Source organism: Maniola jurtina, chromosome 16 (genome assembly GCF_905333055.1).
Source record: "Maniola jurtina chromosome 16, ilManJurt1.1, whole genome shotgun sequence".
Taxonomy (NCBI): domain Eukaryota; kingdom Metazoa; phylum Arthropoda; class Insecta; order Lepidoptera; family Nymphalidae; genus Maniola; species Maniola jurtina.
This window is the reverse complement of record NC_060044.1, coordinates 11,149,808-11,221,896: the sequence shown is the minus strand read 5'-3', so window position 1 is coordinate 11,221,896 and position 72,089 is coordinate 11,149,808. Positions and strand designations below refer to the sequence as shown.

Sequence of the window (72,089 nt, the reverse complement as noted above, 5' to 3'; positions counted from 1 at the left end):
AATAGATCTAAGTATATAAAGCGACTTCACTGTAAACAGTGCTTATTACATGGACAGTACCGCCGACGGCCCGTGAAATTATGCTTTAGGCGTCCTGCTAAGCTCACTGCAACACCATTTCAATTCATAAGCGATAGCGAAAAACAATGATGCAAAATGATTACTTGACTGTTTTAACTATCATGGATTTGGTACAAAACTATTATTTTTTTTGAAATTTTGAAAAAAAATAAAATATTTTAACTAAGAAGAAAGAATCGAGAAAAAAGATGAAAATATATTTCTTTTCAACAGAATTGAGAATATGTAAAACAAGAATATGCCTAACATTTTCTCCCCCCTCGTTTTCGCCCAACATGATGGTCTGAAGGAGATGGTACTGGTCAAGTCTGAGAACATGTCCCAGATAACTCACCCTTGATCGTTAAAACTAGGTGTCTATTTTTACGATGCTTCGTAGGTCTCCGTTCCTTAGTTTTTGGAGCCAACTTATTCACAGCATTCTTTTGTAGCACCACATTTTGGAAGGCCTTTAGTTTCCTTATAATATGATAGTACGGTACACTTCGTGTGCGAGACCGACTCTTACTTTGCCGGTTTTTTTTCTTTCAAAAAATTCTAAATTCGAAATATTTTTATTCAATTAGACTTTTACAAGTACTTTTGAATCGTCAAAAGCATCTAGCACTGGTTCGGGATGCCTTTCCTACCGAGAAGAACCAGCAAGAAAATCGGTGGTTGCTCTTTTCAAAGATTTGATATACAATATTATGCCATGTATAAAAGTAATTCAAGTCTCGCGCATTGCTGGAGCGAGCTGCAGGTCAAATTCACGCTCTTTTACCATTTACATAATCTTCGATTGTATAATATGCTTTTCTCAGGAGCATAGTATTAATAGATTTTTTAAACTTGTGTAAAGGCAAGTCCAAAATTTATTGAGGAATTTTTCTCAGGCCAAGCCTGAGATTTTTTTTTATCTAAGCCGAGGAGGAGGAGGCTCCTTTAACTTGTACCCCACTTATGCTATTATGGCGACCATGGGGGAGATGTACCCGTAATACCTGGTGTTTAGTTTACGCCAGGGGTGTAGGACACCGGGCGAGGGGAAAAGTATTTCGTTTGGAGCTTTATGGCCACCGCCCCTCAATTAGTGGTGATATTCTGACAATTTCTTTATTAAGTCAGAATGTTGATACAGTTTTGTGTAATCAGCACAAGTTCCTATGGTTACGCTCTGCAATCCACTTTTATTTTAGTCATATTAAGGTCCAGGTGCATAAAAGGTGGTTAAAGTTAAATTACGGCTAACCAAACTTTAACCATTGATACAAAACAAGGTGGGTTGCACAAGTCAGTATACATACAATGAATATATAAAAAATTTGATTTGTTCACATAGGTACTGACTTGTGCAACTTGTGCCTCCGCGTGAAAACCTAAAGTTACTTAAGTTTTAATTCCGTAGGAGTACTGGGATATTCCGGAAGAAAAAGTAGCCTACGTCCGACTTCGGGATACAAACTACCTCCGTATCAAATTTTGGATAAGCAAATGTGCCGTGAATAGGTTATAAATAAACAGACAGACACACTTTCGCGTTTAAAGGTAATGTTAGCAATACAAGTGTAAATTAAAAATTTATAACACCCCCGACGATCCAAAGTATTTGAGTTTTCCAAAACATCATTTTCAAATAAATAATTATGTATTTAGGCAACGTCCATCTTGACAGCTTGACATTTGTCTATTGACATAATATTATGAACCTAACGGTTATCTAACCTTCTTTTCTACAACAAAACTAGAAAAGAGCTGATAACTCTTAAACGGCTGAACCAATTTTTTTAGATTATAGCTAAGAACACTCTCGATCAAGCCACCTTTCAAACAAAAAAAACTAAATTAAAATCGGTTCATTCGTTTATGCGCTACGATGCCACAGACAGATACACAGATACACAGATACACAGATACACAGATACACAGACACACAGATACACAGATACACACGTCAAACTTATAACACCCCTCTTTTTGGGTCGGGGGTTAATAAAATACTATCCTTACTCTGTGATTCTGTGATGTGGATTAGTATGGTTATAGATACCTGCAATATCTTAAGCAGGTGGCGTAAAGATAATAATAATCTTTTGAGTCCTCTTCAGAGAGGTATTCATAAAAATCTTTCGCAAAAAAGCTCCCTCAACGAAATATTGTAAGGGATTTTATCCTTCAAGCAAGTTCCAATAATTACAACATATTTCCAGGTAAAGCTCTCATCCCGTAGAATAGGAGCTTTACCTACCTGGAGGTAGTCAAGTAGGAGCTGTGAACCTTATTACAAAAAATAATCACACTAATATTATAAAGGAGAAAGTTTGTATGTGTGTGTGTGTGTGTATGTTTGTTACTCCTTCACGCAAAAACTACTGGACGGATTGGACTGAAATTTAGAACGGAGATAGATTATACCCTGGATTAGCACATAGGCTACTTTTTATCCCGGAAAATCAAAGAGTTCCCACGGGAATTTTAAAAAACCTACATCCACGCGAACGAAGTCGCGGCCATCAGCTAGTATAATGATAATGGTCAAAGAACTAATATCACAGAAATGGATATTATTAAAGTGCGCTAGAAAAGTTGTGGCATACAAAATGACAGTTAGTTTTATGCTGATTCGAAGCACACCACCGGTGAGTATCGGAAATCAAAATGGCCTTCATTTGGACAATATCAAAGTCAAAGTCAAGTCAAAATCATTTATTAAAAGTAGGTACAATTGTACTCCTTTTGATGGTCGAAATTGTTAAATTTGTACGATAAAGTGGTGATAGTTAATTATAGGTAATTACGTAACTTAAAACTAAAGCTACTAGGGTTCCAAACGCGCTCAAGTCTGAGAAGAGCCCACAACAAACTCAGCCGGCTATATTGACATATTATTCAACAATCTAAAGTCAATTTAAACACAACAAAAGTCAAATCCGACCATAATATTAGTTCAGCCGCCACTTTTACCCTTATTACTTATGTATGCAATATCTTAGGTATAATTTAATTTAAATTCGATATCTTAACTAATGCACCCCTTGATCAAACAGTCTTTGTAAACAAGCACCCTTCAGAATGCACCCCAGGGTGCAGGGCGCTGGGTGTATACTCGAACGGAGTGCGCACCCTCAACAATGAGCAATCAATGGGTAAATTAAACAACCGCCTTTTGCCTATCCACACGGATGTTGTAAAAATGGAAAGTAGTACGGACGTACTTGAGATTGTCGACTTGTTTTGAAGCAACTTGATTTTTGCGAACGTCACATTTAAAGCTAAATGCTAGTGATGAGACATATTCTGTCAACATGTTGTCCACATGAAGAGCACTTGACACAAAGTATCAGTTTTAGTTCCCGGTACACTCGGCGCGGCGCAAAAACTTTTCTCTTTCTTTATGGCACACCACTTCCAGCGTATTCGTACATATCCATTTCAGTGACATACATGGACTGCTAAAGTAAGGGATAGTACCAATTAATAACTGATATCCATATTATAAATGCGAAAGTGTGTATGTCTGTCCGTCTGTCTGCTAGCTTTTCGACATCAACAGTTTAAACCGATTTTGATGTAATTTGGTACAGAGTTAGCTTACATCCCGGGGAAGGGCATAGGCTACTTTTTATCTCGGAAAATCAAAGAGTTCCCACGGGATTCTTAAGGGCTCATCAATTTAACCGATTTATATAGGTACAGAAGTGGCTTGCTTGCATTCTGGAAACTGACATAGCTACATAGGCAACTTTTTATCTCGGAAAATCTAAAACCTAAATCCATGTGGACGAAGTCGCGGGCATCTTCCAGTACAAGATAAATAAAAAAAAAGTAAGACACATCTAGTAAACTAAAACGACACACTCGTATCATGTCACCCCATGTTTGTTCAGTGTTGGAGATCCTACAGTGAGTGATCGGCTTATTTCGGCGTGGATAATTAAGTGACGCACAAAGGAAATGCGTTTACAACCACACCTGAAGCTTACCATAGCTATTTTGTTTACTTATATACAGCGTGTTTCATAAATCGTCATCATTATCATCGTCATCCCATCGCCGGCTCACTACGGAGAACGAGTCTCCTCTCAGAGAAGGGTTTTAGCCATATTCTACCACGTTAGCCGAGTGCAGATTGGCAGGCTCACCTTTGAGAACTCTGTGGAGAACTCGCAGCATTCAGGTTTCCTCGCAATGTTTTCCTTCACCGTTAAGGACGTGTTAATTAATTACTTAAAACACACATAACTCTGAAAAGTTAGAGGTGCGTGCCAGGCAACGAACTCCCGACCTCCGATTAGGAGGCGGACTTCCTAACTACTAGGATATCACAGCTATATAATAAGTCACATAGCATGACAATTAATTGGTTATGTAGTACATACCAAATAGCCAGTGCCATAGATTCTTTCGTTGTGTCTGGTACTTGACAAACATTCAAAAGACCATTTGAGTTCACAGAAGCTTTTTATTTAGTTAATTTCCGAGGTCAGTTGTTTTCAGGGTTGTTACATTGGAGTACTAGAAAAATGCTATCACGCTACGAGACTCATTATATTATTTCTTTGGTAAACTCAAACACAAAATCATTAATTATTCAAAATAGGTATTATTTGTACACCTTTTGATGGTCAGAATTGTTAGATTTGTATGATGATATAGAGTTATAGTGGTGATAATTGATTAAAGCTACGAGGGTTCCAAACGCGCCCTGGTGCATCTACAACAGATCCTAACTCAGCTTGCTAAGTTACGGACATTATGTAGCACCTTGTATAAAGCTTGTAATCATATTCTACTGAATGAATTACGACTACGTCAGCATATCTCAATGGAGACTAAGCAAGTATCCTGCAATATAATATTATTATAGTTCACAAGTGTGTACACAAACACAATAGGTAGGTACTTAGAAGGATACACAGAGCTAGTCTAACAGATACCTACCTACCTAATCCACTAGAAGTACACAAGTTTATGTCACAAAGCAGAACCAATATAGCACTGAGTGCTAGCTAGTAATTAATACATTGGGGTCCCAACTCCCAAGGCGCAGGAATGGCGACCTGCACCGGAAAGTGCAGCGTTGATAAACCCCACACCGAGATAGATTACATCAAACGAGTCGCAGAGAGCCGCTGAATCCAGGCGGCGTAAGACCGCGGCGTGTGGCAGTCCCTATTAGATAACACCCACAAAGATCTGTGCCTGTGTGCAACAGTGCCACGTCTATAACGACGAAATTTTATTTTATTTAGATACAAGTTAGCCTTTGACTGCAATCTCACCTGGTGGTAAGTGATGATGCAGTCTAAGATGGCAGCGGGCTAACCTGGAAAGCGTACAGCAGTTTTTTATTTAACCCATACCCCTTTGGTATCTACATGGCATCGTACCGGAACGCTAAATCGCTTGGCGGCACGGCTTAGGGTGGTTACTAGCCATGGCCGAAGCCTCCCACCAGACGAGACCATTGATTTAGAACCGCTAGTCATGCAATTAGATGTAAAGAGTTGGAACATCATGGTAATGTCATACTAGTAATATAATACACATGATATTGTAAGAGCAAAGACACACATCACAAAGTAAATGTTGCAATGTAAACACAAAGGGGACTATATAAGGACTATTACATAGGATATTCCGATGTCAAGATATTCGATTGTAAATTCGTTGGACTTTACAATGTACTTTTATAGCGCGCACTCGTAAACTGTATCCTCAAAGGAAGTAACATAGTCTGGGCAAAGTTAGATTGCGTACGCTGCTAACTTGCCCACCTATCTGCCTTGAAGTTTTTATTACGCTTTTGTCTTCTAAGCACCACATTCTAAAAGTAAAAATGTCGATATTACTGCTAAACCATAGACATTACTGGAAGACCAGAGTTTGTCTGTGTTCCCGGTTCCCATTAAAGACAGCAAATACTGAGTGGATTGCATTTTTTTCGGACAAAAAAAAAGTGTGGGATAGAGTTGTATATTAGTGTATTTACTTTTAACGTGCGCATATTTCGTAGCTTGTTTAGATTTTGTTGCATCTTGTTTCAAATATTTTTATGTTTATTCAAATTATTTATCTGTACCTGCCTATCTTTCTTAGAATGTGGTTGGAAATAAACGCTTTTTTGTCTTCAAAAACTAATGTGTCAGTATTTAAGGGGTTTTTCTTGAGCCAATTTTTTTCTACTAGCTTGCTCTCATTGACATATCCCAGGGAGGAATTGATAGATACTGACAACCAACCCATCTGTCATGCTGTTCATGTCTGATAGATCCATGCTTGATCTATGGTTTAGCTAGACTACCCGTAGAGCACCATAGATAACAGAAGGGGGTGGTAGGGGTACGTTTGCACCTGAACAACCCGCGCTTATCAGATGGGTCTACCTACTGCCTGTAGGGCATGAAAGCGACAGCGGTACGCGCAAGCTTAGGTAGGTATCTACCTAGTGCAATGACAAATTTTTTGGCCATGGGAAATACTTAAATTCTCTTATTTCGTAGTCCAATTAGTCATGTTCAAATACTTCGTAGTCCCATTTACCAACAATAGCTACGACAACATAAGACTTGCAAAGGCAAGAGACCTTCAAAAGATCTGCATCTTAAGATTACCATCTTTTCTACGCTTTACAGTACCAATGCTCCTTTATGCTACTGACCAATGGCTTAGATAAAAATACAATGATCATATTTAAATTCCATATCAGTTTTATTGTGGATTAAGTCTATTGTAGATCTTGTAGACCTTTATACATACCTCTACTAATGTTTCTTAATGATGATCTGTAAACAATCTTTAAACCAATGATAATTATATTATTATGTAAAAGAAGTAGATAATATAATGCATACGTATTTAAAGTGCTATACGTATTTAAGATTGCTATCACTTCTATTTGAAAGACGTGAAATCAAAGATAAATAGGCTTTTCATAGGTTACCTAGCGTCAAATGTAGGAACATTTGACGCCTGCCAGTGAAGTCGAAGCCTCGACCTTTTTTGCGAGGTACCTAACTGTCGTGAACTGCGATATCTATCAATCGCGGCCGTCAACCGCGTCTTACGGACGCGACTCATAGTGTGTTTCACGCTTTTATACTAACGGCCGTATTCACAATCATTACTATGAGGTTTCACAGTGCGCTCGAACGCGTAGTGTAGGTTCCACAAATCAAATCATTGTAAATTGACGTGATACAGTAATCTGATTGGTGGAACCTACACTGTGCGTTCGAGCGCGCTATGAAACCTCATAGTAACGTTCGTGAATACGGGTGTTACAAGATGAGTTCAAATGTTTCGTGGTCACGTCTAGCAACAATAAGCCGCGACAACATAAGTCTAGCAAAAGCTTCTGGTCCAGTTGCAAACCAATTTGCAATAAATGTTGTACCGTATTAGTTGCAAAGCCTCAAGAAAGTCTCGACCAACAAGCATGCTTTTTATTGTGATAGTGCTATTTCACGTAAAGCCGGGTACTCACGTGGTAGACCATAAAATGTATCTGTTATGCCTTGGTCACACGTACCAGCTAGGCCAGTAGAGTTGGGTAACAGGGGTGGGCACTTCATCTAAATAGAACAGGGTCCGACTGACTGTCTCGCCTTTTAAGGTGCCCACGCACTTGAACCCGACGACGACGCGCGTACTTCACTGCCGCGCGGCGCGGCTGGAGAGAATATCGTGCGGGGCGCTGACGCGACGCGCAGTTCTGCTGCAGTGCAGTTCGAGTGCGTGGGCACCTTTAACTCGGCCGAGGACTAGGCCGAGCACTCGACAGTTTACACGTACCTACCAGGCACTCGGCCGGGCGTACTGTCTCGCCCATCTCGGTACGTGTGATCAAGGCATTTGCGAAAGAGTAGACATAGAAAATAGTAGGTAGTTTATTTTACTCGTCCAATTCGCGAAATTCGGGCTTCCATGATGTTCGATCCCAACGCGGGTTAATTTTCATCCCAGGGTTGATCTCTGTGCTAAATGTCAAAATCAGTTAAACTGATGGGTCATGAAAAATTAACAGACAGACAGACACTTCTCTTTATATCCATTTTCAGGATGCAAGATGCAAGCTACATCAGTTCCACTCAAAATCAGTTAAATGAATGGGCCGTGAAAATGTAACAGACACACTTTCGCATTTATAGGTAGGTAATATTCTAATTCACACGAGCGCGCGAGCGTTATAAAAGCGTTGCGTTAAAACCCGGTGTTGGCGGGTATACGCGTAAAACAAGTGTAAATTAAAAAAAATTTATCACCCCCGACAAGTGAAGGTTACAGTAATAACTAGAAAAGAGCTGATAACTTTCAAACGGCTGAACTGATTTTCTTGGATTATAGCCAAGAACACTCTCGATCAAGCCACCTTTCAAACAAAAAAAACTAAATTAAAATCGGTTCATTAGTTTAGGAGCTACGATACCACAGACAGATACACAGATACACACGTCAAACTTATAACACCCCTCTTTTTTGGTCGGGGGTTAAAAAGCGTTGTCGTGTGAACAGATAGGTACTTGAAAATGCGTTTGTTCTATTTGAACGCTTTTTTAACGGACGTTAAAAAAGCTCTCGTATGAATGGGGCCTTAGGCAACCAGTAAGATATTACGTGTGGCAAGCATAAAGGTTGTTCTATTTATATCTTCATAACCCAACATTTATCATTGCGGCTATCAGTAAATAACTTTGAGTTATTATCCTGTAACTCTGACTAAATGTTCACGCTTCTTCTTTTATGTTCCACACTCACGCACACGTTTGGTTATAGCATGTACAGAATCGGTAATCATCATCGTTATTATCAACCGATAGACGTCCACAGCTGGACCTTGGTCTGTTTTTTTTTGTATAAAAAATAACGAGTAAACGAGTAGGCGGGTCACCTGATGTTAAGTGATTACCGCCGCCCATGAACCTATACTCCTTTGGTTTCTATACGGCATCGTACCGGAACGCTAAATCGCTTGACGGTACGGCTTTTCCGGTAGGGTAGTAACTAGCCACGGCTGAAGCCTCCCACCAGACCAGACCAGACCAGTAATTTAGAAATTATAAAATTCCAAACCCCTGCCGGGTATCGAACCCGGGACCTCCCACTAATAAGACCACAGAACTTATACCAATGCGCCAGGGAGGCCGTCAAAACTCTATCTAGTAAGTAGGTCAAAGGATTAAAGTTTTAATGAAAAACTGTCCTCTTAATTTTAATATTCCTACGTTTCTATTTATTAAGAGACATTAAAGTTGCATTTTCTTTTGAAAATATTTTTACCTTTGCTTCCTTTTGACGTAATCTTCTTTGTGCCTCCAGCGACTTCAAATCGGCTTTCTTCGAGTCTCTACGGTGCTTCGCGTTTTCATTTAGTTGTTACTGGGTCAATCTGTTCGTTAATATTATAGAAACACTTGTTGAAATGTTCCTATTTTCTACAGGATACTTTTCAGAGTTTAAACAACCGGCCAAGTGCGAGTCGGTATCGCGCACTGAGGGTTCCGTACTCGGGTATTTTTTTTGACGATAAATCAAAAACTATTATGCACAAAATAAATAAAAATCTGTTTTAGAATGTACAAGTAAAGCCCTTTCATATGACACCCAACTTGGTAAAGTTATCTTACTTTGAAAATTGACACACATTTAATTTTTTTTTCTGTGATGTAACCACAAATTCACGGTTTTCAGATTTATTCCTTTACTGCTCACTACTGAGCGCACTGCAGTATCTTCTCAGAATAAATAAATATTAATTAAGTTTTATTAATAATTAATTTTAACACTCTGCTAGAGTTAACTCAGCAAAAATATTGGCATCATTTCTTTGATGCATCCCTAGACTATTCAAATATGTAAACTTTTATGACTTCAATTTTCTAAGTAAGTAAGTAGTATATAAGTACATACTCGTATTTATAATACCTTGGCTGTATAGATCCATTTAATATTGTTTTCACTAAGGCAGATGCCGAATGCCGATCATAGATAAAAATAAAAGGTTCAAAGTCGGTATATTGTTTATCGTTTTGTTTAGGAACATTCAAAAATCGCCGGCTTTTCGACCCCGTACTTAACAAAAACAAATTTTCAAAAGATTATAATCTACGAGTAAAAACCGGCCAAGTGCGAGTCAGACTCGCGCACCGAGGGTTCCGTACTCGGGTAGTTTTCCCGACATTTTGCACGATATATCAAAAACTATCATGCATAAAAATAAATAAAAATCTGTTTTAGAATGTACAGCCCTTTCTTATTATGATACCTCTCTTGATATAGTTATCTTACTTTGAAAATTGAATCACATTTTAATTTGTTTTAACGATGTAACCACAAATTCACGGTTTTCAGATTTATTCCTGTATTTGTGCTATAATACGTACCTACCTGCCAAACATGATTCTAGGTCAACGGGAAGTACTCTATAGGTTTCTTGATAGACACGACGGATAGAGAGACAACAAAGTGATCCTATAAGGGTTCCCTTTTTCCTTTTGAGGTACGGAACCCTAAAAATCGTTCCGAAGATATTGTAACAACAAATTAATAACGCTTCAGAGACTCTAAAAAGCGCTCTAACAAAAATAACACAATTAATCCGGGGGAATTCCATTATTATTATAAGTTTGAAGAAGGGCGGTCGTATGGGATTCACAAAGGAATCTCTTCTTCCAAGCGAATGATTCGCGTTCAACGGTTTTTAGGTAAGTCTTGAGCGAAAGCGATTTATGCAGAAAAATAATAGAAAAGATTCGATTCAGCCGATGTGAGGTGAATTGTGGCATCCAAACATCGAAACTTTCGCAATAATAATATTCCTAGTAAGATCGAAAATACGTGATTTTTGTGCCCGTTGACAATAGCTTTTTTAATAACGTCCGACCCAAAAAGAGGGGTGCTATAAGTTCGTGTGTATCTGTGTATCTGTCTGTGGCATCGTAGCTCCTAAACTAATGAACCGATTTTAATTTAGTTTTTTTTTTTTTTTGTTTGAAAGGTGGCTTGATCGAGAGTGTTCTTAGCTATAATCCAAGAAAATCGGTTCAGCCGTTTTAAAGTTATCAGCTCTTTTCTAGTTACTGTAACCTTCAGTTGTCGGGGGTGTTATAAACTTTTAATTTACACTTGTCACTTATTCAATATGCCGTTGGACATGGACGGCGTGACTTTGCGTTCAGTAGAAAGAACAGAGAGAAATCCCTTTACTAATCTTGAATCTTGCATCGCCATTTTTAAAACTGTCCCCTACGTGACATTGGCGAAGTGCATTGTGTTGGTGTGGCACTATGATAAACCTATACACAAAATAAGAAGAAGAAAATTTGATCGCTTACCGCTTTTCACTTAAGGCTCGCGAAATAAGGGCATGTAATAATACATCCCCGTTTTGCACGTGAGTAAGTTTTTGGTATCGATTAAAATGAGTTACTAGTATGGAATAATCATAATTTTCATTCATTTCAAAGGGTTTTGGACCCGCAGCGCTCTAACGAAATAAATATTAGTAGGTACATATTATAATATTAGGTATTTATATTTACCCTCATTTTAAGTACTTAAAACCTGTATTCAACAGCCCTTTATAATAATTATAATGTGTAGGGACATTAACAAATGAATGCCTAAAACATCTACATATTTATTATAATGTCAGTCATAGTTCATTTTATTTATTAGTGAATACAGTGGTTCTAGAATAATATGTTAGTGCTTAGCATTACAACATGTTAATTCTTCCGCGGTGTACACAGTGTAAAAGGATAAACATTGATTGATCTATATCAATGACCAAAAACTGAAACGGCCTACGTGTTGAAAAATTAGATTTTTACTTAGGCTCTAAGACAGCAAACGAAGCCGGGTTTGTAAGCTAGTCTTAAATAAAGACATAGTACCTAAGTACTTACTATTTTCCTATCCTATGATAGAGATTAGAGAAAGCATTTTTAACATCGAAGAAACCACGCAATCCTATTTCAATGGACAATATTTCAGTGATGCCATCCATAGCTTAATATTAGAGTGCCTATTTCCATAGTGTGTGACAGTTTGAGATGGCAACCGAGGTGGGGATGCCCCGCGTCATACCTCGATTGCCATCTCAACCTTCTTCTTCTTCTCTCTGGGCTGGTTTCCGCACTTAAACGTTTCCGTCTGTTGTGCGTGTGTTGCCCCTCCCCGCCGAAGTCTTCACTCCAGCCATCCAAGCTCGCTCCAGAAGCCAAGTAGACCGCCCAGGTTGCCGAGGGCTTCACGGAGTGAGGTTGGGGAACCCAAATGGCGTTCTCGTTGTTCTGCCACGACCATGCACTCCAGGAGCACGTGCGTCGGCGTTTCATCGACCTCCATGCAGGCCCTGCACAGAGGACTGTCGGTAACACCTATAACGAAAAGGTGTTCGTTTAGTGGGCTGTGCCCTGTTATGAGTACCACCACCTTCCTAAGTTTACCTTTGTCCAGGCGGAGTAGTTTGTTAGTTTGTCGTTGATCTATGTTAGGGAAAGCCTCTTTGGCTTGCCTGCAGTCAGTTGCGCTTGCCCATAATTGGGAATGCTCTTTAAGTGTTAGTTCATGCAACCAAGTTTTATACTCACTGAAGGGTATGGGTACAAGGGTATGCCATCTCAACCTGTCGCGTACTATACCTATTCTGAGGTTTTAACGCTCTTACCTACTGCGCTGCTTGTTCAATTCTTTTGTAAAATATTTTATACCTCTTCGCGAGCAACCAATACGAACACACAATAATACAATCTTGACATTATTAAATCGCCTCTTTAGAACTTATAACTACATAGAAGGTACACAAGAGTGGTACAAAAGCCATACAATAAGGACGCGACCACACCAAGTGCTGTGGATATCGTACAATGGTATCGAGGGATGTAATCTGATACATGATCGATCTTGACAACTGAAATGGATTAAATGACGCAGATGTTGGAAAGATTACATTTGGAATTGCACTCCGAGCTGGTTCTGCGAAGCATTTAGGCATCCACTAGACGATAGGGTTTGGGTCAGTCAATTCCTTCAATCAGGAACTAGGAGTGGTTGATAGAGCAGTGAAATATACTGATACTAACTGATGATACTCTTAACTTCATCCACAATCTTTGATTTTCCGTGATAATAAATAGGTAACTTATATCCGTCTCCAGGATACAAACCATCCCTGTACCAAATACATGATGCTCGTGACTTCGTCCGCGTGGATTTAGGTTTTCAAAGATCCCATGGGAGCTCTGCTTTTCGGGATAAAAAGTAGCCTATGTCAATTTCTGGGATGCAAGCTACCTCTGTAGCTGTACCAAAATTCATATACTTAATAGATAAATCGGTTAAACGGATGGGTCTTGAGAATCCCATGGGAACTCTTTGATTTTTCGGGACAAAAAGCCTATGGCCGTCCCCGGGATGTAAGCTAACTCTGTACCAAATTTCATCAAAATCGGTTTAACTCTTGGGCCGTGAAAAGCTAGCAGACAGACAGACAAACAGACAGAGACAATTTCGCATTTAAAATATAAAAAATAGTAAGTACCTACCTATAATAAGTATGGAAGTATGGATTTACTAAAGCTGTTGGTGCTTAAAATCTATGTATCTATTAACGTCTATTTTTTTTATTCATATACCCGTAAATGTAGTTATTTTATTGGTCCTTTGTCAACCAGCAGGAGGCACTGCGAACTGGTGAAGTTACTGTTTAACTATAACACGGAGGTATACCTACTTCCTTACTTCCGTTGCAATGGATCTATGCCCAGCAGTGGATAGCTGTCGGTTGAAACAACGACGATGACCTAAATAACTGCTTGAAAAATTATCTCTAAAGCAATAAAAGCTTCTCGAATAAAACCCGTGGTGTGAAAAGCTAACGAATTCATTACATGAATGGGCGAAATCACCGACTTCGTATTTTACTATTGACCACAACTTCGCTGCATTTTTGCTTCAACGGTAGATACCTAATTCGTTGGATATAAAATGTAGCTTATTTTAAGAGAAATAATAACTCTAGCGCTTTTCGTAGCGCTTTCCAAACCTAGTTTGGTTCTCATGTGGGTATTAACTATCAAACCCAATGAAAAGTTTTGTAGATTCGTTTGAAATATCTGTAACTGGTTGTTTTCCAGATTTCGGAAAAAAGTCATGGTAAAGATTTGTAAGTTAGGTACATGCAAATTTTTTAATCTAGTTTGGGAAACTTTGGTGGTGGCTAGTTACCACGCGAAGTCATAAACCCAAACAATTTTATGATTCGTTACAATGTTACAATGCCGCGTTGAACCCGATTACGCGTAGATGATTTAGAGTTAGTGCGCATATACAATTACGTGAAGTTAAATAAAATGCAGTTGGTTTTGTGATTTTAAGTTTATTTAAGTATATTCATATTACTTATTTTGAAAATGGAGCCTATTCATGTGTTGTTTACTAAATATGTATAATTCCAAAAATTCAGGGCTCTGTATAACCGATCCACGTGAAACTAAACTAAACTACTATTTTATAAAAACCCCTAAAGAAAATCACATTAGAAACGCACAAAAAATACTATAATATCCATAATTCATAATTTTATTAAAGTTTACTCAAGGACACGCGTACGACAATGAGAGTATTGAAGACTTTCAGAGATCCTTTGTCAAAGTGATAAAACGGTTTGCTCTGTCCTTTCTATTTTTCAACCATATGAGTTTACAGTGCTACAGACTACAGCTGCTGTTCTATAAGTTGTTTTGTTACTACTAACGTTGTATTTAAGAGGTAACGGGTTTGATTCCTGGTAACGGTAGATAGGTACTCCACCATAATATAAGGTTATCTGTTTATGTAAGCTATGGTATAGGTAATCAATAAAAGCTATTTAAGCTATACCTAAGCTATACTTACCTCAAATTCAAATTATTTATTTGCTGATTGGTTTGTACATGGTCAAATTAGTCGCTAGTGAATCGCATATTTCTACAATTTCTGAAATGCCGGCAACACATCGGCGGCACCTCTGGTGCTGCAAATATTCATGGGCGGCGGTAATCACTTAACATCAGGTGACCCGCCTGCTCGTTTGCTCGTTATTTTATTATTAAGAAAAAATAAGATACTGATATATATTACTTAGGTAAGTATATTACTGACATTCCTACCTCTATCAGGTTTCTTGTGGCAATCTAGGTATATTTTACATAGCATCTCTACTTCACTAAGAAAACTTAAAAGAAAATTTGTTTGACAAACTTAAAAACTACAGATGAAAGTCAGTACGAAAATGAAAAAACTTAGCAGTGCATATTAAAATATTTACGGAACCAAGCATCACAATTTTAACTTCCAAATAAACAACTTATTTCTCATAATCTCTTTATATCCAAGGGAAACGAACACCGTGACCCCTAATTCTCCCTTTGCAAATATTTTTTCATACAATTTTGAACCTTATTTCTTTCGGAATACATATTGTGTAATTATAGAGGATACAATATGGTGGCATTACCATAATTTCATAGCGAAGGGTGCAGGGATTTCTAATATAACACGTATTTTGATTTTTTTATATCCTCCTGAACAATGAGGATTCATATTTCGTACACAGACTAAAGACAGACAACAGAATCACACAGAGTTTCGAGAGCAAACTAGATAAAGCACAAGTAACCAAAAAGGTATTCCGCGAAGGGTCGATTGAAGCCGTGTTGAGTGCTGACAGAAAATAAATCAAATTGTCTATAAAATTGTATACTTACAGATTATTGGCTTTCGTCAGCGTTGATGTAGATTTTTAAAATCCCGTGGCAACTCTTTGATTTTATTAAAGACTAGCTGATACCCGCGACTTCGTTCGTGTGGATGTAGGTTTTTAAAATTCCCGTGGGAACTCTTTGATTTTCCGGGATAAAAAGTAGCCTATGTGCTAATCCAGGGTATAATCTATCTCCATTCTAAATTTCAGCCCAATCCGTCTAGTAGTTTTTGCGTGAAGAAGTAACAAACCTACACACACACACACACACACACACACACACACACACACACACACAAACTTTCTCCTTTATAATATTATGTGATGTGATAGAAAAAAGCTTATATGCATCTCACGCCAGCCATGCATGATCAAGTTTACCGCCGCAGCGGACCTGAAGCGGCCTCATGCAAACTTGACGATATATGCCAGGCTTCTGGCTTCAAGTGTGCATGACAAGTCAGCAAAAATTAAATTTCGATCATGCCGATTTGATCAAGTTTGCAGCGACATGCAAACTTGAACGTGTGTATGAGCGATCAGGAATACAAGCTATCTCTCTAAAAATCAATCACACTAATATATAATAAAGGCGAAAGTTTTTATGTGTGTGTGTGTGTGTGTGTATGTGTGTGTGTGTATGTGTGTGTGTATGTTTGTTACTCCTTCACGCAAAAACTACTGGACGGATTTGGCTGAAATTTAGAATAGAGATAGATAATATCCTGGATTAGCACATAGGCTACTTTTTATCCCGGAAAATTAAAGTGTTCCCACGGGATTTTTAAAAAACCTACATCCACGCTAACGAAGTTGCGGGCATCAGCTAGTAAATCAATAAATCTACCAGCTTCATCGAAATCGGTTAAGCGGATATACCGCGAAAAGGTAAAAGACAGAGAGACAGACGACAAACTCACTATCGCATTTATAAAATGGGTAGGGTGACTCTATTTTCCTGGTTAGTCTATATTTTCCATTTAGTCTGTGATTTAACATTGGACCGGAATACATGCTGGTTCCTATATTTCTGGATTATTGTAAAGAGAGTTATTAAATCAGTTCACTAGTTATGTTATTGTATTGTATGTCAGCCACACTCAACCATTTTTTGTTGAGCATATTTCGGATAATTTACTTTCGTTGGCCTGGGTGCAAGAAAAACATAAATAAATTGTGTCAGACACACGACTCTTTAAAATATCAACTGTTTTTTTACTGCTGATTAACAGGGCTCTCTCCGTCACTTACTCCATACAATCGTAGTTTCAATTTCATTTAAATATTAAGCAACCAAAGCCCATGAAATTTTGCAGACATATTCTAGAAACTAATATCTGTGCCTGTGGTGTTTTAGATTTTTCTAAAAATATGTAGTTTTAAAATTACAGGAGTTCTAAAGATTTGTATGTGAATTTTTAAGACCGCGTAACTTTGAAACCGAATATTTTAACGGAAATCTGGAAAACCACAGGCATAGATATTAGTTCCCGCAACGTTTCTACATAATTCCATTGAGTATGATTGGTTAGTATTCCAATGAGAGACGAACTACGTTTGTATGGAGCGAGTGACGGAGAGACCCCTCTTAGTATGGAATTGGAACACCTAGAAAAAAATATCGTTGCCCGGATAGGGGTTGTTTTTATTTTACGAGCACTAGGTACCTGTTTCAACCAAGAAATAAAGAAATGCTTAGGTAATTGTTTTTCATTTTCCATAAATCGTTTAGGATCTGTTTGAATTCTTTTTCTCAGCGCATCTTCATGGGACTCGCTATATTTATATATTTACGGTCCAGTTTTTTAACAGGTGTTTAAAATTACGTTACGGTTACCGTTAAAAAATCGTTAATCGAAGCAAAATGAGTTGCAGAGGTGAGGGTTTATTAACGTAACTTTGACCGCCTGATATGCAAGTGTAGACTAATTTGTGAGAATAGTCGATACTATAATTTATTTCTTAAACTGGACCTTTTCAAATAAAGATTTTTATATAAACCTGTGAGGATGATATTGCCATTGTCGCAAATAAAATACCCATAAGCCTACGTTGTCGTATTAGTTTACAAATTGCGAAAAACCAAATTAAATTTGAATTTCGCGGGCAGGCCGGCCTCATGCCCCTTAACGTAATTCATTTAGGTATTTACTTCATTTATACTGAGGTATGACTTAGGTTCTATTCATTTTAAATTGCAGCTATAAAAAATAAATTTTATCTACTTACGGACCTGAAAAGATAATAATTTTAATAGCATACTCAAGGATATAGGTACTTATATACCTACAAAAGTTAAAAAAAAACCATAACTCATAATAATAATTCTTTTAAAGCGTTGAGTTATAATTTTACTATCTCATACAATGGGGGTAATAAAAAGATTTTACCTGAGAGCTCCCAGTCTCAACAATGGCTCTAAGTTTTGCTATACAGAGCTTTGTCTTATGCGATTTGGAGAGTTTTTATTACTTCGCAAAGGAACCAAAGGCTTGGTAAAACAAAGAGAGCAGCGACACGTCGGCAGCAGCAAGGTAAAATGTGAATATAATATGAAGTACAATATCTAAATATACCCCACTAATTTTTAATTGAAATAATACAATAATATCAGTAAATCTGTATTTTTCTTTCGAATTATTGGAATGTCCTCTCCAAAACCAACACAAAAAACACAAGTTCAATGTGTAAGGTTATCCGAGAGTTTTAATCTAAACAAACTAATGCCAAAATTAATAATTTAATTAGAGCGTGATTGCTATCACAACATCTAATTATCCAGTTCACAATCCAAATACTGAAAATATGCGATATCGCCCCGAATCTCGGAAGGAGACTGAACTACAACCTTCGAAACACCCGTATTTATGCAAGTTCAATCTTGTTGGCCTCCTAGCAACAGATTGTATGACATCGAATGAGCCAAATATCGATTTTATCAAACTACCTGCATTAGATAAATTAATAATTTTATATTATTTTTGACAACTCAAATCAATTTTTAAAAATAGCCTTACATATGTATGTATAGTTATGTACGGATATGCAGAGCAATTGATGCTCTCGTATTTGTTACATTGGTGATTGTACTAGACATCGCTTTGGAGTCGCCGCCGTCACGCGTCGCTGCCGCCGAGCATTCTGTTTAACCAGGGCTTTAGATTTATTACTTTCTAAAGAAACACTAAGTGTGTATCCTTGTTTTATTGCCGTGTTCCTACTTGAGATTATGTCGCAGTTTCAAAGTGCATATTTTTGACTTAAGTGTTTATTGTGGCCTTTGTGCTGTGGACGGGGTGTTCACAGTTCAGACCCTCTTAAGTATTCAAGAGTCCGTTATAACTTATAAGTTTTTGGTTTTAAGAGGGGTCTCTCCGTCACTCGCTTCATACAAACGTAGTTCAAATTTCATTTGAATATTAAGCAACCAAAGTAGATGAAATTTTGCAGACATATTCTAGAAACTAATATCTATGTCTGTGGATTTCCAGATTTCTGTTAAAATATTCGGTTTCAAAGTTACGCGGTTTTAAAAATTTACATACAAATCTTTGAGCCCCTGTAATTTTAAAACTACATATTTTTAGAAAAATATAAAACACCACAGACACAGATATTTGTATCTAGAATACGTCTGCAAAATTTCGTGGACTTTGGTTGCTTAATATTCAAATGAAATTGGAACTACGATTGTATGAAGTGAGTGACGGAGAGAGCCCTGTTAAGCTTTCATGCTATTTTATTACCTCCTTAAATCCGTTTCTTTCAACACTTGAAATTACCTTTACTGTTTTTGTCTCTGCGTCTATAGGTACACTCTACACTCTACATATTACCTACGCCGGGAGTCGGGACTCCAGACAAGACCGTAGGTAATGATTTTTTTTGTAGATAGGTATTTACTATTGAATGAAATTTGATTAAGTGCCTACTTACCTGCTTTTACATAATAAAATTCGTCTGTCACTTTTTTTCGGGTAAGGTCATAGGTTCGCTGGCAGGAGCGTGCTAATACTAGGTATATGTACTTAGTGATACCCGCGCAACCGCCATTCCGTTGAGGGACAAACATAGGTTTTAGTGGGTGCAAGCCCTACATAACCCCTCCGTTTTCTCCGATAGAGGGGCACGCGTTACGCAATTCCTGTTTAAAAAAGGCTTATTCTAAAAGATCTGAAGAATCGACACGGAATTATGTAGCTACGTTTTAAACAATATTAAGAAACCTGTCTGAGAATTGTCCATAATGTTCTCATGAATGAGAATGTGTATGAAGTCTGCCAGCGTGGCGGACTTTGGCCTAAATCCATCTCGTTCTGAGAGTCTAACGTGCTCAGTAGGTAAACACGCGAAGGATTGAGGTGATGATGATGACACAAGAACATCGAGATTCGAGATTCAAGACCAGTTTTTTTTTTAATTTTTAACCATTTTCATACTTACATTCAAAAGAGCTTGTTATTCGTAATTTTTGAATTTGAATTCAAACAGAGTCCTATGCAGCAAGTTTAATAAGGAAGCAGATCGCGTGGGTACCAATTGTTATCAATTCAGACGGACTCTGGTGTCACCAGACCAATGAATAATTTTAGTAGGCGAACGATCTCCAAGCTCTCTGTTAGTAGGTAAGGTTATGGACCTCCTAGCCTAGTAGGTACTTGGCGCACTATTATAGAGATTCTATATTATAATCAAAACCTGAGAATACGATATCGCTATATAGAAATGGGGAGAAAGAGTGTGAGCATTGTATACGTAGTAGATAGTAATTTATGTGGTTTTATTGTGGTCTGTGTTAATGTTTTATTAGCCAAGAATCGGCGAAACACTGTCTCGCGGTTTAACCTACCAACCTTACTATTTCTATTACCTTATTTCAAGTTCTGTTTTTTTAAATATTAGACTACACAGAACCTGTTGAAATGAAAACTAAGTACATATTTTTCAAATTAAGTTTCACTAAGTACCTACCTATAATATTTATTTTCATAGAAATATTTATACCTATAGAAATGTAGAGACTTAGAATAGAAAATAGAATGCTTCTTAGAAGCAGGCACTAAAAGTACCTACCTACCGCCTCCTACATCAATGGTACCTATGAGTACCTACTATAATATGTGCCTACTGCCCACTACTAGTGTTAAGCATTAATGAGAATTTGACCCGAGAAAGATTATCAACCTTCTAGAAATAAATAGACCGTATAATACAAAAAGACTTGAATTCTATTTCAGTCTTCACGAAGCGTGGCATAATACTTATAACATGACCCTAACTTGAAATCCCTATCTTTTCATAGGTGCTAGGGAGGGCTATATTATAAGGAGGATGGATAACTCACTATAGTAACACTCGCACAATGATTAACCAGAGAAACGGCATATATAAGTGATAAAGGACTCTGCAAAGGAGGTCTTATTAAATAGGTAGATACAATATATTAAGGGTTTTCCATGTAACTCATAGATAAATTAAATAAACTAGCCAACATCAAAAGACAGCAGATTAGACTCGCATGTATTCACACAAAATCATTATACAAATAATGACCTATCGACATCAATCGAAACCGATGGCCGATGTTATCGTTAAAATCACTCGAATTTCTGTGCTGTAGTCTAAAATTGAAATAAACCTATTCATAACATCTCTTGAGTTGACCATACGTCTTGACTACATTGATGATAAAAGTTACAAAATCATCAGATTTTAAAAAAAATTGTAAAAAAGGTCCAAAATAATTTTAAAAAGAAAACATTTTATACATATTCTAAAAAACTAAGTGCAGATTAAACTTTCACAAGCAAAACTACAAAAATCAAGATTTTTGTGATTAAATTATGTAATTTACTCTTCATTGATTCGAACAGCAAAGCATAGAATGATCAAAGATCTTTTTTTATCACAACCTAACAAGCAAAGTTCTAGATGTTTCCAAGAATTTCGTATAGATAAACATTGCTAGGTAGAGCACTATAATATTGGCATTACTTCCGTTTTCTTCTTTCTATTACAGAAAACATAGTCCTGATCCTGCACTTTTGCGAGAATTTATAGTTTACATATTAGATTATTGACGTAACAAATTTATTGTTAATTGTGTAATTTAATTAGTGTAATTGGACTGATATGTCCGTTCTAATTAAATAAATAAATAATAGTTTCTTACACCACGAGCAAAATAATTACTTATTTATGGACTTCCTCTAAAAAAAATCATCTAGTCCAGACCATAATTGATTGATCTTTACACTTAGACGGCAACCAATATTTTACAGATTGTTTAATAACATTAGAGAAGGCAGGTGACTCATACAAAGCAGGGGTGGGCAATCAATGGTCAAAATATATTAGGGAACTTGTTTTTCGAAACAATAACCATTATGGCTGGAGGGCGTCTTATCAGGACACTTATCATACCCATAAAATAAGGGTGCATCTGAGATTAATGAAAAATAAATAGAACTTTATTGATATAGAATGTTGAGTAAAACTCATCAATATCTAAATCTAATAAATCTGTGTTTATCACTAAGAGTACATACGCTTAAGTAAATGTAGCTTGTGATGATATAAATATATACAAACCCTTGACACAATATTAGCTGACTACTACCGGAACACCGGCCTATCTACCCACGATTTCTGTGTGCTGGTAACGGTAAGGCTGAAATCGGAGTGAAGCCAATCAAGTGGCACATATTATATTTATCACACTTCACACTAATTATTCTATTATTAAGGCGTATTGTGTGTAATATGTTTGTTACTCTTTCGCGCGTAACTACAGATTATATCTACCCTGGATTAACAGATAGGCTGGGTACTTTTTATCCCGGAAAGTCTGGCTGTTTGGAATGGAGATAGATTATATCCTGGATTAACAGATAGGCTACTTTTTATCCCGGAAAGTCAAAGAGTTCCTACGCGATTTTAAAAAAACCGGACATTTACGATGACCTAGCACGATTCTTTTCACACTATTCATGCCCTTACGCGTCCATCCTTTTATTTTTAACCGACTTCCAAAAAAGGAGGAGGTTCTCAATTCGTCGAAATATGTATGTTCCCCGATTACTCAAAGACCCCTGGACCGATTTGAAAAAATTTTTTTTTGTTTGAAAGGGTATACTGTGCAGGTGGTCCCATATAAATTTGGTGAAGATCTAATGAATATCTTCGGAGATGGAGAACAGAACTCCTCAATAGATAGGAGCAAATTGCTTGCGATCAGTGCAATAGCTTAGTAAACAGTAGGGTTTTAACTGGGCATAGCATATTATAGTACAGTGGGGCCACTAAAAATTGTGAAATAAAAAATTTTCAAAAGAAAAATAAAACCGACTTCAAAAACCACAAACACTAAAAAGTAAAAAATAACTTTTATTTAGCTACACATGTAATGTACCTAGGTATGAAGTCGGGCGAGCTTCACTCTTGGATTTCTAATTTTGTTTTAATATGCTCGCTTTTTTTTTTTAAAATTTTAAACGGTTTTATTTTTCTTTTGAAAATTTTTTTAGCGACCCAGCTTTTAACAGAGCTCTCTCCGTCACTTACTCCATACAATCGTAGTTCCCATTTCATTTGAATATTAAGCAACCAAAGTCCATGAAATTTTGCAGACATAGTCTAGAAACTAATATCTGTGTCTGTGGTGTTTTAGATTTTTCTAAAAATATGTAGTTTTAAAATTACAGGGGCTCAAAGATTTGTATTTTTCTTTAAAAAAAGGCCCAACTTTGTGCTCGTTTTTCTAGACAACGAAGCAATTTAATGAAATTTGGAAAAACCACAGACCTAGAAAATTTAATGAATATTATGTAGTAAAAAAATTATCGTTATATATTTTATATTGTTATAATTATGTGGGAACTACGAAAACCAGAAATTACACCCAGAAATCTTGAAAATTTCGTGCTGTCTCGATTTGTGCAAGCGGGGTGGTGAAGTGCGGGGGACGACACGTGAAACTGACAGAAACTGACAGTCTAAACACACGGGCCACATTTAGACTGCACCCAACTCCAAACTTGTCGATAGGTCTAACTAAATACACTGGTACATTTCAACTTGCGTTAGACGTATGCGTTACCTACTCAGACGTTGCCTGTAGATAAAAATATGTCTCATGTTTGCTGGCAATAGCGCATGCATCAAACCCTGCAAGTTGCAACTCTCTTGCAACCTATTCCTCACGCAATACGCACAGCTTTAATATTATAATTTTTGACAATGTATACTATATGTAATGCCATATCACAGGTCACTCTCTGATTTATTGCTAACAATTTACTTCCAAATGCAAAGAAATCTAAGTGTGTTGAATTCACACTGCCCAATACCAGGACCTTAAATGACATAAATTCATTGATAAATAATCATATGTTGAAAATAAAGGAGAACCCCGTGTTTCTCGGTATAATGTTAGATGCAAAGCTTCTATGGAACACCCACATATCAACACTTGATGGTAAACTCAGCTCTGCTGCTTACACTGTTAGAAAAATTCGACAGGTACTGACGTGGAATCATGGATCACCAGGATTTAGGAATGCAATTTCTTACAGCATCAGGGTTGAGGTCAACGACAAAGTGTTTACTTGGTATAGATACCTTCAATATCAATTAATAATCGACACTTTTTAAATCCCATTAGCTTTAGTAGTCAGGTCCCCTGCAACATCAGGGTTGAGGAGTTGGAATCCAAATTTTTTATTGAACAATGTCGCAAACTTTCTTTATCGATTAAAAAAACTACCCAAAATTACGCAGTTAGGTTACCTGCCAAATTTCATGGTTTTGAGTCAACGGGAAGTACCCTAGAGGTTTTCTTGACACACACGACAGACAGAGAGATAGACAACAAAGTGATCCTATAAGAGTTCCGTTTTTCATTTTGAGGTACGAAACCCTAGAAAACGTAGGATCGGCATTCCGAACCAGTGGTAAATTTTTCTGACCATCCAAAAACACTTTGAAGTTTACCTAAAAGTTTACAGGAATAAAAATTTATCATTGTATTCCATTCCATTTCATTCTATTCCATTCTGTTCAAAGATAAATAGATAATAAAAATATTTGTCACCGAAACAATAATTTACGATACATCAACCAATATCAATTTAACTGATGACAATCTGACTATTACCAAAGTGAACGACTACTATAATATCTATTATATACGACTAACATAATATGTATTATAAATTGTGTGCCGTTTGCATTCTCACTAGGTTCTCATTAAGTTTGTTTTATTTGGTTAAACTTTCTGGCATTTATATTGTTATGACGTTTAGTTGGCAAATAGACTCTTTATTGGCTGAAACTCTAAAATTCAGCCAATCACAACAAAGAAAATATTGTAATAATGATTGATGCAGCTTTCTGTAATTGAAAACAAAATATTTGACATTAACTTGAATGTGACAGTGTTTTCCGAATAGGGTTGCCAGAGGCCCCGTATTTTACTGGTTACCCCGTATTTCAGGATACAGAAACCTGTAATTATGAATATAAAATACGGGGCAAATAAAACTAAATATTTTTAGGGTTCCGTAACTCAAAAGCAAAAAAGAACTCTTATAGGATCACTTCGTTGTCTGTCAGTCTGTCAGTCTTTCCGTCTGTCCGTCTGTCCATTTGTCCTTCTATCCGTCTGTCATGTGTTCATGAACAAATATTAGTATTTTCAATTTTCAAAGTAAGATAACTACATATATCAAGTGGGTTATCATATGAAAGGGCTTTACCTGTTCATTCTAAGACAGATTTTTATTTATTTTTATGCATATTTTTTTAATGCATAACAGTTTTTGATTTCTCGAGTAAAATGTCGGAAAAAATACCCGAATACGGAACCCTCAGTGCGTGGGTCTGACTCGCACTTGGCCGGTTTTTTACAAATTCAGCAGGAGCTGGCTGGCGAAATCCAACACTGACGTTATGTCCAGTAGAAAGAATATTTTCCTTTTGCGGCAATGCGTAGCCGAAACCCACTCGATATTGATCATGGTCGTAGCCAAGGCGGCGGGGCTTGGTTTGAGAATGTAAGCCTTTTTTTATACAAGTTAGCCCGTGACTTTAATCTTTTCTAGTGGTAAGTGATGATGCAGTCTAATTTCTTGGCCGTTAGGGCCATACTAACCATATAACTAGCCATGACCGAAGCCTCCCACCAGACCAGAAATTTCGAAATGGCGACTGCGCCTGGGAAGCCGTCAAAAACCTAAGCCTAAAATAATACTTACACTATTTCTTGCATTTGCTTGCCAATTTTTTTTTGGAAATTTATCAAACATTTCGCGCTCACTTCACTCGCGCTTTGAATTTCTATTACTTGGTGTAAACCCCGCAATTTCGTTTGCATGAATTTAGATTTTTAAAAATTCCGTGGGGGATTTTCCGGGCTAAAAAGCCGCCTAAAAAAATGTTTTGGATGCAAGTTACCTCTGAATAGTAAGTACCAAAATTTTGGTAAAGAAGATGGGCCGTGAAAGGGTAACAAATAGATAGGCAAATAGATATACTGTCGTATTCGTAATATTAGTATGGATAGGAAGCTTTAAAAATAAAATCTTGCTATGGCTACACTCGTTTCCCTTTCACTTTAATTTTTTCTGTATTGAACCAAAAACACTTACGCTCACTGCGCTCGCGCTTTTTTATTGTTGTATTTTATCTCACTGTCAAATTGAAAGGCGAAATTCCACTAACCAGGTAATTAGCCCATAAAGTTGAGCGAATGTTTTTTTCCTCATGACAGGATTCAGTTCCGGCCCTAATAAAACCTCTCCCGCAATCGATTCCTGGCTACGGCCATAGTATTGATACTGTGAAGGTGGAATTACAAATTAAATGTAATTTTAAGTTGAAATGAGAAGATTTTATGCATGAAATGTATAACATTTTGCTTTACAACACTAAGAGTTTTTAAAAGCTATTTAAATAAATAAATCTTTTATTTAAAACCACATTGCAAACACAGTTCACCAATCAAGATACGGCAACATACAGAGAAAAAATACAAAACTTATAAATAAACTGAAATATCTAAATAGGCTTTCCATGCATTTCAGAGAGAACCACCGCCTATATATATATTCTTCAAATACTTCAAAATTTCAAATTTCTTCAAATCTAAACCCCGTATTTTTGATGGTGGTAGCCTGTAAATCAAAAAGAGCCAGGTGGCAACCCTACTTCGACCTAGACAGAATGAAAAATTGTTTTCATTACTCGGTATGCCTACTGCCATAGTGTGACAGAAAGTGTGACGGTAGTTGTGACCTCTGATTGGCCGACTCTCTTTCACTATTTGCTAAAATTGATGATTGCAACAACAATTTTTTCTTTTTTGTAATCGAAAACAGAACACGGACGTCAAACAGGTTGACTAATTGCAATCATTTCTGACCGGCTAACATTGTTCCGCTAGTGGCTCAAACTCACTGTCGCAGCAAAAACATGGTAAATTCAGACAATCACAGCAATTTGAAATTTGGTTATCACAAATGTACCGATCTAGGAACCGAGAATGCACGAACCAGGGCAGATAGAGATGAGAACAATAATATCATACGTAGGAAATCGACGGGGGATCGTTGGCAAGGATAGCCTTAACGTCCAGTCATCTTAATTACTTTGATAGCCCTTTCACTGATCGAAATAAAGACTTTTTTGATTTAAAGTATCCATTTTAAACTGTTAGTTTTGAGTCTTTTAAAATGCTGGGTAAAAGATGTCCATACTTATATAACATAATAATATGTGAAAGTATTTGTTTGTATGCTTGTCTGTTACCTTTTCACGACCCAACTACGTTACTTAGGTACGTTAAATAATATCACTCTTGAGAATCCTCAAAGATATTTGTACCATAAAACAAATAACAATATGGCACGTTTGAAAATGTAAGGATATTATTATAACTTACGAGAAATTCCAGAGTGTATGTAACTAATATTTAACTAACCGACACTAAAATTATTGTGTCGCATATGAGTAGAACCCGTGCGTACAATTTTACCTACGAGTAGGTATATCATTCTCTAGAAGGAAGATAAATTATTATGACTTACCTATGTATTGTATTACCACATAATACTTAATAATACCTTACAGGTATATACCTACAGACTGATTCCGGAAAAACTTAAATCTAGATTGTACAGCACACAGCACTGCAGCCTAAAATCTATACTTTTAATAAAACTAACTGGACGAGTTCTGTAGGTACATTGAAAATATTTTGATTTTAATAGAAGTAGAAATCAAGAATGCAAGCCTCGATGTTACCTCACATAGTTCATAATCCATCAAGAGCATATAAAAAAACATCAAAAAAGGTAGAACAAAAAATTGTCCATAGCAGTTATAAACCTCTGACTCATCCAACCCATGTTACCTGTACTCGAGTAAATACACATGGTTCCGAAAAAGGACCCGTCAGGCGTCAACTGATAAAAGCGTATCGGCAAAACCCACTGACCTTACTTAATAAAACACGCTGGATCTGCGATTGCCGATCTGTTGTTGAAGCAATTTAATTTTCGCCATTTTGGCGCTGTAACAACAGTGAGTGCCATGTGAGCATACTTGGAACTAAATGTTAATCTGTCAATATAGTGTCAACATATTATAGCTATTATTATCCTTAATAGGGTTTCAATCTAGTACACAACTAGAAATTATAAAAAGCAAGTGCAGTTCGGTGTTTCATTCACACATAGATAGGAGTCATTTGCGTTTGGTGATACAATGGCTTGGTCCAAGTTCTTATTTTATCCCCGTATCTGTGCATAATATGGTCCTTAATCTAAGGTCCATTACCATTAAGACCATTTGACACCATGGTCTTAATTGCATTTTAATTCCCGGTACACTCTGTGGGGCGCTTGGAATCTGCACAAAAAGTAAATCTACACAGATTTGAGAGTCCTATCAAATCTGTGTAGGTATGGCCAATGACATCTATGTATTTGAAGTCATTGGGTATGGCCCACGTCTTCCAGCGTACTTGTATATTACTTAATTCCATTTCAGTGGCGAGACCGAAAAAACTAGTTTAAACTATCTATCAAATTCTGTGAAGCCAGAGCCACCCCATTGTGTCCACTCCCTCCCAATTCCAGTTACCCCAGTCCCCAATGCTCAAGTCAGTACTAAACTCGATCGCGGCCCGGGACGACGTTTCCCCCCGAAAATTTACGGAAGTTTCGTGCGAAAATCGTTTTTTTCCGGAACTTTTCGAACTTGTCTCGCTAATTGTGATCGTACTGTGCGTGTCCAGAGGAGTTCCAAAGTTTCCGGATATTTATGTAAGTTCATTATTTTCGAACCCGCTTAAGGTTGTTATGGAGTTTCGGCGATTTTGCGAGCTTCTTGTTTTTGTTCTTTACCTTTACGTGTTATCAAAAGTTCAGCTTTTCACCTTATTACGTAGGTAGGTATACCTTTTAAATTGTACCTAGTCATAATAACTTAGCTCTTAGAAATAATCGTAGTCTCATTTTATCATTAGTTTAGTGCACTCACGAGAAAAAAGGCGAACCACCTTTTTATCATTATTATAATCCCAACCTGTGAATCCCACTATTGGACATAGACCTTCCCTAATAAGCACCACTATAACAGCACCTTCCACACCCAGTAGTATAGATACACCTTGCGTTAATAATAATAATTATAGGTATGGATGGAAACATGCTAGAGTGTTAATTCAAAGAGATTCTGTTTGTTGTGATTAGAAATAGGTAGAATCAAGAATGTACAATTTGAGGCGATCATTTGACTTCTAACCACAGAAGTCAGGATGTTAGGTTCTAACTTCTACCATAACCACCACCCTATTGACAGATGGGAAACCACTTTTAGGTTTAAAACTGCCATAGGTACTTACTTACCCTACCTATATTAGCATGCTCCAATTTTAAACTGCATTGTTACTTACCACCAGGTGATATTGCAGTCAAGGAGTACCTAGGTGCCTACTTGTCATAAAGAAAAAACCTACGAGATATTATACCTATAACGTTTTACCATCGTTATGAAAAATTAGTTCACGGAAACCTTCTTTTAATATAAATTCTAAATGATTCTTCCTTAGGGAGGAATTTTAATGAAAATGCCTATTACGAGTATATTGTAATCTTTGATCATCTTGCAAGCGAGATTAAAACGCAAACGTTGCTTGCTGGAAACATCTTTGTAATTTTTATTTATACCTACATACTTTCATGAAAGAAATTCACAGTAGGTACGGTACCTAAGTTTTAGACTAACAGCCGAAAATTAAAAAAAAACCACTACCCATAGTAGGTACCTACCTATAATAAGTGGGAAGTGTGCTTGTTGATTGGTTTGTCCTTCAATCATGCAGCAATGCGACAGATCAGACAGACAGACAACAAACTAATCCTATAAAGGTTCCTTTTGAAGAAAGATGAAATCTGGTGCAAAAGTTGATATCTAGACTTGTCATAAATCATAGTAGGTACCTACTATTTTGAAAACCTGTTATCAAAACGAATATAATATCCACCTGTAAAATAAACAGCAGAGAGGTTTATTTTGTACAGAACAAATAAATAGTCTGAATATAATACAATTCCGCGGCTTTGCGGGAAACGTATCAAAACATTTGATACCGCAGCCTTTGAAGGCGAATAAAATATTCATGAGCAAACATTTACCTGTGCAAATATAACCAATACAAACAAAGTAAAGCTGGGTGACCACTACGTTTGCGAATCTGTAACATTGCTCTCTTGGACTGTCCAATGGTAAATGTGGCCACTTTGGTCTAGTGGTTAGCATGTTCGATTGCAGATGACAAGGTTCAGGGTTCGATTTCCGGGTCGAGAGTACAAAAGCCGTACGTCTTGCGCCTGATCTCTCTCCGGTCGTGTCAGATTTCCGTCCCATCGGGCTATGAGAGTGAGGGAATAGAGTCCCCCTGTGTTTGCGCACATACCTATAATTTGTGTACTATATACACGATTTTGCAAGAACTAGCCACGGCCGAAGCCTCCCACCAGACCAGACCAGAAAAAATGATAAAATTCCAAACCTCTGCCGAGAATCGAACCCAGGACTTGCCACTAATAAGACCACAGCGCTTAATATCGCGCCAGGAAGGCCGTAGATCTTAGCCTGAGAGTGTATCGTCACAACTGAGATCACGTTCAAGAACTGACTTGCAATGCTCCGGCCACATTAACGGCCAAGACCGCGATGTTCAACGGCGTTTCCCGTTAAACGTAGATGTAGCCACGATCCAAGGTACAACGGCATTCACAATGCCGTTTGGCGTTAGGCGATTTTAACCCCAATTCAATTGGCATTAGACGTTATCCGTTTAGATGTTGCCACTCTGTTTAACGCGTTGATTATCGCAATAGTTATGGCCTTGTTGGGCCATAACTATTGCGATAACCATACTATATCACGTTACCATTACGTTACCCATACGTTACGTTAACCATATTATAACAGCAACATAAAAAATAAAGCAATCATTTCAATAAATACCTATTTTTCAGGCTCTGTTTTTCTGTCTCCAGTAATAAGGTTGCTTTACAAGAAATCAAATGATCTACAATTTTCCACGTCTCCTCTTCCCACATTCGTCTAAAATTGCGTTTCTTTGTGATATTCATATTGTAAGGTTTCCCTGATAACCTCATTTTAACATCCCATTTCATCTCGCAAAATGAAATATCATAGGTTAACTTTTCTATTGTGTTTATTTCTATGTAGGCAACATTATAAAAACTGGAATATTTTGTCAATATATTATTTTACACCTACAGTTTAGTCTACAGCTTATTTAAGATGTTCGCATATCTACATTAGACGATCCGCAACAACCGCAAAAATCGTGCACGCGCTGAACGCAAAGTCAGGTTTATAGCTCGTTCACACAGGCTGCGTGTAGGAGTTTACGTCCGTCACTACGTACGTGTCACGTGTACGTACTTGGTGTCAATCGGCCTTTAATCAAACCTTGCAGTTTACAGTAAATATACATTAAATTGAATAAAACGACTAAGCATTTATTTACACTCTTAATAGAAAAAGACTATTAATTAATATTCTAGCTAATTCCCGGATGAGTTGCCAATTTCAATGCCAAATGCGCGCTTTTTTTTTACTGTCAGTACATTGATATTGATACGTCCCAAATTTTTAGGTCCATTTAACAACATGTATAAAGTTTCAACATACCTACTTAATCAGATAATTGTGGTCATTAATTACATTAGGATTTATGCAGGTGTTGTTGTCACTTCTATGAAAGTTTCCAAACTTTAATTTTATTATGCTTCGCAGCTTCTTTCTTTGCGATTTGGTTAACATGTTGTAGATGCGTCCCACGCTTCAGCCCATCACACGGAAGTTTAGATATTTTTTGACTTTAAAAGTGGCAACACTGCCTACCCGCTTCCGCTCTCCCACCAACGCTACCCCCACCACAGCTCGGACCAATTCACGGTCGGCTTGTCATTATGTGTTTCCGTGCCGAAGCCTACGCACGTCACAGAAACCCGCGTGAAATATATTTATTTTAATTTAATTTTTTAAAATCTTCGTTCTGAACATGGGGAAGAAGAGGAGAAATGAGGACCCAGAGGAAAGGATTAGAAGGAAAATAAGGCGGCTTAATGAAAAACTCAAAAAACGCCAAAGAATTATTTATTCAGACGACGAGGACACAAATCGTAAGTACAATTCGTTTTGTTAAAATTAGACCTGACAGTTCCTCGATGCGAACAATCCTGGGGTCATGATGCGTAATTGCCAAATTCTGGGCTCTTACCGTCAAAACAAATATAAATTGCGAATAGCTAAATTGTGGGCTATTTCAATTTTATAAGAACATTTCTTTCTTTCAAATATACATAATGAATACCTAGGTTGAGTCCATCAACCTTACCACACTGATGCGTATTTGCCAAATTCTGGGCTCTTACCGTCAAAACAAAAATATATTGCGAATAGCTAAATTGTGGGCTATTTCAATTTTATCAGTTTTAAAGAACATTTCGTCCTTTAAAATAGTTACTCGTAGTGAATACCTGTGTTGTATCCATCACCTTACCACACTGATGCGTAATTGCCAATTCTGGGCTATTACCGTCAAAATAAAAATAAATTGCGAATAGCTAAATTGTGGGTTATTTCAATTTTATCAGTTTTAAAGAGCATTTCGTTCTTTCAGATACTCATATTGAAGAAAGCGACAATGCTTCTCCATCCGTGGAACCAGAACGTGAAGTAGAAGCCAGGTCTGGCTGTTCACACGACCCGGTTCCTGAAATTATGTTGCTTGAAGGTACAGAGCCTGAACCAGTGACGACACAAGATGTCTTGCTGGATGCAGACATTCCTGTAGATGCGGAAGCAACTACAGATTTGCAGCCAGCTACCGAAGAAGCCGACGATCTTGATGCCGACGTCCTAGAACTATTAGGCGAAGCACCAGAACCAGAGACAGCACTAGGTAAAGCTATTCATAGGGACGTCGCAGCCAGATGGCTCGATATTATTAAAAAAGGCTTAAATAAAGAAACCAAGGAAAAACTGGCCAAAGATTACCTGATACCAGGCAATTGCGAGCTATTAGTACCGCCCATTTTGAACCCAGAGGCTAAAGCAGCTCTAACGGAACCCGCTGTAAAACGGGATTCGGCCCTTATGCACAGACAGAAACAACTTGGTAACACTTTAGCTGCCTTAGCTCCAGCACTAGAAATCATAATATCCAAAGGTTTCGACCCAGAGCTAAGACAGAAGCTGTTAAAACCGATGAACGACGCTTGCCGAATTTTATGTGATTTGTATCACAACGAAACAAAAATCAGGAAAAAATTCGTGGTGTCTTCTATAAGCACTGAACTGAAAGACACTCTTGTAACCTCAAGTACTGATAAGTACTTATTCGGCGATAATATGTCGGAGAAAATTAAAAATGCAAAAAGCGTGCAGAAATCTAGCGAAGCACTTAAACCGACTCAAAAGAAAACTTATGGAAATCAGAATCGAAAAAACTTCAAATCCCTGCACCAAAAGGTAGCGGGCAAGAAAGATGCAGGGAAGAGTCGACCAGCTCCGCGCCAGTACCACCAGCAGAGCAGCCGGGCCCCTCCACGCCGAGCGGCCCCCGAGCGCTCACCGCCCCCGTCGCCGCCGCGCCGCAGACCCGCCCACAGCCGCCGATAGGGATACATGAGGTATCGTACGCAGGACGTTTACGTTTTTTCTCACAAGAATGGTCATGTATTACAAATGATCCAATAGTTCTATCATGGATCGAAGGCTACACTATTCCTTTTATAAGCAAGCCCGTCCAAAGTACCAAACCCAGTGTTTGTCCTAAATCATCTCAAGAGTCTATAGACTTTCAAACATCATTAAATAAGTTACTTGAAATAGGAGCGATTCGTAAATGCACAAATGACGACTCTCAGTTTTTATCTAGTATATTTTTAGTACCTAAGCCTAATGGAGAAAAAAGATTTATCTTAAACCTTAAAAAACTAAATAAGTTCATCAAAACGAGCCATTTTAAGATGGAGGATTATCGCACTGCATCCAAATTAATTACACCAAATTGTTACATGGCATCTATTGATCTAAAAGACGCATATTTTTTAATTAATGTAACTATATCGCAACGAAAATATTTACGTTTTAAATATCGTGAGCATCCTGACAGTCATGAGTGCCTTTACGAATTCACTTGTCTTCCTTTTGGTTTGTGCACAGCCCCGTACGTGTTTACAAAATTACTTAAACCTGTGATAGAATACCTAAGAAATAAAAATCTAATATCCGTAATATATCTTGACGATATATTATGTTTCGGAAAATCATTTAAAGAATGCAAAGATAATGTGAATTATACAATAAAGATGCTAAAATATCTAGGGTTTGTAATTAACACGGAAAAAAGTTCATTAACTCCAAGACAACAATGCAAATTCTTAGGTTTCATTTATGATTCAAAAAACATGATACTTAAACTTCCTGATGATAAGAAAATAAAAATTAAAAATTATTTAAAAAGATATTCACAAGTTCAAAAATGCAAACTTCGCGATTTCGCTAGATTGATTGGACTATTAATTTCAGCTTGTCCTGCAGTCCAATATTCGTGGGTATACACAAAAATGTTTGAACGTCACAAGTATCTTTATTTACAAAATAACCCAAGTTACGAACAAAATATTTATCTCCATAGCAATTTGAAAAATGACTTTGATTGGTGGTTAAATAATATCAATAGTTCATTTTCACCTTTAAGATTTAATCAATTTGATTACGAAATATTTTCGGACGCAAGCTTAACTGGATGGGGTGCTTTTTATAATAATAGTGTAGCGTCCGGTCATTGGAAAAAAGACGAATCCTGTTTACATATAAACCAGTTAGAATTAAAGGCAGCTTTCTTAGCTTTAAAGGTATTTGCGAAAGATCTTTATAACGTAGATATTCTTTTAAGGATTGACAACACGACAGCTATTTGTTGCATTAATCGTATGGGAAGCGTGCAGTACCCTCATTTAAATAAAATAACCAGAGAGATCTGGCAATGGTGTGAGACTCGTAATTTGTATGTATTTGCATCTTATATTAATACTAAAGATAATACCGATGCAGATATTTTGTCGAGAAAATCTTTCCAGGACACTGAATGGGAATTAGCAGACTATGCTTTTAAAAAGTTGACTAAAGTGTTTGGCAGTTTTGAAGTAGATTTATTTGCGAGTCGTTGCAATGCAAAATGTGAAACTTATATCACATGGAAAATCGATCCGGATGCATGGACCGTTGATGCCTTTACGGTGTCTTGGAAACATTTGTATTTTTATGCGTTTCCACCATTCATTTTAATTTTAAAAATGTTAAGAAAAATAATTACTGACAAGGCAGAAGGAATAGTTGTTGTACCATATTGGCCATCACAGCCCTGGTTTCCTTTGTTTAAAAAATTGGTCTGCTCACCATGTATATACTTTGATCCTGACATTAATCTGTTAACATCTCCTTTCAGAAAGCCTCATCATCTTCACAAGACACTTCGATTAGTTGCCGCGAAATTGTGCGGCAAAAATATCTAAAGATGTCAATACCAGCCAGAACTGTTGATGTTATGATTAATTCGCTTTCTGATAATACGTACAGACAATACGATACTTGTATTAGGTCCTGGCTAGAATTTTGTAAACAAAATAATTATGATTATAGTAATACAAATGTCATTGTGATTTTAGACTTTCTTACAAAAGTATTTGATAGGGGTGCAAAATATGGAACTGTAAATTCGTACAAATCTGCCTTGTCATTGTTATTCCCTAATATGTTAGATGATTATCGAATTAGGAAGTTTATGAAGGGAGTTTTCAGGTCGAGACCAACTCGTCCAAAGTATAACATGACATGGGATACTGACATTGTTCTAAGATACTTATCGGAACAATGGCCACATGAGAACCTCGACTTGGAAACTCTTTCCAAAAAGACCCTTACTTTGTTGGCTCTAGTGACTGCTCATCGAGTGCAAACTCTTTCACAGATAAAATTAAGCAATATCAATGTCAATAGTTCGGACTTGATTACTATTAAAATTCCAGATTTAATAAAGACCTCTCGGCCTAATTCATCTCAACCCTTTTTGAAATTACCTTTCTTTAGTAAAAATCCTAGTATTTGTCCAGCTACATGTTTAAAGGATTATATTAATAAAACAAATCCGATTCGTGAAACTCACAACGATTATTTATTTATTAGTTACAAAAGGCCTTACAAAAAGTTATCATCCCAACGATTGAGTCATTGGATTAAAGAAACAATGCAGAAAAGTGGTATTGATATGACAATATTCAGTGCTCATAGTGCACGCCATGCAGCCACATCTAGAGCCAATAGAGCAGGTGTCAATATTGATGTGATTAGGAGCACTGCTGGTTGGAGCCAGTCATCAGCTATTTTCGCTAAATTTTATAATAGAGAGATAGTTAACGATAATTTTGCGTGCTCCATATTAGAATCTGTATAAACATATGTTGATTAATTAATGAAATAGTATATGTATATTGTATAAGGTCAAAAATGTATTTTATACATACTCAATTAACAAGGAATAAAAATCAAAAAATATATTATATATATTCAACAAGCTATAATCTGTCTTGTTTCATTTATTTCCCAAATAATAGTAAATCTAAATCTTTGTAAACAACTAATGTTTCTCATTTTATATTTGTTACCTCTGAACATCTACAACATGTTAACCAAATCGCAAAGAAAGAAGCTGCGAAGCATAATTAAAAATCAAACGAACTTACCAAGTGAAGTTCGATTGTAATTATGTGAGCAGCTTCTTTCGACGCGATTTATACACACCCTCCCTATTTTATTTTATTTTCACTTTCATAAAGTCTAAGTACACCCTACCCTAATTTATATTATATAAACAAATATAAAATGTATCTAGCTATAACTATAAACTAAAATGACAAGCCGACCGTGAATTGGTCCGAGCTGTGGTGGGGGTAGCGTTGGTGGGAGAGCGGAAGCGGGTAGGCAGTGTTGCCACTTTTAAAGTCAAAAAATATCTAAACTTCCGTGTGATGGGCTGAAGCGTGGGACGCATCTACAACATGTTAACCAAATCGCGTCGAAAGAAGCTGCTCACATAATTACAATCGAACTTCACTTGGTAAGTTCGTTTGATTTTTAATTATACTTACTACTTACTACAAAGTCAACGATTCTCTAAATACAGCACTCATCTCCGTGCTGGCACATGCCCAAAAAATTCTATAACTAATTACATTGTCTGTGATTTCATTGTATCTATTTTAACTTTTATAATAAGTAAAGGAAATATTATTTTATCTGAACAAGATATTTTAACGTAATCTCAAAACCATTACACAAATATGCGAAAACCCGTGAATGGTACGAAACGGTATGTAGCCACTAGCCATCCACGGGAAGTTATCTGTGGCTACAGGCTACATACCACCTTAGCCTTAAAGACGTGATGTCTAGGGATTCATACAATTAGGGGTAGATACGTCGGGATATATTCATCAGAAAAGACAGTCATGCACGAATAAAAAAGCTTTTCAGTACGATAGGTAGGTATAGACGACGACGCTCGTCCTAAACGTTTAGGTTCTACCTCATTAAATAAATGATATCACATTTTACATTGTCATTGGATCTCGTATAAGCAATTTGGTATCACAGGCAGCCATTAGAGGCTTTGGCATGAGGTTTTGCTGTCAGTTTTGCCGCAGTCACTGCTTTGACAAATGGATATCAAGATCATCATGATGATCAATCCATCGGGTATCCATACTGAATACGGGTCTCCTCTTAGAATGAGAAGGACTTAAGCCATAATCCGCCACACTGACCAAGTGCGTATTGGTATACTTCACACAGCTTTGATAACATTATGGTGAACTTTCAAGCATGTAAGTTTCCTCCTTTATCCTTTACCTTCAGCAAGTGATATTTAACTTAAAGATTAAAACGCATAGTTAACGTTAATTTGAAAAGTTATACCATACCATCAGTGGAAAACTAATGCAAACCTTTCCCTAAGTAGGTTCATCATCATCATCATCATCATCAGCCTGTGGACGTCCACTGTTGGACATAGACCTTCCCTATAGAGCGCCACCACACCCGGTCCTCAGCCTTCCTCATCCAGCCACTTCCCGCCAGCCGCTTTATATCGTCGGTCCATCGTGCTGGAGGGCGTCCCACACTACGTTTGCTTAAACGCGGTCTCCACTCAAGGACTTTCCGGCTCTAACGGCCATCGCCCCTACGACAGGCATGGCCTGCCCACTGCCACTTCAGCTTGCTAATAGTTTGGGCTATGTCAGTGACCTTGGTTCTCCTGCGGATCTCCTCATTTCGGATCTTATCCCTCAGTGAAAGTAGGTTACCACTTACTAAAAACTACATACACATTCTATTTTTGCAATTATCTTTGGCTTACACGTACTTCTAACTTAATTATCTTGTTTTCGTGCAACGGCTGTTGGCGTCGAAAATAAGGGCTAAGTATATTTTTCATCTAAAAATATATTATTATACCTAATGAGAGCAAAATAAAAGATTTCCGCTAATTAAAATGATAATAAAGATAGATTTCCGCTAATAAAGATGCTTAAGACATTCGGAATCATTACCAAGAGACCCGGAATGATATTCTGGACCTCATAACGAAAATTAAGGAGCTAGGCAACTACCAATAAAGAGAATTATGTTTTTTTAATTTATTTTTTGGAAGAAATTAGAACGCATAAACATAACACTACTATGTGTTCATAAAACGAATAAGTGAATAAGAGTTGAAATATTTAGATTAATAGAGAGAAAGTAATTAAATAAAATCTTAGACTGCGCAGCGCATCCCGATAGGCAGTAGTCGTAAAATGATGGTTTTGAGCAAAATGGCACAGACTTACACAAATAATAAAACCTTTTAAAACAACATCTACATTTTGAAGTAAAAAACTACAGTGATAGATAATATAGGTAAGGAATATCCTGTACCATCCACTGATCGTGCATTCATACATTTCATACCTATGTATTTATCTATTCGCCTGGGTTACAGCTTTAAATCATCCCATTATACGATAAGTAATAAAATTTAGTTGTAAAATTATCTGCACTGTACAGTCGTATAAAAGCCACCGGGTTAGCTCGTTCCGTAATTTATTTTATAGCAAAATTCAATTTCCAAAGTCACATTTCAGGTGTATCCGGCTCTTAAGGTGCGAAGAGAGGAATCTCTTAGAATTCATAGCACATAACATATAAACTGACTTCCGTAGAATTTATTGAAGACGATAAAACATTTCCGTTTTGCGGATGCGGTTTTACTATAAAATGTCAGACAATTTTCCGGCTCATTCCGGTTTTTTCTGGATAAGGCCGGATAAACAAATGCACGAAATACCCGCAGAAATAAAACAACAGGGCGCAGGCCTATTCGCAGTTATCTAAATGTTAAAAAAAATATGGGAGACCGGTAAAACGGAATCGCTTCGGAATTTGCATTTAAACCGTATAAAATGGTTTATAAAAAAAAATAAAAAAAATTGATTTTTTAAAATTGTTATGAAGTCGAAAACGAAGGAAACTCTCAGAATACTATTATAATAATTGTAGGTAAATAATTCTTAAACTAGTTGCATAGAATACTAACTAGTGGGTAGGTAATGGGGTTGTCTCCCTAATAGTTCTAACAAACAAATTTATTGTAATAGACATAAAATATTAAAATTTTGAAAGATAATTTTTAAAATTTCTCTTTAGCTTTTGAGAGAAGAGGAAAGTTACTCTCAGATACAATTTGTAACAAATTCTGAAGATGACACTTCATATTTTTGTTCCGTTATAAGTGCCGAAGAACGATGAAAGTTTAGACTGATCGCACATTATAGTTGTGCTACAAGCATTGCAGGAGCCGCACGAGTGGAATTTAACACATTGTCTTCTGATACAATTCATTGAATTGAACATTGAACATTCTGAACATGATAGCCTGGTGGAAATCCGGCTGCCAATTGCCAATACTTATTTACGAACAAAATATGCTCTCATAACTCGTATGCTCTCATAACTCTGGCGAAACACAGAAAAAAATATCGCTTCTGACGGGTATAATTATCTGATGCCACAGGATATTTTTTTTAAATTTCGTGCGCAAAAAGAATATTTTACTTATTTATATACGACCTCAGAGATAAATTATCACACAAAGCAATGGACCCGGCAGAGAAATGCAAATGGCGGCTGCATGCACGCCATTGTTTATTTTTCGCGTGCAGGTCTGAAAATTGTGTATTGCTGATGTCAATCACATTTTTAGCAATGGAAAATGCTTTGTGTGTAGCGCGCGCGGTACGTGTGGATCATTTCTAATGTGCGATCAGTATAATAATTGCCGTTAAAACTTTTAGGGTGGTATTTTTAAAGGAATTTCTCCTCAGGAACCACGGCGAAGCAATCTCTGTCCAATTAGTGTCAGCCATTTATTAGTACGGGCTTTAAGGCCGCCTTATATATGTGGGTATTATCTATTAAGATACTGTTATCTATACTTTGGAACGTTATTTGATTTCTTAACCGCTTTTTGATTAAATTTAATAGAGCAACGTGTTTTCCCACGGAGTAAACGATAAATTCTTGGTTTGTTTTATATTTTAATATTATAGTGACCTAATTATTAAATTAAGATAATGATTATGTGATATATTAAATGATGCCCACGATTTTATCCACACGAATTGAAAACAGCGAAGTGATAGTATAAGGGTTCCGTTTTTCCTTTTGAGGTACGGAACCCTAAAATTTCGTCAGAACTCTTTGATTTCCCGGGATAAAAAGTAGCCTATATATATCACTCTACAGGCCTTAAAAACTGTACCCATGTATAAAATCCAAAAAAAAAAAAACATCCGGTACTCTGTCGCGGTATGATTGAAAGACAACCCAACAAATGAACACTCTTTTACATACTTTATAATATTAGTACTTAATGACCTTTACATGCTACTTTGACTTAGTTTGCATAACGAAAAAATAACCATACGTATCTAACACGAGTTCAACAATTATTATCGTATTTTAGTATAAATACTGTTATTATAAAGAAAAAAGATTCCACTAGTACCTGAGCTAGTACTAACTAGAGGCTAAAGCTAAAGGCGAAATTTTGTTGAGAGAAGGTCTCGCTAACGGGTTTTCTTGTAAAAAAGAAGTGTTTAACTTGAAATTTTAGAATCACTGTAACACTCAACAGTTAACAATATCAACAGTTACTCTGTTACATTGATTCTACAATTTCAAAATTAATGTAATATTTCCAACATTTACTCTCAAATATTACATTTACTAAAAATTCTATTGTAACATAATAAATGAGCCTCAATAGCTCAACGGTTGTGGAATGGACTGAATTCTGAAAGGTCGGCGGTTCAAACCCCACCCGTTGCACTATTGTCGTACCCACTCCTGGCACAAGCTTTACGCTTCATTGGAGGGGAACGGGGAGTATTAGTCATGATTAGCATGGCTAATATTCTTATTAAAGAACAAAAAAACAACCTAAGTATATTGATTTTAACATCTCCTAGTCCTGGCGCAAACTGGTAAAATAGAAGTGTTTAACTTGAAATTGTAGAATTAAAGTAACACTCAACAGTTAACAATATCAACAGTTACTCTTAAACATATTATTAAATTAAATTAAACTACAAGTCCCATTGAGCCCAACCGCTCCTAGTCCTATATTCAATTAGGAGACAATAGAAAACCAACCAATTCAACCACAATGTACTAAGGTCAAGTGAAGGTACAAATTGGTACATGAATGATAAATGCTACAGTACAATGATTGTCCTCTCAAGCCGCCTGCCTACTTTAGTTACGGAATTATTTAACAGCGCAAAGTACCTAGCTTTTGCGGATAAACGCCGGGCCGCTGCTTTGTCGTGAAAGCGGCTGTTAAGGCCAGTTTCTAAACCTCCAATATATACGTACATACAGGACTTGTATGGAAATGCCAAAACAATATTGAATAGGGCCCCTGAATCCCTCTTAAACTGATGTCTGACTAGGGTAGCCAGATGGAAAATGAAACGGAAAGCAGAAAGAAGGAAGGAAGCGTATTACTTTGTACAAAAGGAGGGTTTCAGAAAAGTAGAGGAAATACTTAACTAAACGATTTTTTGCGGAAAAGGAGGACTTGTCTTGCATTAGGAGTTAGGATACTATGGCAACCGATATCAGCATATAAGATAAATTCAAGCCTGAGTGTCAACTAGTAATAAAATTTCAAGAAGTCAAGCAAAGAATTGCGAAAATTAATTCTGTACTTGCTGTAAGCACGTGTTTAACTAACCAGAACTGACTTTTACAAACTTTATTGCAAGTGCATGAGTGCATTGTACACATAACTACTTATTTTACTCTAAAGTTATTGTATTTCGAAGCATACATAATAGATTGTAATTTGTTTTGATTTTAGTTCCTTGCCGCACCGCTCTATACCTACTGCCGCTTCCATCAGATACCCGTGGCCCTGAGGTAAAGCCTCTGAGATCTTCGGACTAATTTTGTAGATAGGCTGATGAAAAACCTTGTATACTACTTAACTTACTCTTGGATTAACGACTTTATGTATTCAGGAAATTTTGCAAGAAATATCTTATTTTGTAGCTACTACCAAAACAAGTAAAAAATGTGATTTAGAATTTAGATTAACAAAATTTTGATTTAGTACTTATACTAATCCAATTTTCAGATTATTTTCCTAAGTCTTTATATATAGATTATGTAAATGATAAAAGAGCGTGGATTTGACCTGCAATTCGCTCCAGCAATGCGCGGGACTTCAATTGCTTTTATACATGGCATAATATTGTATCAAATCTTTGAAAAGAGCAATCGCCGAGTTTCTTGCTGGTTCTTCTCGGTAGGAAAGGCATTCCGAACCAGTGGTAGATGCTTTTGACGATTCAAAAGAACTTGTAAAAGTCTAATTGAATAAAAATACTTTGAATTTTGAATTTTATAATAAAGAGGTTATGCACTTAGTGAAAAAGTCTCAGTAGGACGACTTACAAAATGGTTTACTACAATTTGTTTAAGTATTTTTGTTTTGGTGTATATATGTGGAATCGTATAATTTTTAGGGTTCCGTACCCAAAGAGTAATTTGACATAGGCTACCTTTTATCCCGGAAAAGCAGAGTTCCCACGAAATTTTTGAAAAAACCTCATTCCACGCAAACGAAGTCGCGAACATCATCTAGTCCATACTTAATATTATAAATGCGAAAGTGTGTCTGTCTGTCTGTCTGCTACCTTTTACAACAACAACAGGCCCAACAGTTAAACCGATTCTGACGAAAGGTACAGAGTTAGCTTATATCCCGGGGACGGGCATAGCCTACTTATTATCCCGGACAATCAAACAGTTCCCGCTTAATTCCTAAAGACCCATCCGCTTAACCAATGCGTATGAAAGGTACCGAGGTAGCTTGCGTCCCTGTAATTGACATTGGCAACTTTTTATCCCGGAAAATCAAACAGTTCCCACGGGATCTTTAAAAACCTAAATCCATGCGGACGAAGTCGCGGGCATCCTGTAGTAGCTAATAAAAATAGGTGGAAATTCTGTTTGATATGTATTCATGAAGCCATCGATGATAGAAGGACGTGCCGGCGAAGTTTTAACAAGTTATGACTTCATCTAGATCAACTCGTCCGAACAATAATCGAGAACTTTTATGGAATTATGAGGACATGAAATCGGAAATAGGTTTTACCCTTTCAGAGATGAACTTTGGATGAATACGAATCAGATGGGGCCAAAAGTTTAATAACGTTTTGATTGATTCAGTTGTTTGTTTAAATCCGATAGGATACAATTTCTACCTGCTGTGTATTTTTATCGTGAAAATAGGTTTCAAATCAAGAATTGCGTGTTAAATATCCGTTTTTGTTTCAATAGTTTAAAAAATTCTTACTCTAATTTTGAAATCCTGTAAAATAAGATTGTGTTCGAAGTATAGACAGAAAAGAGAGAAAAATAAATAATATGACATCTTCTTACTGAATAACACATATATGAATAACATATCGCGGATCGCGGGAACGGGCAATGCCCCTTAGTTCATAAAGAACACTTTTCCTTTAATATTTAATTAAACAACGGAAAAATTCACAGACTAAATAAAATATAAGGACTTGAAGTGCGCTTTTCCTTAAATATTAAAGTTCTCCTTCAATAATAAATTAAACATTGGAGAGTTCACAGGCAGATAAAATAAAAGGGGACACAAAAATACAACGATTTTTTGAATTTAATTATAGGTAGATAGAAACAAAATCCCGGTTGCAGGATTCGTTAATTATTAATTTATATTGACGCTTTTATTTTCGAGGAAGTTTTTGGTGGGAGAACGTTCAGGTGTCGTTTCAACGCCACTCGCCATATTTCGGGTATCATTTAAACAAATCTCAGGGCTGTACCTCGCCGCCCAATTCCTTAAGGTCTGCATATTTCATTAGATCCGTACATATTAAATGTCTGCACGAATATAACAGGGATTCGTACTTAAGTAGGAAATTAATACCTGTATTATTTCCGGTACAAACACTCAAATATTATTAGAAAATACTTTATTAATAGAATAATTTACTGTGTAGAGTATTAGAAGTATTAGTCTTGCGAAATGATTTTATAAATCAACTAGATGATGCCCGCGACTCCGTCCGCAAGGATTTAGATTTTTTTAATCCCGTGGGAACTCTTTGCACAGACGGACAAACAGACATACAACAAAGTGATCCTATTAGGGTTCGGTTTTTCCGTTTGATATACGGAACCCTAAAAAAACAAAACTAAAAATAAATAGGTCTAGAAATGGACGGCATAAACCGCAAAATAATTTTCATGAATATGTATTAGATATATTTAGAAACAAAGTATCTTTCAAACCAGTAGGTAGGTAGTAACGAATAATCAATACAATTGAAATTCAACAAAAGCCTACTAAAATTCTTACGAAATAAAATAACACAAGTACTGAAAGCAAATCCCCTGCCGTATTTTTTCTATTTATTGAAATAAAAAGTTTTCTAAGAACACGTTGTTCCATTTTAGTTGAAAATAAGTTAGAACGAGCATCGGGACTCTCACATGCCAACTTCTGATATCAAACTAAGCACTTAAGCATGGTAGAGCCCTCTTTAATTTCCATTTGCGAAATAAAAATGTTCCAGCAATATCTGTATACTTAGTACACGTTTGTGCACCTCGAAAACTTTGATAGATTTCAAGTATCGGAAAACTATGACATCAATGGACCAAAATTTGTGCATTTTATAGTCATACTTGTATGGAAGTTGTTGGTGTAAACTGTAAATAAATTTTAAAAAGTTTATTGTTCTTAATATCATTATCAACCGATAGACGTCCACTGCTGGACATAGGTTTTTTGTAGGAACTTCGCACGCTACGGTTTTGCGCCTCATGAATCTAATGGCTCATGAATGTAATAGTCTGAGAATCACAGTTGAACAAGGTCTTCCCAGTACTACATCCGGATCTCAGCTTTCCTCATCCAGCCACTTCCTGCCACCGTCTTTGAGTCGTTAGTTCATCGTACCAGTTGGCACCACAGTATCCTTACCAGTCAGAGCTCTACTAAAGTAATTTTCACGTTTGTAGCTCCTACAATAAGAATTACTTACCCACTGCAGTATGCAATATGAGCTTGCTGTTGGGTTGGGAGATATCAGTAACCTATGTTCTCTTGTGGATTTCATCATATCGGATCTTATCCTATAACTCGCGGAGCACTTTAAATTTATGGATCATGTGACTTGTAAAAGTTCACATCTTTTATCCAGAACTAAAGAATTTTATTTTATAATAAACACCAGCGAGTTTAGTCAATATTACTTTGTAATGTTTTACCAATTAATTCTATTAATTGTCGAGCTGAACAAACTCATTCTAAGCCTCGTACTGAGCATCAAGATATTATACGCCTTCTAAGAAACTTTGTTCTCTTGATTTACAGATGACACAGGTCTCTTTTCCATTTTAATATTTTCTTGTGCTTTTAATTTCGTGTTGTTATAACGTTATTATTAAAGGCCATTACTCATTACATATTTTAAGTAAATATTTTTACTTCTTTGGTTTTGAATACTAAATTATTCTACACTTAATTAACCGTCCATACCAAATTAATATCGGCTCATCTGTTTACCGATTATGATGAAATTTGGGACAGAGTTAGCTTACATCCCAGATATACATAGACTATTTTTATCCCGGAAAATATATTATTAAAAAACATAAATCCACGCGAATGAAGTCACGAGCATCGTCTAGTGTTCGATAAATAGCTAGAATAATCCGTTACCTTTGAGTTACTCTGGTTGATTAAGTTTGGTTCAATGCAAATATTGAAAATAGATAGTAAAATCGTCATCACGTACCTACTACTTAGGTACTTGAGAACAAAATTATTATTTAGTCCGATGTCTAAGTTGTGCAAAAATTAGCTTTTTGGGTGAAAAAAAATTATGAAGGAAAACAAAGGAAGTGTAAAAATCGGACAGACGGACAGACAGTGGAGTTTTAATAATAGGTGGTAATAGGGTTCCGTTGGCAACTTTTGAGTACGGAACCCAAAAAGTATTTCACTATGTTCTTTTATCCACTGAAACTTCTACTGCAGCCGCGAACACGGCGGATAGATAGCTCCGTAAATACTGGCCGTTATACTTGAGTTTATTTTAATGAAACGTTAATTTTCAGCGGGATATAAAGTATAAAATTTCAGCAATTTATTGAAATGAATCCTCCTCTTCCATCATATATTTGAGCGCTTGTAGAGTTTCACGATAAAACTTTTTATGAAATGGTTTTATGAATTTTTATCACGTAAAAGTTTAATGATTTTATCTACCTTTTTTAACCCCCGACCCAAAAAGAGGGGTGTTATAAGTTCGGCGTGTGTATCTGTGTATCTGTCTGTGGCATCGTTGCTCCTAAACTAATGAGCCGATTTTAATTTAGTTTTTTTTATTTGAAAGGTGGCTTTGATCGAGAGTGTTCTTAGATATAATCCAAGAAAATCGGTTCAGCCGTTTGAAAGTTATCAGCTCTTTTCTAGTTACTGTAACCTACACTTATCGGGGGTGTTACAAATTTTTTATTTACAGTTAACTTGCACAATAAGAGCATCTACCACTGGTTCGGAATGCCTTTCCAACCGAGAAGAACCAGCAAGAGACTTGGCGGTTGCTCTTTTGAAAGATTTGATATATCGTCGATTCAGGAGCAAACTGAAAGTTCTCTCATTCTAGTTCACTCTGCCCATGCGCAGACACATTCCTGTCAAAGCCGTCCAGTCCGGAGGCTATTTTACGGCGACTAGACTGTAAGATAAATCATCTTGTAGTTACCTACCTAGCTAGATCTAAGCAAACAGCCCGCACTAAACTGTAGGCATTTACACAAACAGCCACCGATTCATCACATGCGGACAACTTAAATCAAACTAAAACAATAACTTATCCACGAGATACGCAGGGAATTAAACTTCGGTAATTTGTAACGAGTTGCGCCCATCAATCAAATCTCCACGTAAATACTTAACAACTATGTAATTGCCTTTAGTGAAAACTGGGACTGTGAAACCCCCTTTTGATACTTGGTCAAATAAAGCGCGACAGCAGATACGCAATCTACCAAAAAACGGTCGCTTCGGCTTTGTTTTTCACCCCCGACACAAAAAGTGGGGTGTTATAAGTTTGACGTGTGTATCTGTGTATCTGTCTGTGGCATCGTAGCTCCTAAACTAATGAACCGATTTTAATTTAGTTTTTTTTGTTTGAAAGGTGGCTTGATCGAGAGTGTTCTTAGCTACCTATAATCCAAGAAAATCGGTCAGCCGTTTGAAAGTCATCAGCTCTTTTCTAGTTACTGTAACCTTCACTTGTCGGGGATGTTATAAATTTTCAATTTACACTTGTGTTTACAGCATTTTAAGTAATAGTTAGGTGTACATTTAGTGAGCGTTTCCATTTTTCATTAAAACGCACTCGAGTTCTTTTTTAAATAAAAAATAGCGACCAAACGAGCAGGCGGGTCACCTGATTCACGTTCGCTCTGTGGTGTATGGCGTAATATACCTAGTTCTAGATGTCACTGCCGCTGCGTATCTTGTGTGACCAATACTTTTAACTTAAACTTTACTAAACTCTACTCCATCGAGATAAAGTTGGCTTACATTAATTTTGCAAGCGAAATGATAAAATACCTTTCAAAATTTAGCGTGCCCCTCAAGTTTGGATTGACCGGGAGTTAGAAGTGCTGAAGTTAATAGAACGTTTTAAACTGTGGTTTAATTTAGTATCTCTAACTCTATAGCTGTCTGGTACACTTGGAAAGTTATGTTAACTGATATAAGATAAGGTCAATCAAGCCAGAGGCTGTCACATTTCCTAGCCTTGTGTCAGTCTAGGTCACTAGACTGACACAGTCACTATCAGTCAGATAGTGTCTGGCTAATTAATATAATTTCCGAAATTGCATTCAATTAGTGGTAAGATAGCGATTTACAATATGTACTAGGTAACTATTGAAATCTTGGTCAGGTGCTAAAATGCTGTCATATAGTTAAAATCATAAATCCGGGTATCTTTAAAACAAGAGTGAACAGGCACCTTCTAGGTAAACGCGTCCCATCTTAGACCACATCATCACTTTCCATCAGGTGTGATTGTGGTCAAGCGCTTGCCTATTGTGAATAAAAAAAAAACCAGTATTTTTGTACTCTCTCTTTCCTGATGCAATCAATGTAATAATGTTGGATTATGCGTTTTATAGCCTACATTTGATGATACCAGAATAGCAAAGCAAAGCCTTTTACAAGGTTTTGTTACAAGTTTCATACAGTTGTAGTGAATTATTGTGCTATTGCGTCAATCGCATGTCTACCAAAATAACGCACCAATACTAAGTTTATCTTTTCTTCAGCGCCATCTAATCTCACACAATTTCTCGTTTCGTTACGTACAACCCATGGTACACCTTTGAGGCTTTGGTACAACAGTTTGGAATTCCATTATTCTGAAGTACACCGTAAAAACAGGTAAAATTGGCGAAAAAAACGAAGTCCGTAGTGAAACGTGCTTAGCAAAGATCTTGTGTTACTTAGCGGAGAAATAATGCAATTTTTTCTTTACTTATTATTAGCGAACCCAACAGGTAAAAGAGAATCGAGCAATACTGTCTGGTTTTTGGAATTACCCATTCTTTTGTGGCACAGAAATAATATTCATTTCGTTGGTCCTTCCTTTTGGGGGCTTTTTCCAACGTAATACAATAATTTATATACTTACCTGCTTTTCTTAGTGTCTCGTTTCATCAGGTACTAGATGATGCCCGCGACTTCGTCCGCGATGATTTAGGTTTTTGAAATCCCGTGGGAGTTCCTTGATTTCGCTAAGTTTCTATATCGATTTAAAAAAAACACAAATTGATTCAGAAATCTCAGAGATTTCGGTGTACCTACATAGGTATAAAAACACAATTATTTCTTTTTGAAAGTCGTTTAAAAAGTAGCCTATGCTACTTGCGACCAACCGCCGAGTTTCTTGCTGGGTCTTCTCGGTAGGAATGGCATTCCGAATTTTAGTGGTAAATTATTTGACGATTCAAAAGCACTTTTAAAAGTTTATTTGAATAAAAATCTATTCTATTCTATTCTTGATTAATCCTGCACTTATCTGTGAAAGTCCCGCCAAAATAGGTTCAGCCGTTCTAAAAATTAGCCTTATCAAACGGACAGACTAATAGGCTTTTTAGATTTTTGTTCTTTTATCTATTTTCGTATTCTTCTAATTATTCATACTTAAACCGTTTGAGGTATTTAATAAATCGTGTTTTTATCCTGGTTTAGATTTATCTTTAGGTACAGAACCGTTAAAAAGGACGATCTTAAGGGATTAACGTTTTCCACGACAAAACTAAGAGCATCTTCTTTGAGATGTCTTAAAAGCGGCTTAGGTACAGCCAAACGGCTAAATCTAGAATAATTTGGTCTTACCTACCTTAACCCACTGATCTCGATAAGGATCATGGTATTCTAACTACCAAAAATGCTCGTTATACCACAGTACATTTGTACTGTGGTTATACCTATTTAAGGTTGTCAATAATTTCAAAGATTCACTCCATCATATTCCTTTAGCCTTGACCCTTACCAAAAATATTATGTACCCTACTTACACGAATACTTTTTTACGGGATTAAATATTATATTTTGTTATATTTTTCATATAAAAAAGGAGAGTATATCAAAACATGATTCCGTATTTCCTATTAGCAAAAAAGCGAGATATTTTTGATCCCTCGCCAAACTCATAGGAAACTAAAGTCGCTCGAAATCCCTCGGTGTACTGTGAGTTGATGAAAAATTCCGAATATCCTCATAAAAAATATGAAATATTTTGTATACTTACCTAAAACGTCTTAGTATTATCTTGTTTACATATTCGAGTAAAGCGTTTTGGATAACTAAAGGAGAAAACATACAGACGGTATCGAATAATCGGATACCATGGTAATATAAATATCCTTCTAGCCACGGTGGTCAATCTCCATGGAGATTAGCCAACTGCGCGGGAGGTATTATAGTACACCATCGATGTATACACAAGTGTGTGCACAAACACAGGTTTACTCTCTATTCCCTCACTCTCATAGCCCGATGGGACGCAAATCCGACACAACGGAGAAGAAATCAGGAAGAGAACTAACGACTTCACGTGCTGTCCGAGGCACGAGGGTAGAACACCGCAAACGTCCTCACTCCGGGCTAGTATTGAGAAAATTCAATACTTAGACCCAACTCGGGAATCGAACCCAGGACCTCGTCATCTGCAGCCAAACATGCTATCGATTAGACCAATGAGTCAGTTAGTTAGTGAAAACTGATACCATACCAATTACCAATGGATCAGACACCGGCCTTACTGTACCTATTCAATTTTCTTGGAATCTGTGGGAAGGCTAAGTGTCGCAAAAGCCTGTATTTCGTGCTTCCCATTTTGCGGTGATAGCTGTAATTTTCGGTGCACATCTACGTTAGGTCCGGCTAAGTGATGCTCCGATATGCTTACTTTAAATCGAGTTCCTAAGTTACTCGATTCTTTTGATTCGATACCAACTTAGATAGTTTTTAGCATCGGGTCATTGTTGCGATACTCTCATAATGGCTTCGCTAACTACCAACTAGCGAGTCTAGGTGCCTTTGATCGTCGAGTTAGGATACTCATAGGCGAGGATTATACTAGACTAGCTGATACCCGCGACTTCGTTCGCGTGGATGGAGGTTTTTAAAAATTCCCGTGGGAACTCTTTGATTTTCCGGGATAAAAAGTAGCCTATGTGCTAATCCAGGGTATAATCTATCTCCATTCTAAATTTCAGGCCAATCCGTCCAGTAGTTTTTGCGTGAAGAAGTAACAAACATACACACACACACACACACACACACATACAAACTTTCGCCTTTATAATATTAGTGTGATTATACACTCCTCTACTAATGGCGAAACTTCGTAAGGTTGTCGGTTTTTCGTTGTTTATATGTAGGAGAGCGTGCTCAGGAGCTTTTCCATATTCTTGTCCCCATTCCATGCACGAAATGTTTTAAGTCATCATTCATTGGAATAGTGCCTATAGTGAGTAAAAAAAAATAGTAGTTACGTATGAATAGATATCGAATATTCTTTTGAATACTGTGTACTTATCCTACTAATATTATAAACGCGAAAGTTTGTATGTATGGATTGATGTGTGGATGTTTGTTGCCCTTTCACGCAAAAACTACTAGACGGATTTGGCTGTTTGGAATGGAGATAGATTACACCCTGGATTAACACATAGGCTACTTTCTATCCCAAAAATCAATGAGTTCCCATGGGATTTTTGAAAACCTGTATCCACGGGACAAAGTCGTGGGCATTAGCTAGTAGGTATAATATATAAGCAGGTATCGATACCTTATAGGTACTGGATCATCTCTCACCCGGCCATTTCACTATTTCGGTGGAAATCAATAAGCTATGTTCTACGCTCCAATAGCCGGACTGGGGCAGTTGAGATTTACAGATCGTAATAAGTATTCCGCGCTGAAATACTATGTAATTTGTACATTTAGTGACAGCCCTTGGAATTGATACCGATTTAAATGTAACACCATCGTGTTTAAGACCTTTTTAACCGACTTCAAAAATAGGAGGAGGTTCTCAATTCTTACTTGACTCCCAGAAAAAAACCTAATATTTTTAGGATTTCCCGCACCGGGTTAGCGCGGGGGCTGTGAAGGTGTGCGGGGCGTCCCCACCCCGATTGCCATCTCGAACTGTCGCGCAGTACCTAATTAGAGAATCCTTGAAGCATCTCGAGTGACACTTGCTATAATTTTTTTTGAATAATTCACTATGGCGGCTGAATAGTAGCCAGTAGGTAGGTGTTTCCAAATCTGAATGTTTTTACTTTTTAGTTCGTTTTTTTGGCAGTTATAGTCTACCACGCTGGCCAAATGCAAGATCTACTGACTTCACATAACTTTGAAGTTTTCTACCAATTTTTCTTTCACCTTTATATCAAGTGATATATTAATTAATTGAAGTGAACGTACTATACTGTGCGTATTTCGAAAATAAATCCAATTAATATAATATATTACTTATATTTAAAAAAAATATATAAGCGCTTAGCAATATCATTTTATAGCTCGTTCACACAGGCTGCGTAAGCGTTGCGGAAGCGTAGACGTAGCGCGTACCATTGAGTTGTAATGTATGGAACTCTATGAAACATGGTACACCGCTTGAGTAAAGTGTGGACGTATGCGTAACCCGGTGTGTAAGGGGTTTACGCGCGTCACTACGCACGTCACGTCACGTATACGCAATTGGTGTGAATCGGCCTTTACTGTGTTAAAAACCAAATTACATTTTTGGATTGCATTTAGATACCAAATAAAATTATACCTATGAATAATATTTTCTTCTTACCCAAGATGCTACATATACAATATACGTACGACAAGAATCTTTATTAAAGTCACACATGACTCTTATTACATTGGAATAGAGGCGATATTTAAAGGAGAGGGTTCGTCCTATTTCCGACCCTAGGATACAGCATCTCGTAAATTCCCATCGCCTTGTCAAATCCACTTTAGGTACAGCTTTGAATATTTACTGTATCTAATTTAATTGAGTGCCTTCTAACTTCTAAATACATTGGTGAAATATACCAAATAGTTGGGCCAACCTTTATTAAATAATTAATTAATTATGTAGGTATTATTCATACTATGTAAAATTGAAAGAATTTACATACTATGTTAATGCGAAAGAATGTATTTTTAGATAGAGAGATTTCCAAACAAAGTCAAACTTTTATCTCAGAAAATTAGAGTCTTCACTAAAGTGGATGTTACATCGGCCATATTGATTTTGTTATACTAAAATACCTAGGTACCTATAGCTTTTGTCACCCGATCTATTATAGTTTGACAAATTGATTAACACTTCATTCATCAAAATCGGCTCAGTAGTTTAGCCGCTACGTGGGAACATCATGATCATCCCATCGCCGGCTCACTACAGAGCACGGGTCTCCTCTCAGAGTGAGAAGGGGTTTGGCCATAGTCTGCCACGCCGAGTGCGGATTGGTAGCCTTCACACACCTTTGAGAACATTATGGAGAACTCTCAGGCATGCAGGTTTCCTCACGATCTATTCCTTCACCATTAAAGCTAGTGACATAACTCCGTAAAGTTAAAGGTGCGTGCCCGGCTTCGAATTCCCGACCACCGATTAGGAGGCGGACGTTTTAACCACTAGGCTATCACAGCTTCATACATTTTTCTTCGTTATTCATTCAAACATACATATACAAATAAACATAAATATACACCTATATTCATAAACTGCCAAAATCATAACCCTTTCCTTTGGCTTTACAGTAGTCGGGTAAAACACTGGGTCCTCATATTAGCACATAACTTACTTTTCTTTTAGAAAAACGTTTCTTTGATGCAGTAACATATTCGTTTTAATATTGAACTCAATTTTCAAAGCCTTCTTCAAAGTAAATAATATTCTATACAGTACTTTATGTTTCCACTCTACAATTTCGATACAAAATATTACTTCGGAGAAATTCCAGCTCCATTACATACGTAGCGTGTTATCTCGGCTCATCGATGAAAAGGGTTTGGTCTTTTTTAGGGTTCCGTACACGAAGAATGCCAACGGGACCATATTACTAAGCCTCCGCTGTCTGTCCGTGTCTATCTGTCTGTTAGCAAGCTATATCTCGTGAACTGTAATCGGCAGAGGTTTGCATAGAATGTGTATTTCCATTTGCCGCTATCACAACAAACAATAAAAACTTCAAAATGGGTACCATGAAAATTAAAAAAAAAAGTGTCATTTCAAGAATTCAAAAGTGCTTTTAAAAGTTTAATTGAATAAAAATATTTTGATCTTTGATTTCTATGGTCTCCACCTTATTTTTTATCACATTTACCATACTTTTTGGACTTCGTCTGTGGTGGCGTTAGCTGGCGCGCGTGTTATGCCTATTTGGAGTGTTTTTTGTTAGAAGTGGCCGGTTTTTGTGTTCTGCTGGTGTTTATTGGTGGTGGAACTGACTGGGAAGCGCTCTTAAGGGGCGCCGCGTGTATGTCGGCGGGCGCCGGCACAAACGGAGTCCATACTTATACATATAGTTTCCCTAACTTGTAAATAACTACAAACTTGACATTGGCTAATCAGTGTAAAGCCAGACGAGAGAGAGAGAGACCATACTTTTTATCTCATTCTTTAGTTGTCTACCTCATTTCTGGTTGTTAAAACCACGAGCGGTTGTCTCCCGCATTAAGGCGGTCGCTAAAGCCACGAAAATAAGGCCCAAGGATAACAATTCAAACAAGACAACTCAATAGAGACGTTCCTCATTCTTATAATTCTGCGAACTTTATCTTCAATCGTGAAAATTGTCTCTTCAAAAGATCTCGATCAAACTTCGGCATCTAAAGTCGGAGCCACAAAGGCGTTTCAATATTAAAATCTATACATTTTATCTGTAAAGAATTACCGAGCAAAATGTACAATGGACACAAAAATGGCAGAATGACCATCTCCTTTAGCTGCAATTCAGTTTTTTTTCTGAATCGCGGACTCAAGACTGTGCCCGTAGAAATATAAAACCTTAGATATACATTATAAAAACACAAAATACATATACTTCATCAGTAGGTAAAAGTAGTCATGAAAAATTGATCAAAAAATTTTAAGTAACATTTTAATGTATTTGCAACCCAAGCTCGAATAACATTTTTTCTATTTTAGACACACGAAAAAAATGGTATATCACACACACGCACAGTCATGTCAAGCGAATTAGTACTAAAATTAGATTCAGTTTTATAATCCATTTAGGTCGTTTGGTGAGCAAATAAAATAATCTGTGTGACTGTGTGCTTAGTGTGAGATTTCACATAACCAGCGTCGAAACACTTTATCAACAAAGTAAAATGAGCTTAACAGCCTTATTTTAAAGCTCAAGTTGGCCATTCAGCCAAGCCAACGGTTCAAGCGGAAGCCTCAAATCAATGACATTTAAATCCTACTCTAACGTTACTGACTCGATGCTCGAATTCTACCAACGTTGCGTTGGTGAGATTCAAAATCTCATAATAACCGTTCTGACTGTCGTTCGTTTGTTCGAAAATAAACGCAATCAAATGTGTTCAAAATTCATAGCGAGAAGTTCTATTACTAATTGAAACTTGTACTTAATTTTATGATTCTACATTTTCAAACATTTTGTTATATCCAGAACTGACTCATAAAGAAAAACTAAACAACCTCCTTTGTATTTTCTCCAAACGTTCTTCGGCAAAGTTTGATGTGCTGTATGGCACATGACAACAACCTGTAAAAATGTGTGTATCCTTGATTTTGTATATCAATTACCTACTGCGCCAAAGAAATTAAATTAAACAACCTACGGACCAAATTTCTCTTGATATTAAAGAACACGTTGAAAATAAAAGAAAAAAGCAACAGGCAAAACTTTTCTTTCTTTTTTCCGAGATAATATTTTTGTTTGACCTTATTGTGTCATTAACATTTCGGCCATTTAAAAGAAAATTGTATGAATCTTTTTAGTTAAAAAGTTCTGAAATGTAGATGGAATTTGACTTTGTAAATCTTAAGTATCTACTCTGAATGGAATTCATTATTTAACTTGTGAGTTTATACTTATTCCATCATTATTTTTACTTTATTTAATACAAGCTGATGCCCGCAGCTTCGTCCGCGTGGTTTTATGTTTTTAGAAATCCCGAGGGATCACCAGGATTTAGGGATGCAATTTCTTACAGCATCAGACTTGAGGAGTTGGGTCCTCGAGGTCAACGATTAAGTCTTTACTTTGTACTAGGTACTAGGTAAAGATACCTTCAATATCAATTTATAACCGACGACAGTTTCTAAATCCCATCCACTTTGGTGGTCAGGTCCCATGCAGCATCAGCATCTAAATTTTTTATCGGACAATGTCACAAAGTTCCTCTATCGATAAAAAAAAAACGCAAATCGGTTCTAAAATCTCGGAGATTTCGGTATACTTACATAGGTAGAAAAACACAACTCCTTTTTTGAAATCGGTTAAAAAGTAGCCTATGTTATTAGCCCTGATTAATCCTCTACTTGTCTGTGAAAGTCCCATCAAAATCGGTCAAAAAAATATTATTTTTCATTTAATAGTTTGATGAAAAACTATATTTAGTCTAACCAATTACAAATTTTACGCAAAAATAGCTGTGAAAAAATGCAACTACCATGAAATAACGTTGATTGTACCTACTCCATTGCGGTCCGGAAGGCTATGTGCACTCAGACTAATTTGTGGGGTGTGGAGTGACGCCTGAATCGTGTGGGTGACTCATTCTGATAGCGTGTTTCCACGGATCTTCGCACGACACGACAAAATACGGCAACGACTCCGAGTATCTTATTATGTTCTCCTGCAGTGTTCTAACTGGACGCAGCAATGTATGCAGTGTGGCTGCTTGTCGATAACGGCAAAATTACATCAATCATGCTCTAATCTCAATTGTTTTTACTGACTCAATTTATGTTATTTTATTGCAACAATGCTTTTTAAATAATAGTGAGTCGGCAATAAGAAGTGGTCGTCACACTGTAGCTGTCATTATAACGTAATCAAGCTTCAGGGTAGCGTATCGTATCACCAAAACGTGTCGTGCGATGTCCATGGAAAAACACCCGAACTCCCTACGCTTTGACTCATAAGTCATCAAACATAACTGTTTATCGAGTCTTGTTGCCGTTGAAAAGTAAATATGCGCTTTGAAAGTAGACTTTAATAATATCTTTAGACTCAAAGGCACAGTGTTTTTTTTTTAGCATGCCCATAACGGCTGTACTGCGCGTAAGGCGACGCCTCTCTAGTGTAAGGTTATTTTTAAAAATTGATTTGAGTTGTCAAAAATAATATAAAATTATTAATTTATCTAATGCAGGTAGATTGATAAAATCGATATTTGGCTCATTCGATGTCATACAATCTGTTACTAGGAGGCCAACAAGATTGAACTTGCATAAATACGGGGGTTCCGGGTCTCCTTCTGAGATTCGGAGCGATATCGCATATTTTCGGTATTTGGATTGTGAACTGGATAATTAGATGTTGTGATAGCAATCACGCTCTAATTAAATTATTTATTTTGGCATTAGTTTGTTTAGATTAAAACTCTCGGATAACCTCTACACATTGAACCTGGTGTTTTTTGTGTTGGTTTTGAGAGGACATGCCAATAATCCGATAAAAATATTTAAATAATACCTGCTTTTCTGAGTGACGCCAATAATAGGGACATAACTATCTAACAAGTGTAAATTAAAAACACACCCCCGACAAGTGAAGGTTACAGTAACTAGAAAAGAGCTGATAACTTTCAAACGGCTGAACCGATTTTCTCGGATTATAGCTAAGAACATTCTCGATCAAGCCACCTTTCAAACAAAAAAACCTAAATTAAAATCGGTTCATTAGTTTAGGAGCTACGATGCCATACACAGATACACAGATACACACGTCAACCTTATAACACCTCTCTTTTTGGGTCGGGGGTTAAAAATATAGTCGTTGGCGTCATCGAATGGCAGATATCCATTGCTGGACAATGTCTGTTGGTGGCAGGTATACTTATGATACATCATATGTCTGGTTGTATAGGCAGTTCCACACACCACGGTCTTGTACTGCCTGAATTCATCGGCTTTCAGGCGACTCGTTTGATGTCGTTTGTCCGTCTAGTAGGGGATCTGCCAACACCTTGCTTTGAGCTATATGCCCTGTTCATTGCCACTTTTAGCTATGTTGAGAGAAAGCTCAGAAACTAAAACAGTAACAGTCCTAATACATATACCTAATATCGACTTAATCTAAGTTTTACGAAGACTAGCCCAGATGCTAGTCGAAATAAAAACAGTCAATAAATTAACTATAAAAGGGACTATAAAGTAAATTGAATCTGATAAGAATCCGAAGAATTTTATTATTGTCATTCTTATTATCATTTAAATCAAAATGGCCGACAATCCCCCGAGGTTTCCGAGGTTAATGTTTAATTAAGAGGCTCTTTTAATTAGAGCGCCACTCGTTTCTTTTTATAGTAACTGTCTTATCAAGGAAGTTGAGGACAGATGGACAAAGGCCCTTTGTTGTCTTCGCAATGATTTTATTGTATTGGATTTTTGGACAGCCCTATATTGCACAAAAACTTTTAATAGCTGTTTTTTGTTTCGTTTTTATTCGATGACTGCTATCTCATCTATTGATAAGGAATGATGCAGACGTAGTTCCACTTAGAATCGGGTTAACTTGAAAGGGGTATGGCAGTTTAGTTAAACTTGTACAGCCCGGCTAGCATGGGTAGTAGATAAAATTTATATCCCCCGATTATATCCACTGATGTCATAGAAATCAGTGGATATAATCGGGGATATATTTTTATCTACTGGCCATGCTAGCCGGGCCCCCCTAATCGGCTTGAGCGCGGCATCATTGAGAAACAGAATAGCCGCCGAATTAGCGGCACTCTTTGCCGTCAGCGTGACTAAATAGCAACACTCAAACACTGACCAGATCAGAACCAATTTAGAATTGTTAGGTGTAGGAATAGAAATATTTTTATTCAAATAACCTTTCACAATAAATATGTAAGTTAATCGTGTAAGCTACTTATTGGAGTAAAACTAACAGTGTTACTCCAAGTAGCTTACACGATTAACTTACAACAAAATTAATTTAAACACTTACAAGTGTTATTTACCTCAGTAAATTTGTTGTCAATTAATAACGTAAGCTACTTACGTGTGTACTTACAGGTGTAATTGCGGCCTTAGAAATAGTAGATATCATATTTTCTGTTACCCTATTTAAAATTCTGTGTTGTAGAGTATTTATCAGAGACCCAGCTTATCAGTGAAATTAATAATCCGCACTTAAACAATTTCATATGTTAACACACATGTCATTATTAATGTCCGAAATGTATTTTGTTTGCTCGCGTCACGTATTTTACTGTAAAGCGTCCATTAAATGTAAATTAACCGCTGAAAAGCATACTGCGTTTTATTGCTGTAAGCTTCAAATTAATTGGTTGGTCTTTTTGTAACTCTGCAGATAAAAATTGATAGGTATTTTGGCTTTCATGATCATAATATTAGAGTTGCTTCCCTGGCATTGAACCCCGAATCTCCACGAATAAGACCTAAGAGTATTACTTAAGAGAAATGTTTATTTAGAACGATTATGCAAATTCATTGCCAAGGCATGAAAACCTGACACGAAATTACCTACATTTTCTTTCAACTGAATACATTTTACTTACTGAAATACTAATAAAAATAGCATTAATCTACGTGACTTAAAGAGAATCTTAGCCCATTTCTCAGCGTTCGCGAATGGAGTTAAAAGAAAACGTTCGTCTTATTCGTAGACTGACGCGATTGTTCTATAGAATGGCATCTGATGTTGCGGTTGATCAAGTGATCAATTTGAATATCCATGTGAAAAAAATTCAATACCTAAATGCCTACATATGCCTAAATAGTAACGACTCGTTACTATTTAGGCATATGTAGTTTGCTTCAACCTTTGATGTCACTCGTTACTAACGAGTGACATCAAAGGTTGAAGCAAACTTCAACACTACACAAATTTAAAATCCCTATTTTACCTCCTGAGGGATTGAATTTTAAAAATCCTATCTTAATGGATGTCTACGTCATAATAACTATGTGTATGCTTTTCTGTACGTACGCTTCAGCAATTTGAGCTGTGCGTTGCTAGACAGGTATTATAGTTGATAGAAAAAATTCTGACGCTCGCCGGAAGGCATAAATACCTACTGTTTATATACATTTTGTAATAGACCCCATAGAGTTTCTAAATAACGTAAGCTTGGACATACGCTTGTGATGTTCGCTGACTGAGCAAAACAGAGTTTTCTGATAATGTTATGCGAACAGCGATAGACGAGTTGCACCAGCCTATTGGTACTTAAAGGCCTTATTTAATATTAAAGTGCTTTCAGTATCGTATGTCAAGATTTATAATGGTATACGTGCTTATATGGAGCCATTTCCATAATATTAATGTCTTCAATCTTCGAATGTGTCACACGCGGATCCAAATTCAAAATGTGTACATTCTTAAAGCGTTTTAAATAACCATATTATGCAATAGCTTTGAAATTGAAATAAATAACTTCAAGCAATATTTTAACTGAAGTGTAAATTAAAAATTTATAACACCCCCGACAAGTGAAGGTTACAGTAACTAGAAAAGCGCTGATAACTTTCAAACAGCTGAACCGATTTTCTTGGATTATAGTTAAGAACACTCTCGATCAAACCACGTTTCAAATTACGATGCCACAGACAGATACACCGATACACACGTCAAACTTATAACACCCTTCTTTTTGGGCCGGGGGTTTAAAAGTAATCAAATATCCAATTATAATGAGGCGGGTTTAATTATAAATCTCATTGCTACGACGTATCTACCTACATAATATTCGTATTTTGAAATTGTTCAAATAAAAAGAAAACCTAGGATATTTGTTCGGAATGTTATTCCACCTAAATAAATTTAATATCGCCACGGCATAAAAACTCTCTTTAATGTAGATTTTTTGTTTGTTCCAGATAACTGAAAAAGCCGGGGAGCATGGAGACCGTCGTTCAATATTTACTCCTGGCTCTTGCATTGACCTCAGTGCAAATATCCTTTACTGAAAGCCGTCTAAATGAAAAACGCAGGGATAAAACCGAAAGGAGATATCATGCTGTGCAGGCTAAAGACAACATGTGCGAAATAACGAACAGGGAATCGAAAGTGCATTGCTACTGTGAAAACACTGAAGTGAAAACTGCAACGCGGGCCGATTGTTGGGTGTTCAATGGCGGTATTGATGAAACTGACCCAATTTGGTCCAGCTTCACTTCGCAACCGCATTTAGAGAGATTAACGTTCAATGTAAGGTCAGACGGGGCTCTCAAATTCATTCCGCTTCAAGTCATTCATCGTCTGAAAAGACTGCAAAAGCTTTTCATTCATTACGCGACGCTGAACAAAATCGAAAAGAAGACCTTCACCAACATGTCGACGATCAGAGAAATAACGTTAATGAACGATAAAATAATGGAGCTCGATTTGTTCTCATTTTCAAACCTCCCGGCGCTTGTAAACTTAACAATAAAGGGGAACAAAGTAACTGAAATACGGAGAGATGTTTTTGTCGATTTGCCGAGTCTGAGATACCTCGATTTGTCGTTTAACAGCATTAGTCTGGCTCACGATGGATGTTTTGACCATTTAAATGTACTTAACGACTTAGTACTGGAGGCAAATTTAATTTCGGTCTTAACAAGAGATACCTTTAAGGGTCTCGCAAATTTGACCAGATTGGATCTGAGGTCGAACAAATTGTCAATGGTCGGCGACCTAACGTTCTCTGAATTATGGAATTTGAATGAGCTCCTACTGGATAATAACGAACTAACATACTTGTCTGAAAGAGCCTTTGACGGTCTCGCTTTGCTTCAAAAACTATCTGTGACTGGAAATAAGTTACAATCTATCAACGAAGGACTTTTGGAGGGTGTCCGAGGACTTGAATTGTTGGACTTGAGAAATAATGACATAGAATCATTCACATACGAGACAATCAAACCAATTCTCGAAAACTTAAAAATGAAAACATCCGTTTTATATTTAAGTGGTAAGTAATTTTCTCTACAATTTCTATTTTTATAGACAATTTTTTTTTAAATTACTCCTATAATTATGTTGGTTTGAAAACGTAATTATGCAATTAAAGTTAGTACCTCATCAACACCACCGTCGTTATTAACACATAGACGTCCACAGCTGGACAAAGGTTTCTTGTAGGAACTTCCACATGCCACGATCACGCTGCTTGAATCCAGCGAAGCCCTGTGACTCATTTGATGTCGTCTATCCACCTAGTGAGGAGGGTCTTCAACTTTACTTTTATACATGGCTTAGTATTGTATATCAAATCATTGAAAAGAGCAACCACCTAGTTTCTTGCTGGTTCTTCTTTCCAACGTCTTACCGAAGTTGGTACCTAATTCGACTCTACTTTTGAATAAATACAGTTAAACACTACTAAAACCTTATAACACAAAAGCGGTTTAAGTCCAAACAAATATGTTATTTAAAGCTAAATGATATACTTAGGACACTCTCATGGGAAGATAAATAACTATATTTTGTGCAAACAAAAGCGCCTCCCTGCAGGGCTTAAGCCCCTACCAAAGAGCCGGAGCACCCTCCTAACGTTAAGGACAATTAATGAGTATAACAGTTCCCTTTAGCGAGCCAACAATAGCGTAATAACACGATTTAGGCACGAAGAATGAATTATTAAAAATCAACAAACATAACGGGAGTGTTCTCATGATAATTTTATTATACAGTGTTGTTGACCGACGATACGCGCGCCAGCCCGATAAATCCCATGATTTTTTTAGGGTTCCGTACCTCAAAAGGGAAAACGGGACCCTTATAGGATCACTTTTTTGTCTGTCTGTCCGTCTCTGTCTGTCAAGAAAACCTATAGGGTTCTTCCCGTTGACCTAGAATCATGAAATTTGGCAGGTAGGTAGGTCTTATAGCACAAGTAATAAATATGCCTTTCTTTAGTATATAAGCAATAACATGAGTGCTTTTATGTAAGTTTTTCTAACATATTGTGTCCTGAGTAAAATGTTTGTATAACAAATTGTATATCGCTCAGAGCGGTTACATAGGAAATACAATTTTCCATACGAAGTATATTTTTAGACAGACAATAGAGGGTATATTTTGACAAAACTTACAGTAACAATTTAAAACTAAAGATCTTGTCCACTTAGCATTTTAGGTGCCTGCATTGGTGGCTAGGTTTTGCATAAAATGCTGAACCGATTTGGCAGGTTATAATTTTTACACGGAACGGGAGCATTGCTTTCTGACCTCTACAAATCCATATCCATCCATACTAATATTATAAATGTGAAAGTGTATCTGTCTGTCTGTCTCTCTGTCTGTCTGTCTAGTAGCTTTTCGCGGCCCAACAGTTTAACCGGTTCTGATGAAATTTGGTACAGAGTTAACTTACATCCCGGGGACGGACTTGGCTACTTTTTATCCCGGAAAATCAAAGAGTTCCCATGGAATTCTTAAAGGTCCATCTGTTAATACGATTTATATGAAATTTGGCACAGAGGTAGGTTGCGTCCGGGAAATTGAGATGGGTAATTTTCATCGCGGGAAATTAAAGAGTTCCCACTAGATTTAAAAGAACTTCCACTTCAAGAATCCACGCGGGCAAAGTCGCGGGTATAGACGATACCCGCGACTTTGCCCGATACCCGCGACTTTGCCCGCGTGGATCGAAGTCGCGGGTATCGTCTAATGTTTCATATTTCCAATTAACTCTGGTGAAGAAAACTTTATTCGATTTCGATTTTGTTATATTATAATAATAATCAGGAAGGTGAAATTCTATTCAGATACCAATGTAGCTCAAAATTGATTTTATGGATATGCAGCTTTGCTACATTATGAGTAGTTCAAAATTAAACTATGATTTTCCTTACAGGTAATAAGCTGATCTGCGATTGCCGTATCTCCTGGATTCAAGTATTGCGAAACGAAACCAAGAGTGAACCACTCAGATTGGCGCTCGATGAAGTGACTTGCATTACCAATAATATCAATACGAATAACAAAAACACAAATGCTAATAACGAAGATGTTACGAACAAAGAAAAGACAATCAATAATGAAAATACGTTTGAAGTTGAGCCAGAAGGTGAAGTTTTACAACAAGATGGCAATGAAGAAGAATTATACAGTGGTTCTCCATCTTATAAATACGAAGATGCAGTGAATCCCATTGGAAACCAAGTAGTTGTAGTTGACATTCCACCTGAGAATTTACGTTGCGCAGGGGAAGTAATACAGAATGGAGAAGACTCATTGATGTTATCATCAAAAGACGAAAGTTACTGGCAACCGAACTCGAGTCTCAAAATACTGTCAAATTTATCTTTAGTGTTCACGTTAGTAACAGTAAGTTTAGTTCAGTAAAAATTGTGAATTGTGGACATGAAAATAAGTTTATTTAAGAACTTTTACGCAACAACGCTGCAGTAGGTATCGTTGCTAATTAAAATAATTCGAAGACTGGTTTAGAATATTTAATTAAATTATTCTATAAGAGACGAATTTGTATGTGGCGTTTGAGTTCATACTTGGAATACGTTAATTAAAATTGTAGAGCATTGTGTTTAAAATTAGTAGACTATTATATTTAACACAATAGTTATATTATAGTATAATTTAACACAAGTGTTCTATAGCTTGCTAAGTAAAAGATAAATGTTATTTTTAACATTGTAAAACTAATTTTGAACTAATTTATACAACTGTTTCATAAACCGAAGAAAATAATGTAACGCCTACTAGCGGTTACACACTCATCCGATCCAAGTCCGTGAAAATACGCATATAAAAAATTTGGACCGAACTTGGATATTGCTTACGCGCTTATCCGAACTGCCCGGCTAGCATGGGCAGTAGATAAAAATTTTATTCCCGATTATATCCACTGATTTCTATGACATCAGTGGATATAATCGGGGAATAAAATTTTAATCTACTGCTTATGCTAGCCGGGCTGTGTTCGAAATCCTAGCTATTCAGTGGACAACTTTGAAATACAGTGTAAACTCCATGTAACGTCACTCTATTTAACGACAAACTCCCTTAAGCGTCGAAATCAATTGGCTTCGGTTGGTTTAGCTTGTCTTTCATACCATGTTTCACTCTACATAGCATTACACCCACTCTCAATAACGACAACAATTGAGTAATAAAAAGTACCTTTTAAGTTGCTAAAATTAGTAAAAACTGCGCAGCTGTGTACGATCTATTGTCGCTTTATTATCCTAGCCCGCAATAAACTCGACTGTCGGCATCATGCATACCGAACATTCTAAGAAATTCGTTCTTTTGTTTACAAATTGGGATTGCTTGTACGTGTACACTTGTTGACCATGACTCATAAGTAGGAGTCATGGATTATCTATACCTTATCAAATTCTTAGTTGCTCACAAACTTTCTAGCGTTCAAATAACATTCTTTTTTATGCACATAAATAAACTTTTTCTTTTTCTAATTCTGATGTTTCTTCTCTCCATTTAACGACAACTCTCTATAACGCCATAAAATGCACAGTCCCTTCGGTGTCGTTATATAGAGTTTATACTGTATCTATAGTTCGCGACAGGTCGACATGGCAATCGGGGTGGCGACGCCCCGCACATCCGCACAGCTGCTGTGCTAACCCGGTGCGAGTTAGCGCGGGTGACATACCTACTCTTATTGCCATGTCGATCTGTCGTGCACTATGCTTACGTTACGCCAAATGTCCGATTTATAACCAAGGCACATCTGAGATATTTTTACGAATGCCGGTGAGAACTCGGATGATGGAACTCAGAGCTAGTGCGTAAGCTACCGTACAAATAGTTCTAGGACTACTTCGGAATTTTCACGGACTCGGTTCGGTTGCGGTGCGTAATCGCCCTACGTTTAATATAAATTATTTGAACAATTTTTCTAAGTAAGGTTTGTAAATACACTGAGTGGAATTATTTTATGATCATAGTATCTTTCGAATAAATGTGTAATAGGAATGTTTCTGTAATGTATGAATATAGTAAGTGTCTGAAAAATTATAACACTGATTTTTCGTAATATACGTGTAACTTTATGAAAATTGTGACAAGTTTCCCTTAAGTTAGTAATTAATATATTGTGATATATAATTATATTGTGATATAATTATCCATAACTAAGCATATTCTCATTTGTTTAGGTTATATTGTAATGTGTGAGCAACAGAATTAATGTAAAATATTAAAATTGTAATTTGTATTAAGTTAGAAAGTAAATAGCAGATTTTAAAAATATATTATAAAATAAGTAACAAATATCCACCCGTGCACTAAGATCGACACGCAGTAGGCAAGAGTTATCTCAAATATACAATCTGGACGACGACAGACCATTCATACCTATTAACGAAAGAAGCGCAATAAACCCATGATGAACAGAAGGTAGAAAAAGGAGGCTGGTACAAACAAAAAGTTTTCAAGAAACACAAGTCGGCAATGCAGACAAATAAAAAGACTGAACCATCGCGTTGCAGGCAAACGATGTCGCGAGTCAGAGTTATACACGCTTCCAGGAAGTCTCTATGGAGATAAAGTGGACGAGGGATGCGGAGGAGATCATTGTCATAACCAAGCCTGAAAAAAAATTGATCAACTATGTGCCAAGTATATCTATCTTTCCGTAATGATATTCTAACAAACCAGGAGCGCAGTAGTCTATATCAAAGTGGAGTCGAGAGGTACGCCAAGCAGCAGCAGGTGTTTCAAGAATTGCGTGACCCACCCATGACGTTCGCGTCCGAGCAACAGCTGCTCTGGCGCGAAGAGCTGCTCGAAATCACGCGCGACGAGTGCTTGTCGCCTACACGAAGAAATCTTTCCCCAACTCGTCAGCCTATTGGAGGACAAGCCCAACAATCGTTTTGCCCTCATCTAGTGGGGGATTCTGGCTATATTCGCTGAACTGCAAGGTGGAAGCCGGCCGTGCAACGTCAGTGATTAGACAGAGTGCGGCGTCTGTCGGCGTCCGCTCTACCTTTCCCTGGTGAAAATAAAAAATTACAATAGCCTTAAACACAAATTAGTATATTGCGTGGTGCGCGGACCACTAAAGTGGGCCGCGGGCATGATATTTTTTTAAAAATGTGGGTATTGTCTTTATGCCAAGAAGTGGATCTGCGCAGAATATTTCGATTAGTTCAGAATCATGGAGGCTTCAAGAAAAAGTGGACGAGGATTGCGGAGGAGAATATTTTCACAAAATTTCTAGTAAACCAACAGCGCAGCAGTCTAAACCAAAGTAGAGTCTGATAGATATCCACCTGGAGATGATGATTCCTTAATTGGTCATGATGACAAACCAATTAAGAACGAACCAAATGAAATGAATGAATGAAATGAACTCAATCTCGAGTTATAAGCCCCACTGTGGAGCTGCCACCACACGTCGCCAGAAGCAATAGACAAACTGAATTCGCATCAAAAGAGCCATTCACTCTACAGGATGTAGAACACCTCCAACGTTCTACCCGGCAGAAAATGAGTTTCGAGACTCGGTGCAGTATTGCCTTAAAATTGCTACTGAGGCCGTACAATACGGCCTCCAAACTTTAAAGAAAAATTGATCAACTATACGAGAGTGTTAAAGATGTTCTAACGAACCAGGAGCGGAGCAAGCTATACCAAAGTAGAGTCCAGGTGGTATGCCAAGCAGCAGCTACTGCAAAAGCGTACCAACAAACCGCTGTTCACCAAAGGTGTACTTGGACGACTCGGATGAGTCATCGGACGAGGGCGAACTCAGCGAAGAGAGACTTACCTCCGCGAAGCAATCCTCGACCTCGAGGAGTGCATCAAGCCCAGCCCCCAGATTCCGCTGACGACGTTCAGGAATGGTAGCAGTAGTGCAGTCCAGATGTACTTCCCGAATTGCGAGCCTAAATTACATTGAAAGTGCCTACTAGCAGATAGTTCTTCAGGCCACTGACCAGATCAGTTTATACACGGCATCGATCGACACGAGCCAATTCAATTATGGATTCACATTTCACAACTAATCCCACCGGTTCAATGAGCCGGCCATCCCTAGAATTTAAAAAATATCAGGAACAATGATGCGAACCCACTGCGGTTATTAGGAGCTGCGAATGTCTCTATATTGCACTTTGAGATGATGTTCTCCACCAACTCTTGAGCAACTATGGCCGACTTTAGTTTAAAATAAAACTTTCAGCCTTTTCACTATACCTTTAGACATGACGGTGATCCCGCCCGACTTACGATGACATCTTACTTAGTGACGATGATACATTTCCTAGAGATGATAATTCCTTAATTGGTCATGATGACAAACAAATTAAGAACGAATTAAATGAAGATGAACCCAATCCCGAAGTTATAAGCCTATAAGTTATAAGTTATATATGTGGAAGTGCCATCACACGTCGCCAGAAGCAATAAACGTACCGAACTTGTATGAAAAGCACCATCCATCTCTATATGATGTAGAACACCTCCAACGATCTACCCGACAGGAAATGAGTTTTGAGTCCCGGCGCAGTACTACCTTAAAATTACTACAGAGCCCACACAGTATGGCCTCCAGCCGTAGGATAAAACCGCAGACTTTGACCGTGTAACGCCCGCTTTTTCACCGGCCTGCCTTGGATGGAATACAAGGGCAGAGAAAGGGCAAACAAAGAGACCAATCCCCCGAGCAGTTGAGCGACTATGGCTGAATTCAGTTCAAAATAACTGTCTGGCTGCCATTAGGACACTACGGTGATTCCGCCCGACTTATTGTTGTCTTAGAAAACCCAGAAGCCAAGAGAATTCATTTTCGTATTTCCTAAAGCTTATTCACTGACTTCACAATGTCCGAACGTGTCTATTTTGCCGCCCAGCTCTAGCAAATGACTTTGCACCAACTACCAAGTGTTTCAAAAATTCCGTGAACCACGACGAGCGTCATATGCCGCGCAAAGGTGTTCTCTAAACATCACAACAATGATCCCAGCAAATCAATTATAAAAACGAACAAAAGCGTGTGAGTTGTGACACGTAGTTCGGCAAGAGTCGTCTGAAATATATAATCCGGAAGACGACAGACCATTGTTATATTACTATAATATAGTAATATGACCATGCCCATTGACCATTCGTCTTGATTGACTATTGCCATATTATGGCCATATTATGGCCATATTATGGCAATAGTCAATCAAGACCCGATCAAACCCGTGTCGCCAACATTGCACCAAGAAATCTTGCTCCAGTTCGTCAGACCCTTGGAGGGCGGTTCGACAGCTGTTTTGCCCTCATTGAGCGATGGATTCCAGCTATATTCGCTGGACTGCGAATATATCTGGAATCCCTTAAATCAATATGACTCACTAAATTATTATTTTCATAATTACTTTACCTGTATTCCTTTAATCCCAGTGAATTGAATAATGAAGTATTAAATGTAATAAATATTTGATAAGTATAGTATTATAGTACCCAGGCCGCCCCTCACTTCGCGCGTCTCCCGCACCCGCCGTCCACCTGCTCGTTATCGAAGCTCCTCTTACCTCACCCCCCCCGCTAGCCGCGGGGCGCAAGGGTAGTCCGAACCGAACGATCGACGCGCGTGCCTGTGCGCAGGACTAGCGGAAGCGCGTAATTGTTCTTGTTAGTCGTTAGTAAGTTGTTTTTTTCTACCTTAATACAGTGTTTATACACTTACACGGGTTTCTTTTATTACTTACCCTATAGTATGTTATATTCTAATGTTTTGTTAAATATACAAACCCATTCCGACAATTAATGATATTCCTAGTAATAATTGTAATAGAAAACTGATACCCATTATTATTGTAGATTTGTGTGTTGGCATGTGTTTCTGATTGTACGAGTATTTGCAAAATATAATTTGTGCTCTGTTTTTGTATAAAAAATTTGAATGTAAAATAAAAATAAAGGTTAATAATTTTTCTGAATTGACTTTATTTATTTTATACCAATCTTTAGTAGGCGTTCGCTCCCATAACAATTTGAAAAAATTCACTAAGTATATTTAACAACTTGTCTAATAATAAAAGAAGTGTATGTGCACATTTTCAGCTTTCTAATTCCAAGGGTTAGGGGTGGGAATTGATGGCTGTGCGTGAGCCAATACATTCTTGTCTTGAATCTGTTACCTACTTATGGAGTAAAAATTACTAAGTATACGAGGAGTGAACACAAGACTTCTCGGTGACTTCTCGCTATTAGTTAGTAGCGACCTGCGACTTCGTCCGCGTTTTTAATCCCGCGGGAACTGACTTTCCGGCATAAAAAGTAAACTATATATTAAATCAGAGTAAGTATAAGCTATCTCCATTCCCAGCCAAATCAGTCCATAGTTTTTGCGTAAAGAGTAACAAACATACATGCATCTTTTCGACTTTATAATACTAGAGTGATGAGAATTAGGTATAAAACTAAAATAATGAATGTTCAATGTAGAATAAGAAATCCCCTAAAAGTTTATATTCTTACTGGAAAAATACAGCAGTTTTAAATTCTTATTCGAAACACTGGAGCATCGGTGCCGCATACAAATAAAGCGCCGCTTTCCTTATTAAAATCTGTCTGGTTTCCACTCAAAATATAACCGGGATAAAAAGAAAAGGAGGAGTTCTTCTTTTTACTCACTTCAAATGACCAACGTCTCATCTCACTTGTATTACTGTCTCAAGAAAATCGTAAAAAACACCTCTAGGCGAATATAATCCTAATGAGAGGTGAATTTTTTTAAATAACAGCAGTGATATAATGGTGAAAAATATAGAAAAAACCGGCCAAGTGCGAGTCGGACTCGCGCACCGAGGGTTCCGTACTCGGGTATTTTTTTGACATTTTGCTCGATAAATCAAAAACTATTATGCATAAAAATAAATAAAAATCTGTTTTAGAATATACAAGTAAAGCCCTTTCATATGATACCCCACTTGGTATATTTATCTTACTTTGAAAAAAAAAATATTTTAAGTTTTTATGACGTTTTAAAAAAAACTATGTACTGACTAGATCTCGTTCAAACCAATTTTCGGTGGAAGTTTGCATGGTAATGTACATCATATATTTTTTTTAGTTTTATCATTCTCTTATTTTAGAAGTTATAGGGGGGGGGGGGGGGGGGAGACACACACACATTTTACCACTTTGGAAGAGTCTCTCGCGCAAACTATACGATACCCCACACGTATGGGTTTGATGAAAAAAAAAATTTTTGAGTTTCAGTTCTAAGTATGGGGACCCCCAAAATTTATTGTTTTTTTTTTCTAATTTTGTGTCTTAATGCGGTTCACAG

General features: G+C 37.0%; 1 protein-coding gene across 1 annotated transcript; it reads left to right on the top strand.

Moving 5' to 3' along the window:
- Window positions 1-28,990: 28,990 nt before the first annotated feature.
- On the top strand, window positions 28,991-65,252 carry LOC123873251 (connectin-like). Its single transcript, XM_045918022.1, has 3 exons — window positions 28,991-29,127; window positions 61,711-62,786; window positions 64,674-65,252. The coding sequence occupies exons 2-3, from the start codon at window positions 61,733-61,735 to the stop codon at window positions 65,162-65,164; spliced, it is 1,545 nt and encodes a 514-aa protein (XP_045773978.1). The 5' UTR covers window positions 28,991-29,127; window positions 61,711-61,732; the 3' UTR covers window positions 65,165-65,252.
- The last annotated feature ends 6,837 nt before the right edge of the window (window positions 65,253-72,089 follow it).

Bases quoted from the DNA above. Each gene is read 5' to 3' on its own strand.
- LOC123873251 (XM_045918022.1), top strand. From the start codon at position 61,733: ATGGAGACCGTCGTTCAATATTTACTCCTGGCTCTTGCATTGACCTCA. The intron at 62,787-64,673 runs GTAAGTAATTTT...TTTTCCTTACAG, and splicing joins ATCCGTTTTATATTTAAGTG to GTAATAAGCTGATCTGCGAT.